Source organism: Pinus tabuliformis, chromosome 1_1, assembly GCF_031772625.1.
Source record: "Pinus tabuliformis cultivar Carrire ecotype Pingquan chromosome 1_1, CPIR1, whole genome shotgun sequence".
In the NCBI taxonomy this organism is placed as follows: domain Eukaryota; kingdom Viridiplantae; phylum Streptophyta; class Pinopsida; order Pinales; family Pinaceae; genus Pinus; species Pinus tabuliformis.
In genome coordinates this window covers 213,633,560-213,705,648 of record NC_142297.1, presented here as the reverse complement: position 1 = coordinate 213,705,648, position 72,089 = coordinate 213,633,560, and positions in this window count along the sequence as shown.

The window sequence follows — 72,089 nt, the reverse complement described above, 5'->3', positions numbered from 1 at the left end:
AGACTTCAAGTCTTAGATTAGTTTTCAAATTCAATTTGGTATTTGGTTTTGATGTAGCTTTAATGGAGAGAACATGTGTGTGACAACTCTTTAATTTCATTTAACATTTATCCACACTTAGATCAATTTCATTTCAAGATATAATTCCTAGTATATATGTTGCACATACATCTCATAAGTACACGAACCTTGGTTTTCTTGGGTTGTGTTATATTCTTTCCACGATTAGTGGGGGGGTCACAGTGTTATGAGGAATTTGGTATCTATGGATAAATACTAATTCCCTAGATAAGTAGCCATATTTAGAACAACTATATAAAGCACTTTAACCTTTTTCTATAAACAATAGATAAGACAAAGAGAATGAGAGGACCTACTTGTACTTTCGCTTTCCCTTTATCTCCTTTGTATTGGTCCTGTCACTCCTTCCCGTACTTAACATGCTTGAGAAGTACCTGTAAACATCAACAAAAGAAAATTAACCAATCAAAGCAAAATATCTATTGATTACAAGTAAATGGAATCAGATACATTCACACATATAAGCATCATATATCAACATAAGCATATGGACAAAGGTGTAAATACTTTATTGAATAGCAGGAAGAATTACAACCATGAAGCATGATTCGAAGTCACTCCTCCAGCTTTGGTTCCATCCACACCACATTATAAGCATGAAATTTTGGTAGCATAACAACACTTACAATAGTCTCAATTCTCAAACTAACATTATCTCCTTACAATTCATCAAATTCCATCCCTTGATCACTTAGATGAGTGCTCAATTTATAGGAAGATGGAGTAGTTTTTGTCATCAATGAGGGTATTGAATGGCCTTCCATACTTAGAATTAGTTCCATGGAGGAAGTGATGAGAGGATAGGAGGTATCTTAACTCATTCCTCATCCATTTTCGAGCTCATAGGAGATGATAAGTGTGGGAATCTTATAGAAGGCTCCAAAATATAAGAATATTCCCCAAACCCTATGTGAATTTCACTCAAACTCGCCCAATGTAGGTCAAATAGGGTCTAAGTGCTCTGCAGAGCACCTTGGCATGGACTTAACTACTCTGCAGCTCACCCTTGCATGGGCCTACCTGCGCTGGTCCCTTTAGAAGTCATTTCAGGATGTCTTCAGGCCATGAAACTGTTTGGGAAGGAGGCATTCAAAAGGTTGACTTGTTTATGGTATGTAGCAACTAAAATTAGGGTTTGATGAGCCCTAAAACACTGATCTGGATGATGGGAGTGATGTTCCCAAATGGATCTGTAACAGCTTCCCCCTAAAGCATGAAGTCCAAAATATAAATGTCGAATGAAATTCTTTACGATGTGATGAGGAGGTTCCGAAGTGGTTGGTGAGCTACATCGATTACAATACATAATATCATAATATTTTGATTTTTTCTCATGAATTGCTGATGGAAGGCATACCCATGCTCATCATATAAACTTTCATTACAAGCACATAGACAGTCGTCTACAGATATAGACCCATGATCGGAATGACCGTCAATGTAAAGCCATTGTACAGATGATTTGGTGCATTTCTTGAAATCACAGCCCAGATAGATGAAACTAGATCTGGGGTCTTCTATCTCGTTCAATCATTCACTCAAGAACTAGTCTAACCATGTGAATATATGATCTGAAGTCAAACATGGGAAGACATCATCTGATTACCAGCCAATGATGTAAGTTGTTAACAGACGCGAGAGAAATCACCGATAATGATAATGATCCTCAAGGTACTACAATACATTCTGCATGGTGTGAATGGATGTTTTGATGTCAAACACCATACAAAGTCTTTCAGTCGAAGGCCAATGATGTCAACCTATCGCCGGAAGCGAGAAACTTGCCATTGATGCATGCAAACCTCAAGGTAATGGAAGGGTGTTCCTAAGTCAACTTCTTGGATAATGAGTTGATGTCAACAAGAAGCGACTTGTCATGGGAGGGCCTTGATGTATCCCACATCAACGACACGAAACAAGTGTAATGATTTTGGATACGGAATTTGACTGACAACATAAGGTTTAGGAATGGCAGGCATGAAAATGAAGGTTTATGAGTATTGCAAAGGATGAATTTTGACTGAATGACTTCTCTTGAACATGTCGGCGACAATGAAATGATTTGGTAGCATTGACCCAAAACAAAGTGATGGATGGTATGATAGCCATCAAGCTGATAACCCAACCCAAATAGTCATGATGATGAAGTGAAAGTGTCATGTTCAAGAGCGACCTGCTACCAAAAGTGGCTTACCCCTTTTTCCATTTTCCCCAGTCATTGCTAATCAGTACCTCTTTATTTTTTATCAAGCTTGAGGAGGATAACATATGCTTGTTGTATAATTCCACCCTTCAGGTGAATCCATCGCTATGTGATGTTTTAACAAGTCTAGCAAAGGTGAAACTCGGTATTGTCATGATGGACAAGTTTGTCGCTATTTGATGTTTTAACGAGTTTAACGACAATGATAACTTGGTTCTTTTCATGTTTAGAGAGTTTGAAAAGGGAGAAAAAGAAAACTCCACAAGTTCTTTTTCATTGATTTGTCTCTTAAGTCTAAAAAGGCATAAAACAATACAGAGAACCTATTGACCATGTTCGGTCAACGTATTTCTTTTTTGTAAACCATCTATCTCAGCCTGAAAAAGGGTTAAACTTATACTAAGTATATGTCATTTCCAATCTGTTAGCGAGCTGAAAAGGACAAGTGCTCGACAATGTTTTCATATTTCGAGAGTCTGAAAAGAGCTTAAAGAGAACTCCACTTTGAGGAATGAGTGGTGTCTAGGATTGCAACTGGTTCCGGTGATGTTGGAACTTCTCAAAACATGTTGATTTATGTGAAGAGGCTAGATAATAAGACTACTCATTGCAACTGTTCCTCAAAAAGGGTAAAACAACCAAGTGAAAGCGTATGATCGGCCAAGCAGATAGTGATGATGGAAGGAGAAAAACTAAGGCTCATCTGATGGAAAAGGCTAATAAAATGGCAATCACGAGGGTTAAAATGGAAATGGGTTCATTTTTACACAAGCTTGAAATGAAAAACTATGCTTGGATTCAGTTTCACTTTTAGATAAGCTTGAAATGAAGAACTATGTTTGAATTCAGTTTCATTTTTACATAAGCTTGAATCATGAAAAACTATGCTTGAGATTGGTTTACATGCCCCCAGCATGATGACTTGATTCTAGGTGCATGCCCCCCAAGTTTCAATGCATTCACCTAAGTGGACTACTCATGGCTATGAGGTGGATGGAATGAAGGTTTATATACGAGATCAAGTGAAAGGCTCAACTTGGATTTTACGAGATCTACTCAAAGATTCGACTTGGAACATTTCTCCAGGGGACCTTGTTTCATTTTTTAAAGAGCTTGACACAAGACAAGGAACTCTGCTCATACCCTTTGTTTCATTTTTTAACGAGGTTGACACAATACGAGGAACTATCCTCACCTTTTTTCACGACCCATAAGAGGTCATGACTTCAAAGAGATTCTCATCAGATGGGAGACAATGCTCTGGAAGGAGAGATCTGGTTCCAATGCCCCTAGGTCATAATGTACAACATCACGGAATTGATCATTCATTGATGTAGGCATGGAACAGGTTACCACATAATTAACCCATGGTGAGGAAGATACCACTGGGACAAAAGGACCATTTAGGGAAGATGGTTGACTAGAAGCCATATTTGGACTAGGAAATGAAAGTTGGTCCACGGCGACAATTCTGCCTTCATGCGGGAAACACATCACTCGAAAGAGTGTTGAAACAATAGCTCCTATGTCATAAACATAGTCATGCCCAAGAAGTAAATTGTAATCTAAAGGGCCTGGGACTACCATCATATTGAGATAAACAATTTTTGCTCCCAAAGTAATAGGCATCTGAGGAAGGATCCCTAATGGTTGACTGGTTCCTTTGTTAAAGTCCAACAGACTTTGGGTAACAGGCACAAGCGGAGACGAATCGAGCGCTTTCCAAGCACTGGAGGAAAGGATACTCACAAATACACCTTCATCTATAATAGTGCCAGGTACAATCATATTACAAACTTGTACTATGATCTAGAAAGGAACATAAGAAGAAAGATGACATCTTTCCAGTCGATTCCAATCAAAGGAAGTGACCAGACTACTTGGAGGAGGTACCATAGAAATGGGAGAATTATCCCCTTGAGTTATGAGAACAAGAGGATTTTCCTCCTGTCTTGATGGAACATGAGGGTTTCCTCCAAGCTCATTGGAATCTGAAGAAACGAAAAGAACCTGAGTGGTATCATATTCACTCTCTTCGGGAAAGGTATGATTAACTGAAGGTGAAATCAGGTCAACTATTTCCTCGACCTGTGATTGGTCAAGTATAGACTAATGGGATTCACATTCAGAGAGAGTGGGTTTGACCGGCAGTTGATTTGGGTCAATCACTTTATCAACTAGTGAAGGATTAAGGGATAGTCTCCTGTAACCAGATGGAAGTCGCTGCGGTGAAGCAGGACAGTTATCCAACACTTTTTTGGCTTCATCCAGATAGGGACAAAGGTGAATGGGGTGATTCCCTTCACATAACCTACAAGGAAACTTAACTTTACCATTCTTTCCATGAACTTTAATACCACTAGTTGATGGTGTGTCACCAGCATGATCTCCAGAAGTTGATGACACAGGATGATGTGAATGAGAAGACCATTCTTCTAAGATCTGAGGAATATCAGGGCAATTTTGAAGAAGATGGTCTCCCATAAAAAGTGTGCATGTATATCGAACTCTGTGAGGCTTACCGGATGGTTTCTCATCAAAAGTTGTATTCAAAGCAATGGTTGCTTGGTTTCTCCCCTGCTGAATTTTCTTCTTCTTCTTCTTCTTCCCTTTCTTCTTCTTCTTGGCCACCTGGTTACTAGTACCAATACTTTCACCAAGCGAAGAGGAATAAGGGGAGGAAGAAAAAATCGAGGAAGAAGGCAAAGGGTCAACTTTAGGATCAACTGGAGGTTGATTATGTCCAGTTGGAGGAGTACTCGATTGCGGAGAAATCACGACATTTTGAACCAAGGAGGTTGAAAAAAAACATATTGGCAAGCCAGTGGTAAGTCTCAGAAGGGACAATGTAGCCATATAAGGAGCACCAATATTTCTGAAAGGAGGAAAAGGACTAGGATTCCCATCAAAAATAATTCCTTGTTCGGTGGACTCCAGATTTTTTGCCATATGTCTCAACCTAAGATCAACTAAGGAGTGAGAGTGGAGGACGTTATCCATGGTCAATTAAATTTATTTTAATCAAAATAACAAAACAAAACAAAAGAGGGATGATCTAGGCAAAAGGATTACCAAGTAACTGTGAACTATAGAATACCTCCCGGCGAACTGAGAAGTACAGGAAGGCAATCTCCCCGAATGTTGTGTTCGGTGTATCACAATGTACAAGGTGACTGACTCAGTTACCTAAGGATGGATAGAAACCTAGTGTTGTCCTCCCATATGTACCCAAAAATATGTGGAGGCCCAATCCGTATTAACGCTATCTAATGCGAAACCGCATAGTGAGAGCATTCCCATATACTTTATGTACTGTAACACCGCCCTATATACCCGAACGTATGTGGATGAGCTACGATGTACTCACGTACGTGGAATGAGGTATCACACTCGGGATGTATCACAAACAAGTTAGTGACAGTTGCTATGTTTTACACCGTCGGAACATGTCTCTAGCCTAAAACCTCTAAATGTTTTGCGTTAGGTGATAATGCTCCATTAGGTTAATTCAGATGAATTTTAACTTGATCTTCTTAACAATTTGCCTTTCAAGGTTCACCACGTGATGTATGTTTGCAGTTAATAGAATGCAACTAATGTGATAAGCATTATTTTCATTCAATTTTAACAATGAAAACCTTAGCTAATAGGATAGAGAAATTAGATTCTTGTAATCAAGAACAAAGAACACATCTAATGCAATTTCCCTAAACTATTCCTATGAGCACAGACAAACTTTTTCAATGCACATTGCAAGTTTTTCTTTTCAATTCCCTTAACGTTATGATGAACAAAAGGAAACTAATGCACATACAATCAATCAATATTTTTACAAGAACAAAGACTTTACGACAGTTCTGTTTCGAAGGAAAAGAAGACTTTTATGACAATTTCTTTCGAACAAAGATTAATTGACTATAATCTAACTTTGACGATGAATCAATAATGACAAAGAAATCATTTAAGAAACATTAATCAATCAAGTCAAAGTAGGGCTAGAAAAGGAGATACAATCTTGATTTCAGAGACATGACACTCATTGATCATTCAGCAAGCAATCAAACAAAAGAAATTTGGTGAAAAACCCTATCCAAAGGTGGAAAACTGACCCAAGGAGGATCAGTGCAGCCCTGAATGGGAGACAGTGCACTTCAGAGCACTGTCCCTAAGCCAAGGGTGCTCTACAACGCACTGTGTCCCTCACAAGCCTACGCTAGTGACAGTAAGCCATTTCAAGAGGCAACTAAACACAGTTTTTGACCAAAATTCACTTCAACAAGGCTGAAATACAATCAATGAAAGGAAGTAAGGTCTGCTAGAGTGTCCTAGGATGTGGATAAGCTACTTGGAATGATGATCGTTCCCCAGTGGAGTCACCAATTTGTTATGAAGAATTTGGTATCTACGGATAAATACTAATTCCCTAGATAAGTAGCCATATCTAGAACAATAGTTTAAAGCACTTTAACCTTTTTCTATAAATAATAGATAAGACAAAGAGAATGAGAGGACCTACTTGTACTTTCTCTTTCCTCTTGTCTCCTTTGTATCGGTCCTGTCGCTCCTTCCCGTACTTAACACGCTTCAGAAGCACTTGTAAACATCAACAGAAAACAAAGAACCAATCAAAGCAAAAGATCTATTGATTACAAGTAAATGGAATTAGATACATTCACACATATAAGCATCATATATCAAGATAAGCATATGGAAAAAGGTGTAAATACTTTGTTGAATAGCAGGAAGAATTACAACCATGAAGCATGATTCAAAGTCATTCCTCCAGATTTGGTTCTATCCACATCACATCATAAGCATGACATTTCGGCAACATAACGACACTTACTCAAACTAACATTATCTCCGTACAATTCATCAAATTCCAGCCCTTGATCACTTAGATGAGTGCTCAATTTATAGGAAGATGGAGGAGGTTTTGTCATCAATGAGGGTATTGAATGGCCTTCCATACTTAGAATTAGTTCCATGGAGGAAGGGATGAGAGGATAGGAGGTATCTTAACTCATTCCTCATCCATTTTCGAGCTCATAGGAGATGATAAGTGTGGGAATCTTCTAGAAGGCTCTAGAAGATAAGAATATTCCCCAAACCCTATGTGAATTTTGCTCAAACTCACCCAGCGCAGGTCAAAGAGGGCCTAAGTGCTCTGCAGAGCACCCTGGCATGGACTTAACTACTCTGCAGCGCACCCTTGCATGGGCCTACCTACGCTAGTCCCTCTAGAGGTCATTTCAGGATGTCTTCAGGCCATGAAACTGTCTGGGAAGGAGGCATTCAAAAGGTTGACTTGTTTAGGGAATGTAGCAACTAAAATTAGGGTTTGATGAGCCCTAAAACACTGATATGGATGATGGAAGTGATGTGCCCAAATGGATCTGTAACACAAAGGGGGGGTGGCAACCCCCCTGTCAAGGGGTATGTAGGGGTCCCCCCTGCATGGGGTCCTTTGGACCCTATATTGCCTGTGGTTTTGTGCATGGTTTTTGCACATGGTTTTTGGTGCGATGGTTTTCAGTCCATGGTATTTTGTAGATCTAGTCACAGGAACTATTGTTATGTTCTAATCCAGGGTTAATGGATTAGGGTTTATGGATGCTTCGGCATGTATATATATGTATTGTAACATTGAAAGGAACATAATGAAAAAAAACAATCGTGTAGTCTCGGTTTTGGAATCCAGGGGAAAATATACGTGTATATTTGTTTTATGTGTTATGGTCTCGCCATTATTTATTTTCTGTTTTAAGAATTCGTATGCAAGTAATTTTTGTACGGAGTTAAAACCTACATTTTGGTACCAGAGATAAAATTTCAATTATGTAATTAGAATAAGTTGAGACTTCAAGTCTTAGATTAATTTTCAAATTCAATTTGGTATTTGATTTTGATGTAGCTTTAATGGAGAGAACATGTGTGTGACAACTCTTTAATTTCATTTAACTTTATGTGTTAAGGTCTCGCCATTGTTTATTTTCTATTTTTAGAATTCGTATGCAGGTAATTTATATACGGGGTTAAAACCTACATTTTGGTATCAGAGATAAAATTTCAGTTATGTAATTAGAATAAGTTGAGACTTCAAGTCTTAGATTAATTTTCAAATTCATTTTGGTATTTGGTTTTGATGTAGCTTTAATGGCAAGAACATGTGCATGACAACTATTTAATTTCATTTAACATTTATCCACACTTCGGTCAATTTCATTTCAACATATAATTCCTAGTATATATGGTGCGCATACATCTCATAAGTACACGAACCTTGGTTAACAATTAATGAAATAATTTAAGGACAATTAAATTACCCAACACCTAGTATGGATAGATGAAGGGATTAGCCATGAAATAGAAATCAACAAAACGAATCAAGGTCGCCCTCAAAAAAGGGTGATCCGGGAAAGAGAATGTTATGAAACCAGCTCACAAAAAGATAGAAAAGATAGATCAACTTCTTAGAAATTAGCCTCTTCGAGGGGGAAACCTCCTTTACATTACACAAATGAAAAATCCTTGGATGATACAAATGACAATACCTCCTTTCTATATATAGGAGTCTAAGGGGTCATAATATAATCAAAGCCAACATAACAATAATAATGTAAGGGCACAACAATAACAATGGTGGGATTCTATGGGGCACAATAATAACAATATTGGGACTACATGGGCACAACAATATAATAAGGGGGTTGCACTAATAACAATAAGGGGTTACACTAGTATTATAGGGACCTAACATGCCCCTCTCCTTCAAAAAGTGTTGTCCTCAATGCTTGAGTAGTTTTGGATGCTTCTGTATAAAATTATCGTCCTTCCATGTGGAATCTTCAGTCGGTAAGTTCTTGCACTTGATGAGATAAATTGAAATTGATCGATTTCATAGTTGTCGGATTCTTGTTTCCATGACTGCTTTAGGTTCCAATATGATTTTTCCTTCCTCGTCAAGTTCTGAAAATATTGTTTAAATTGGGAGCTTGTCACCTATAACCTTATTTAAGCATGAAACATGGAAAACTGTGGGCATTCGGGAATATGTAGGAAGCTCCAATTTGTATGCCATAGTACCAATCTTTTGCATCACCTTGTTAGCTTGCAAGAGGGACACTTGTTTGCATGGTTGTATTCGTAAAAATACCCAATCGCCTACATCAAAACTTCTTTCACTGTGATGTTGATCTACCTATTGCTTCACTCAATTCTGCACCAAATTGGGGTTATCCTTTAAAAGATGGAGAACTTGTTGTTGATGCTCGATGTGATCATTCACTGCTTGAACCTTTTTGTTCTTGATATGTCCTTCTATCTTGAGATTTTTAGGGGTGGTAATTCTTTCCAATGCATTACAAGATATGGTCGGATTCATTTCTTGATGCTCGATGTGATCTTTCACTTTTTGAACCTTTTTCTTCTTGATATGTCCTTCTATCTTGCGAGTTTGAGGAGTGGTGATTCTTGCCAATGCTTTACAAGATATGGTCAGATTCATTTCTTCTTTCTCTAGGGTTGGTTCCTTGTGTATATCCTATTATTTTGACGTTTATTGATCCTTTTCTTCCTCCTCTTCACAATCTATGTAAAATAATTTCTTCTCAGCACACTTATTACCTTTAGTGTATTTTCTATCACAACTGTAACAAAGCCCTTTTTCTGTTTTTTCTTCAAATTGTTGTGGTGTAAACCTTGTAGATTGTGGAAGGCTAGGAGAAAAAACACTTCCATATTTATAGTTGTGAGTGGTAGGATTCCTTGTTTCCATAATTATGCTTTCAACTTTTCTTGCCAACTTGAATTCCTTCTCCAATGAATCAGGTTCCCAAAGATCAACCTCATGTTGAATGTTGTCCTTTAAACTCCCTGTGAAGACAGCAAACCTTTGCTTCTCTAGAATATCATTTACCCTTATATTCAATTTTTGGAAGTCCTCAATGTGCTCTTCCATTGAACCCTTTTGTTTGAGATTTATCAATTGGCTTAATAAGGTGTTTCTCTTTGTATCCTCATAATGTGCTATCATTTCCTCTGTGAAAATTGACCAAGTCGCAAGTGGCTTACGAGAACAAATCGCTTTATACCATACAAATTGATTTGGTTCTAAATACAAAGATGCAATATGTTCCTTTTGTAACAGTTGTACATCATGTAGATCAAAATATTGCTCCATCTATAGTATCCAATTTACCAGTTCATTGCCATCAAACTTACTCATATCACTTTTTCTTGATTTTAGGAGCTCTATCTTGAATATGTTGTATCTATTCAATTTTGATTCTCTAAGGTCTAAAATTGCGACCTCTAGTATCCCTCTATGTCCTCTTTCCAATGCCACCAATCTGATCAAAATTAGATTCTCCAAGAAAGAGTTATGCATAATCTCCCAAGATGACCTGATTATATAATTTTTCAGTGGATCAAACTTTTACGAAGTGACATGTGTCACTGTTTTGACCTTCATACCTAAAACTGATACACAAAAAACTACAGGCCATCCCCATTCAGTAAATTCTAACTAAATTTCAATCTAATGCTTAGAAAGAAAGTTATGACGATTTTCCCCAGGTTGCATGTTTGAGATATAATTCAGGATCCTACAAAAACCCCAACTTCCTTGGATCATATCTCCAAAAATATAGCGAGAAAAGATCTGAAACTCCGACTCCAGGTTTAGACAGACTTCGGCTCAAATGGGGTTTTTTTTTAGCTTCTGAAACATCTCAGAAAAAATGTATAACAAAAATTCCACGATGACCTATTTGGAGTAGTGAAACCCTAGAATCCAAAGCTCTCATACCAAATGTTATGAAACCAACTCACAAAAAGATAGAAAATATAGATAAACTTCTTAGAAATCAGCCTCTTCGAGGGGGAAATCTCCTTTACATTACACAAATGAACAATTCTTGGATGATACAAATGACAAGGCCTCCTTTCTATATATAGGAGTCTAAGGGGTCATAATATAATTAGAGCTGACATAAAAATAATAATGTAATCGCACAACAAGAACAATAGTGGGCCTCTATGGGGAAAATAATAATAATATGGGGACTACATGGGCACAACAATATAATAAGGTGGTTTCACTAATAACAATAAGGGGTTACACTAGTAGTACAGGAACCTAACAGAGAAGTGGAAAACAACAAGAGGATGGGAAATCAGCAAGTAATCCCATATTTACGAAAACCTAAAGGTCCTAAAGAGATTAAAAATCCAAAAAAGGTATGACGTTCTTCCCAAAACCCTCCTCTTTGATGATAGGTATGTCATGGAATATAAGGGGTTTGGGTTTCCCCATAGAAACTTAGGTGATACAGGATCTAGTAAACCTTGGATTCTTTTGTTGCAAGAAACAAATATGGAGGAAAAGGATGTGAATAAGGCAGTGCATGTGTTCTAGAAAGGTTGTGTTAGATTATATCAAGACACAAGAGGATCGTCAAGAGGAATTGAGATTTATTGGTCGGATCTACGTTTCAAATTAGTTGACAATATCAAGTCGGAATTTTGGATATATCCCATACTTGAAAGGAAGGATACCAAAGAGAGAATCTTGATTATTAACTTTTATGTGCTTGTATTTTATGGGGAAAAATGAATTTTAGGACGCTTTCAACTTAATAAAGGTCTGGGAAGGTTTCTTGAATTGCATTATGGGAGTTTATTTCAACATAATCCTCAAATCTAATGAGAAGCAATGAAGCTCTCATGTCTGAGATCCCTTTCACGAAAGGATGGAATATCTCATCAGTGAATGGGATTTGGTGGATATTACACCCAAAATTGGGAAATTCACTTGGAAGAAAAGAAGATTTGGGGAAAATTTTATTGTAGCTCATCACGACAGATTCCTCATTCATAATAGTTGGTTCTTGAAAGTTGTGGACTCTTCTTTCTCAATTTTGGTTCAAGGTGAGTCAGATCGGTGTCTGATCTCTCTTTCTCTATCTCAATCAAAAAATCTTGGACCCACCTTTAGATATAATCTAGTCTTGCTAAATGAAGAAGGCGTTTCAAAATTAATTAAAAAATCCTAAATTTCCTTACTGAATGGCTCGCCATCTTGTGTTTAGGAATCCAAATTAAAATTGGTGAAGCAAGCCCTAAGGCAATGGCTTAAATTCAAGTATGTTCCTAGGAATTGGTCTAGCAATTAGCAGAACATCAAAGGATGATGGAAGAAAGGAAAATTGAACCTTGGAACTTAGAAAAAGAGTGGGATCTAAAAAATAAAATGTATGCAATCAGTCGTCGAGAGGAGGAGACTTGGCACTTTAAATTGTGGAGTTTATGGATTCATGTAGGGGATCAAAACACCTCTTTATGGACTCTTGAAGGCAGCTCGAGAATTTCCTCCTTTGAGGACATTGGGCAAGAATTTTATCATCATTTCTAAGTTCTAAATCAAGAAGAACAGTAGGTTGATTTGGAATTGACACAAAAGTTTCTTCAGTGCATCCCTGTGGTGGTGACAGAGTCAATCAATCAATATTTGGTAGAAATATAATAGAGGATGAAGTTTTGGAAGTCATGCAGTGCTTGGATCCTAACAAGGCCATAGGCCCAGACAATTTCTCCATAAGTTTTTACCGACAATTTTTGTCTTTGATTAAGAAATATTTATTAAGGATACTAAATAATTCGAGAGAAAAAGAAAGGTTGGGTTGCGTAATTAACTCGTCCTTCTTAGCCTTGATCCCCAAAGAAACTAATCAGGTAAACTTTTCTATATTTTCTCGCATTTCGTTGTGTAATTCTGCATACAAATTCCTGATGAAAGTCATTGCATCTAGACTAAAAAAGATGCTTCCCAGTTTAATATCCGAGAATCAAGGTGGATTCATGCAGCAATGTCAAATTCTAGACAATATCATCTTATTCCAAGAGGTGATTCATTCTATTAAGGAAGTAGGGGAAAAAGGAATGGTGATCAAATTGGACATGGCTAACACTTTTGACCAGGTGAGGCACTCCTTCCTCTTTTTAATGTTAGAGAAATTGGGATTTTGTAAGGATTTTATTAAATGGGTCAAATCTTGTATCGGTTCTCCTTGGATTGATCCATTAGTGAATGGTCGGCCATCTTCTTTTTTCAAAGCATCTCATGGGCTTCGGCAGGGGTTTCTGTTATCCCCTCTTCTTTACATCATCATGGCTGAAAGTTTAAGTACAAATTTGGAACAAGCCAAGCAAGAGGATAATGTTAAGGAGGTAATGCAATCAGTTTGTTGATGATACCCTTCTTCTAGAAAGAGCGTATAAGATAGTTGCAGTGAGATTCAAAAAGATTCAGGACTCTTATTTTCAAATTTCAGTTGGACTAGTCAACAAAAGGAAATTTCAAGTATATGGGTGGAATTGCGAAGAATCAACTCTTATTGATATTTCCAAAATATTTAAATTCCTGACAAATCCAGAATGAGGGGCCTTTAAATAATTTAGAATCCCCATTTCATTGGGAGGGACCAATGAAGAAGAATGGGAAGAGGTATTATAAAAGATGAAAAAATGTATTCAACCATGAGGAGTGCAATGGTTAACTACAATAGGGAAAGTGATTTTGATCAAGTCAGATCTTTCCTCCCTCCCAATATATCATGGGATCCGGCCATTTGGCTCCAAAAAGTATTATTCGCCAATTCAATGAATTAATGAGGAAGTTCTTGTGGCAAGGAGGAAAAAATAATGAGCCTCATTTCCAACTAATAAATTGGAAAATTGTTCGCTTACCCAAGTCAAAGGTAGGATTAGCAATAAAATACCTAGATCTAATGAATTTATCCTTCGGGGGGGTAATTGTGTGGATGCTCCTTTCAAAATCTAATGAATGGTGGAAACGATCCTTCCTGCGGAAGTATTTCCATAAAAACATAATTTTGCGTCTCGAGCATGAGTCTTAGCAGGAGCAGGGGAAAAATTTTGGAAATTGTGTGGAGAAGTTACCTCCATTATCATTGAACATCTAGGGTGGAAAGATGGAAAGAAGGCATTGATTCATCTCTGGAAAGATTGCAAATCAATTGCAGATATTTTGAAGGACAATGTTGAAGGAGAGGAGCTATTCAAGTGGATGGAGGACAAGGGACCTTGAAAGATCGACAATATCGCTTAAGTTGACAGTTATGGAAGGTGGATCGACTATTATAGTGAAAACATCCCTCCTAATCATAACAGCCACGAGATCTGACAATTGAGACTCTCAAAGGGTATGTGTCTATAATAACTGTTATCACTCTAGGAAACTCTCCTAGATTGTAAATTAGAGATGCCTAGTAACATGTAATCTTCAATATTGTTCTCTGAACTATTGGAATAAATGATGGTTTGGATCAAGTTAGATAACCATTTTAGCTATATTCTTACTCAATACATGCATGAACACCCTTAACAACATAAGGCTTTAGACCACAAATGCCCAATAGTTTGTAGATTTAATGGATAGAAAGAGAATACTGACAGTACCAGCAGATTGCGTATATAAACATATATGAATGACTAGCTACAGGTAGCAAATGAACTTACTGACTATACTGGCAGATGCATATATAATAACACATATAAATGGCTAGCTATAGGTAGCAAAGAAGCTTGCTAATCTAATATATCAAAGCAGAGATAAGATGACAGTTATCTGGCCTTACACACACAGAAAACCTGAACAAACTGTTCAAGTGCAAGCATAGAACATCATAAAGGGAATGGACATTGAACATCTAATGGCAAAAGAAGCTTATATTTATTAGGATGAAGATGAGAAGCTTGAATAAACAGAGGAGGAATAATCTCCAAAAGTTGAACCCTTGTTACATCTAGTTTTCTGCCTTTTATAGGCCCTTTACAATGCTCCTGAGCTCTCTAGAAGGCTCAGAGTCTTAACCTTGTCTGATTTGTCCCTTAACTATTTGATTCCCTCAATAGGCAGGCATGGCTCGGAGTTTTTTCTCTTTCTAACAGAGGAATAACTGCATTCAAATATTTTGGGTGCGCTGGCAGGGAGCTCTCTCTTCACAAAGATGCCCACAATCTCTTCTGTTGTTTTCGGCTGTGTCGCATTTTGTTGCTCCATGATGTATCTGATTCGGGTTGTGTTGTGTTGTAGATGCCAATGATATTTCTATTTATGGCTAGTTGGGCATGCTTTGTTGCACTGTAGATGCCTCTCGGCCTCGGTTTCTCTTCAAACTATTTAATAATGAGTGTTTTCTATTTTACACAGAAACCACTGTACTGTTGTAAACTCATGCCAATGTTTGTTCCTTTCGGACTTTAAAAGTCCTCAAAAATGATTTATTTACCCATCGGGTCCACCCTTTGGGTCGCTGTCACCTATCGCAGATGGAACGGTCCCTTTTTTCCCTTCGTATTTTTGCAATATGGCGAAAACCTTAAAAAACATGAAAAACTAGCCTTTGTGGACCTGAAAACATATATATATTTCGCCTATGAAACACATCGGGTCTGGAATTTATCGCTATCGACATTGCCAAGGTTCCTGTGTATTTCGTTAAATAACGAAATATATGGAGAATGCATTACAAAATGCTTGGTTGCGGACTTGAAAGATTATGGAATATCGTTCACAATGTTGTCAAGTCCGGCCTTATCGCATCGCACATAGGAATATGTAAAGGCCCCACCCCTTTGGTCAGCACCGATGCGATAATGCAATGCAATCTGATCGCAATCACATATCGCTATATGTAAAGGCCCTACCCCTTTGGTCTTCCCGATCTACAATCTGCTGATGTGATTTGGGCTATTGATCCGTGTATGCAATTGACGATCCTCGTTTTATCGCCGATCGCCATTGCCATCACCCCATGGTCTGCACCGATTTGCCTCCGCCAATGCAACCCGCCGATTAGATCTGGGCCATTGATCGGCCAGATCTAATGGTTGTTGTGCCTTCTCACTTTAAGCCTGTGATTTTGGAATTTTAATGGTTTTCAAGCGTTTCCTGCCTCCCGATAGTGTATTTCCTCCCCTTTAAGGGCTTTCCTCCTTCGACCATTTTGATTTTGAATGACCCTTAAGAGGATTTTGAAGAATTTTGGAGCATACTTGGATCCTTTGGGATAATTCTTAAGCCAGTTTGGAGACTTTTAGGACATATATGGATCCATTTTTGGGCCATTTGCCTCCAAGGCTAACATTGGCTCCTTCTGGGGATGAAAGCCTCCCTGTGAGGTTTCAAGAACTGCAGATCAATGCCTTTCCTATAAAAACAAAATTTAAATCTTCCTTCTTGTGTTCCATTGGGCATGGAGTCTTTTTAGCATAAAAATAAAAATTGAAAGAAAAACATATTTACAATACCAAGGCTTTAAGGCCTTAAATGAAATAGAGTTTCAAGAACCGCCCATTTACTGGGCGACCAAATGCATCTTCTCCTTCCAGATTGTGCAGGATGAATGTATTGTTGTGCCGAACTTGAGCAATGACAAAAGGACCTGTCCACAAGGGGTCAAACTTTCCATGATTACCTCTCTTTTCTTTAAATGCATCCCATTTAAGCACCCAATCACCAACTTGGAACTTGTCCACTTTTGCCTTCTTGTCAAAAGTTTCTTTGATTGCCTTCTGATGAGCCTTTGATTTCTCAACCAGCTGCTCTCTTATCTGGTGTAGTTCAACTAGGTTATTCATTCTTCTTACCATATCATTCTCTTCATCTTGTTCTTCTTGCAAGAACTTAGCCATAGGGAGGATGAGTTGGATGGGGAAAACAACATCAGCACCATAAACCAGTTTGAATGGAGAATTACCTATGGACTTTTTGATGGTAACTCGGTCAGCCCATAGTGCAAACTTCAGCTTGGAATCCCAGCTCTTTTTGTTGTCCTCTAACAACTTTTTGATTACCCTTACCAGGCTCTTGTTAGATGATTCCACTAGGCCATTTCCTTGAGGGTAATATGAGATAGAATGCACCACTTGAATGCCCATGGATTCAGTCATGTCCATCAATTCTTTTGCCTTGAACGTTGCTGCATTATCAGTGACTAGTTTGGTTGGGCAACCAAATCTAGTGAAAATATTCTCATTCAAGAACTTTATGACAACTTGATGACTGGCATTCTTAGTGGGTATAGCCACAATCCAATTGGTAAAATAATCAGTGGCTACTAAGATCCATTTGTGTTGGCCACTGGAATGTGGGTTGATCTCACCTATAAAGTCCAAGACCCACTGCTAGAAGGGACCCTTGACATGTATTGGCTTTAAGGGCAGAGATTTTAGCTGCTATCTTCCTGCAAACCTCTGACATTTGTTACAAGCTTTTACAAAAGAAAACACATCAGAGAACAAAGTAGGCCAATAATATCCAGCCCTTAAGATTTTTTGAGCTGTGGTTTTCCAATAATGATGCCCTCCACAGGTGCTAGAATGAAACTGGTGTATGACCTCCAGAGATTGTTCTTTATCTAGACACCTCAAGAGGATTCCTGATGGGTCTTTCCAATAAAGGATATTTTTATTAATGTATAATTTGGCCGATGTGAGTTTAATGGCATGATCTTGATATGAGCTAAGTCCTGGAGGGACTTCTAGCTTTTGCAAAAAATGAAATATGTTGTAATACCATTCACATGTGACTAGATTTTCAGCCAAATACTAATCCTGCTTTTGCTCTTCTGTTGCTCCCTCTCCCTACTCGTAATTTGAATTCAGACCCATAGAATTTATATCTAACAAGCTGCAATTTTCCTCAGCCATAAGTTTAGCCAAGCCCTGGCCTTTGACGAGCTTAGTGGGCTTCACCTCTATGTTAAACTCTATGAATTTTGCAATCCATTTAGCTCTCATCCCATCAATATCTGGTTGAGTTAAGACATCCTTTACTAAGGTTGAAGGTACATATGCAACTACTTTGGAATGCAGAATATAAATTCTGAATGCCTTTAAAGACTTTATGAGAGCATAAGCTTGTTTTTCAATAATTTCATACCTTAATTCAACATCCCTTAAAATTTTGCTGAAAAAGGCCACAAGCTGCTCTATGCCTTCATCATTTTTCTACAAAAAAACTGCTACAAGTGTATCATAAGAGGCAAAAGAGAAGATACAAAAGCTTCCATGATACCTTGCTTGATGGCCTCAAAAGAGCTTCTTGAAGCATTTGTCCATTTTATTTATGCTCCTTTCTTCAGCATGGAAGTGATGTGCTTTACAAGCTCTGCAAACTTTGGAATGAACCTCCTAACGAAGTTAATATTACCAATAAGAATTGAATGTCCCTTTTTGACCTTGGGATGGACAATGTTTGGATGGCTTGAACCCTGGCTGGATCAATCTTCACACCTTCTGCAGAAACAATATGTCCAAGAAGTTTGCCTTTTTCTAGAGCAAACTATGACTTCTTTGGTTTGACTGAAATTCCAAACTACCTGCACTTTAGGAAGACTTTCTTCAAATGTTGTAAATGGTCTTTGTGGCTGCTGGAGAAGACCATTATGTCATCAAGATAAATAAGGACAAACTTTTCCTTCTCTCCCACAAAGGCTATGTCCATGGCCCTCTAGAAAGTAGCCCCAACATTCATCAGTCTGAAAGGCATCTTTGAGTACATGAAAGTGCCCCAAGGAGTAGTGAAGGCGGTCTTTTCCTGATCTTCAGGGTGTACAACAATCTGATTGTAACCTGAAAATCCATCTAAGAAAGACATGACTCTAGCCCCTGAAACTCTTTGCAGCAAGTGTTCCATCTTGGGCAGGGGATAGTTATCTTTTTTAGAGCACTTGTTCAGATTTCTGAAGTCGACACAAAGTCTGATTTCTCCATTTTTCTTTCTTACCACCACAAGGTTGGCTATCCACTTTGAATACCTTAGGGGGACTATGATTTTGGCATCCAATAGTTTCTTGATTTCTTTCTCAATCAAAGGCAATAAGAGAGGGCTGATAGGTCTTAATTTTTGCCTAAAAGGTATGGTGTTCTTTTCCAATGGGATCTTATGCTGAATGATGTCTGCATCATAGGTTTTAAGATCGTTGTATTCCCAGGAAAAAATGTCAGTGAATTGCTTCATGAGGGTGCAATACTCGGAATTCTAGGCAGAGGATAGATGCGTGGACATATTTACATTTTTTGGATGGGCTAGGCTGCCTATATTATGTTTATGGATGGCAAACTCATTCTCTGTTTTGGTCACATTATAGGGCACGTAATTATGATCGAAAAGCCTCTCTAGAGGCACCAATCCTTTTGGTATGTAGTTGTTAGGCAACTGGACGATGCTTCTTTGGCCGATCTCGCTTTTTAGCTTGGGCTGGCTGCATTCTTCCATGGTTTCGTTTTCCTGATTGATGCGTGTTTCAGAAAATTCCCCAATGACTTGCAAAAACCTGTTAATTTCCTCATCGTCTTCAAAAACCCTCCAATATTTGACATTGTCAAGCAAAGACAGTCTGTATTTTACCTGAACTTCATATGTCAATTTAGGAGGCAACGGAGGAATAAACATGCTGGCAGAGACAGCAAGGGAATCGGCAAGCTGGTTCCTCATTCTTGGAATATAAGAAATGCTGAAATTGCTGAAAGAGTCCTTGAGCCTCCATACCTCATCTCTGTATGCCTTCAACCTTGGATGCTTAGCTTGGAACGTTTTATTTACCTGTTGAATAATGAGGTCTGCGTCTCCAAGCACTTTCAGGCCTTTGATACCCATTTCTTTAGCAGCGCTTAAGCCTAGAATTAAAGCTTCGTATTCCGCGATGTTGTTTGTGACCTGAAAGGCTAATTTGAAAGATAAATGAATGTATTCCTGTGTTGGGGACACAAGGACCACACCTCCCCTGCAGCTTCTTTAGAGCAAGCCCCATCAAAAAAAATATCCCAAATCTGTGGGTTTTCTTCCCCAGCGATCTGGAAAACCGGTTTCCTGAGCTGCGAATATGAAGGATACAAGCTCCAAAATCAGTGTCAATAGAATATTAGGGATGATTGGTGGGATTCTTTTAATCGCTGATTATATAAGCCAATTGCGCCTCTCCGTATAATCTCTTACTCTCACCTCCGAAAACTGTGACAGTAGCATAGGACAGATCATTTTGTAATGATCCACCTAGTCTCTTGATCCAGCCTCTAGAAAGTAACATGCCAAACTTGGGAGGTGCATTTGCTACCACAATGTCCATCATCATGCTTTTCATAGGCAGCTGAGACAAAGTGATGGCTAGGTCCTTGATTAACCCTAGACATTTCACTTTTCTAGAGTCAAAAGAAAACAGGTCATGATAAGGCTTAGTGATGTCAAGACCCAACTCATCCATGACAGCCTTAGGCATTAGATTATGGCTGGCTCCAGTGTCGAAAAGGAAATTGTGAAGGATTTTATCATGAATAGTCATAGAGACATAGAATAATGGGGAGTTGTCTTCACAGTTTTCAATCATTTGGCTGACGATAATAGCTGGATTGTCATCTTGTAGATTTACATAGTCAGTGGAGGCTTGGATGGCTTTAGGTTCAAGGACCTCGAGGATGGATCTTTTGAAGGACTCATTCTTCACTAGTTCAATCAGAGGCATAGGTATTCTTAGCTTCTGAATTTCTAATTGAAAACTGAAAGGAGAAGGGGACTTGTCGAGGCCTCTTACCTCATGAGCTGGAGCTTTGAGGATGATGGGATCCACTGCCAATTGTTCTTGCTTATTAGCTTGCGGTACTATAGGGACAACAGCTCTTTGAATATGAGTTTCCTTGGCATTATTTATTTTTGACCTTAAATTATATCTTTGCTTATCTATAGCTTGTAGAATAGCTTCACCATCCCATTCCTGGTTGATCTGGTCATTGCATAATGACTTTTCATATGCAGCTGAGGTCAAAAAGGAAGCATTGCCTTTGTCTTCTAGACAATGGATCTCATCATCTTCTTCGAACTGCTCTTCTTCCATGACTGCATTCTGAAAAGGAGCCTTCACCCTTTGGTCTTCATTTGCATTTTTGTTTCTTTGCAAAATCTGCAACTGCTCATTCGTTCTTCTATATGGATTTGGATTTGGATTTCTTGGGGAAAAGGTATTAGGCATTCTTCCTTTCCCCAGTTGCTGCTCAACCTTCAATTTAGAGATTTTAGAGGCTAATGACTCAATCATTTTGGTCATTTTATCTATCTTAGGATCAGAGGATGATGAAGACTCACCCCTCTATCTTCTTCTATCAACATTTCCCTTGAGTTTCTCTGCAGCCATGATGTTTGATTCCACTTCCAAGGTTGCATCCTACATGTCAGCCAAAGTAGCACATCACCTCTCTCTCAACAGTAGGCAGAAGTCAAAATCAAAAGCACTGGCATAGGTGAGTTTACAAGAGGTAATAGTGGGTTTTACTTTAGCTGGAATCTTGTTGTACATATGGTTAAACATTTTATTGAAATCAGACAGCAACTCACCATTTTCTCTCTTTAAGTTGCCAAACTCAGTGTGGTAATAGAGGAGGTCCTTTTTATCCCCCCAATGCTTTAGGAATGCATCATCTAAAGCTTCAATATCTGCTATAGATCTGGGGGTTAGTTCTCTGAACCATTTTCTAGCCTCTCCATCTAGGCTTTGGACAAAGACTCTCATCCACACATCATCTTCACTAATGTCCAGATTATCAGCATAGCTATAGAATGACTCAAGATGTTCTTCAACAGTAACACCTTCAGTCCCAGTGAAATTAGGCCTATACTTCTGATATTCTCCAGTAGGCATGGCATTCAAAGGAGTGGGGAGTATTAGAGGTCCATACCTAGCAGCTATGATTCTTTCCATTTTGGTAGGTGCTTGTGGACCTGCCATAGCTGTGGTAGCTAAAAGAGTACTGGCAGTCTGAATGATAGAGGGTTGAGGAGTGACTGACAGGACTAAAGGAGTATGATGGATAGGAGGTGAGGTTTCCTTTGGGCTTAAAGCAAAAGGAGAACCTAAAGAATAAGGAGATTTATGAATCTCTAAGATTTTTTCTTCACTGCTAGTATTAGATGCTATACTCTCAACATGTATTTGTTCTATTACAAGCCTTTCTTGAAGAGATATAGGAGATTGTTTAGGTTTACCTGAACCTGATGCTCCTTTCTGCAATACCTTTCTCTCTTTGATGATTTTTTCAGGATCAGGTACTGGGTCAGTGTGTAGCTTTTGAGGATTTCTTCGAGTATGACTCACAAACTAAGCCAGAACTATGAAGTGGAGTCGCCAAGAGGTTCGGCCTCCAGTAGAGTCGCCATATAGATGATTACAACCAAAAATGTGCCTAGACTGTGTCTATCATCAAAGCTGGATCTGTGTCATTTCCTAGGGAATCTGAGCTTCAGTTTCCTTTCCCCGACAATGGTGTTAATTATGTTATCACTCCAGGAAACTCTCCTAGGTTGTAAATCAGAGATGCCTGGTAACATGTAATCTTCAATATTGTTCTCTGAACTATTGGAATAAATGATGGTTTGGATCAAGTTAGATAACCATTTCAACTCTATTCTTACTCAAGACATGCATGAACACCCTTAACAACACAAGGCTTTAGACCACAAATGCCCAATAGTTTGTAGATTTAATGGATAGATGGAGAATACTGACAGTACCAGCAGATTGCATACATGAACATATATGAATGGCTAGCTACAGGTAGCAAATGAACTTACTGACTATACTGGCAGATGCATATATAATAACACATATAAATGGCTAGCTACAGGCAGCAAAGAAGCTTGCTAATCTAATATATCAAAGCAAAGATAAGATGACAGTTATATGGCCTTACACACACAGAAAACCTGAACAAACTATTCAAGTGCAAGCGTAGAACATCATAAAGGGAATGAACATTGAACATTTAATGGCAACAGAAGATTATATTTCTTAGATGAATATGAGAAGCTTGAATAAACAGAGGAGGAATAATCTCCAAAAGTTGAACCCTTGTTACATCTAGTTTTCTACCTTTTATAAGCCCTTTACAATGCTCCTGAACTCTCTAGAAGGCTCGGAGTCTTAACCTTGTCTGATTTGTCCCTTAACCGTTTGATTCCCCCAATAGGCAGGCATGGCTCTGAGGTTTTTCTCTTTCTGACAGAGGAATAACCACATTCATATATTTTGGGTGCACTGGCAGGGAGCTCTCTCTTGACAGAGATGCCCACAATCTCTTCTGTTGATTTCGGTTGTGTCGCGCTGTGCTGCTCCATGATGTATCTGATTCGGGTTGTGTTGTGCTATAGATGCCCATGATATTTCTGTTTAGGGCTAGTTGGGCATGTTTTGTTGTGCTATAGATGCCTCTCGGCCTCGGTTTCTCTTCAAACTGTTTAATAATGAGTGTTTTCTGTTTTACACAGAAACCATTGTAATGCTATAAACTCCCACCAATGTTTGTTCCTTTCGGACTTTAAAAGTCCTCAAAAATGATTTATTTACCCATCGGTTCCGCCCTTTGGGTCGCTATCACCTATCGCAAATGGCCCTGTAGGTTTTAACCCCGTACAGAAATTACCTGCATATGAATTCGAAATCGCAGAAAAATAAACAATGCGAGAGCATAACACATAAAACACATATACACAGATATTTTCCCCTGGATCCCAAAACCGGGACTACCAGCTTGATTTTTCATTATATTCCTTTTAATGTTACAATACATATTTATACATGCCGAAGCATCCAATACCATGGACCGAAAACCATCGCATCCAAAACCATGGACCGAAAACCATAGGTAGGTTCGCCCAACCTAATATAGGGTCCAAAAAAAAAAATTCCCGAGGCGCTACCCTGGACCCTGTAGAGGGGGCTACCCACCCCCCTCAAACCCCCCGAACAGGGGGGCTGCTGCCCCCCCTGTGATCCCCCCGCTGCGCAATCGGCGCAACGAAGGGGGGGCTCCGCCCCCCTTCTAGCCCCCTGGTTCACTACGTGGGTTCGTCGTGGAAAGAATATAACACAACCCAACAATCTCCCACTTGCTGTTTTCTTTCCACAGGGGGCCACGGGAGAGCTTAGTCATTTTTCTAGCCCTGAAATGCCCATTGTTTCTCTACACCAAGAGAACTTCTCAGAGCTCACAGATTTTGTCAATGCATCTGCAGTATTCTTCAAAGTGTCCACCTTTACCAACAACACATTTTTGTCTTCTATCACATCCCTCACAAAGTGATACTGAACATCAATGTGCTTTGTCTTTGAATGATAAGCAGGGTTCTTTGCCAAGAAAATTGCACTTTGGCTGTCACAATCTATTCTTATAGCTCCCTGTACTAACCCCATACTTAAACACAATCTCTGCAACCAAGCTGCTTCCTTACTTGCATGAGTGGCTGCCATGTATTCTACCTCTGTAGTTGATAGTGCCACTACAGATTGTTTCTTACTCATCCAACTGACTGCACCTCCAAATAGGTTAAACACATACCCACTTGTAGATCTTCTCTGATCCAAATCTCCAGCCCAGTGTGCATCAACAAAGCCACGAATATCCAACACTCTGTCCAGTCCTGGTCTTCCTTGGCAGCACAAGCCATAATTACTAGTGCCACGCAAATACCTGAAAACCCGCTCCACTGTTGTCCAGTGCTCCTTCCCTGGTTTTGACATAAACCTGCTCAATACTCCCACTGCATGTGCAATGTTTGGTCTAGTATAGACCATTGCATACATCAGGCTACCGACTGCACTTGCATATGGAACACGGGACATGTACTCTTCGTCTTCTTGGGTCTTGGGACACTGTTCAGCAGATAACCTCACACCTACAGGAATAGGAACCTTCACCGGTTTACTATCCTACATATTAAACCTCTGTAGTATTGTCTCGACATACTTCCTCTGGTTTAACCAGATCTTCCTCTTTGCCCGATCTCTTTTAATTTCCATGCCCAAAATATAGTTTGCAGCACCAATGGGTTTCCTTCCAGCTGGCAACTCCACCAGATCCCAAGCCTTATTTTTGTGCAAAGATGCCATTTCATCAACCATGGCCTCTTTCCATAGTTTTCCATCCTCTGAATCTACTACTTCTTTCACAGTTCTAGGATAATCATCAGTAACAGACAAAGCAAAATTTGAACAAAAAGAAGAAGGACTATACCTTTATGGCTGCCTTCTTTCTCGAACTGATCTTTTCACAGCCGGAGTTTGTGGCTCTTCATCTTTTGATTCCTCCTCTGCTGCAGAGTCTGATTCTTCCTCCTTTAGCTCAAACTCTATCTTCTCAGGTTCCTTTGGTTGGACTTCATGTTTAATAACATCTTTTACCTCTCTGAACACCACATCTCGGCTGTACACAACCTTCCGTGTGACTGGGTTCCAAAGCTTATAACCCTTTAAACCATCCTTATACCCAATAAAGATGCACTTTTCAGATTTACTATCCAACTTGGTTCGTTTCTCCTTTGGAACATGTACATATGCATCACATCCAAATACCCTCAGATGTGAAAGAGATGGTTTCTTACCAGTCCATGCTTCTTGTGGAGTCTTATCCTCCAACGTTGATGAAGGTGACCTGTTGACCAAGTAACATGCAGTATCCACCGCCTCTGCCCATAATTCTTGTCCTAACCCGGCACCACTGAGCATGCTTCTTGCCCTTTCCATCAACGTCTTGTTCATTCTTTCTGCGACTCCATTTTGCTGAGGTGTATATGGAGTAGTCTTCTGTCGTGCTATACCACACTTCTTACAGAATTCTTCAAATTCCTTGCTGCAAAACTCTCCACCATTATCTGTCCTCAGCACCTTTATCTTCTTCTCTGTCTGATTTTCCACTAGAGCCTTAAATTCTTTAAACCTGTCAAAGACTTCAGATTTCTTCTTAAGGAAATATATCCATGTATTCCTTGAGAAGTCATCTATAAATGATACATAGTACACAGACTTACTCAGTGATGGAACTTTCACAGGTCCAAACACATCACTGTGCACAAGCTCTAATATTTGTTTCGCCCTCTTAGCACCAGAGGGGAAACTCACCCGATTTTGCTTCCCATATACACAATTTTCACAGAAATCAAAATCCAGAGAGCTATTACTCATACCTTCTACCATACCTTTACCATGAAGTATTCGAAGGCCCTTCTCTCCAATATGTCCAAGCCTTTGATGCCACAACATGGTCTTCTCTCCAGAGACCACTAGATTTTCAGCTCCACTTTCAGGAACCACAGAACTATTGCACCCATCAACAACAGTGCTACCTTGCAGCTTGTACATAGTTCCAGTCCAAACTCCCCGCATCAATACCAGTGCTCCCCGAACCATCTTGCAGGTATCCTTATCGAACACTATTTTTACACCTGCATCATCCAACTTGCTTACAGAAATCAGATTTCTGGCCAATGTAGGAATATGCAGAACACCGGGAAGTGTTCTAACCCTTCCACCTTGCAACTTCAACTTTACTTTTCCGTGACCAATGATTCTAGCCTTCCTATCATCTCCTAAGAAGACATCACCACCATCGTATTTCTCATACTCACAGAACCACTCTCTATGGGGAGTGAAGTGAAAGGATGCACCTAAGTCAATCAACCATGCCTCATGATCTACATGTGTACTTGAAGAAGACAAGTACACATCCCCACCTTCATCTGAGGTGTTTTTCGCCTCTGTAGAAGGAGCATCATCAAATCCCTTTCCTTTATCAGGAGCTTTAGATTTACAGTCCCTTTTGAAGTGCCCTTCCTTTCCGCATTTCCATCACACCACCTTTACAGGTTTTCCTGGAGATTTAGATATCCCTCTAGATTTAGATCTCCCACTCGATGACTTATTTTTGTTTCTATTCTGGGACTATCCTCATACAGACAAGGCATCACCATTCTGGCTCTCCATATTTTTCCATCTTATCTCCTCCGTCAGCAAGGCTAAGACTATTTCATCAAACTGCAAAGCAGTTGCATTGCTTCCTATTGCAATAACCAAACTATCCCACGAATCTGGTAGAGAACACAACAAACTGATGCACTTATCTTCATCTGAAATTTTAATATCAACAGACGCTAACTGACTTACCACAGTATTAAATGTGTTCAGATGCTCTGTCACCGAGTCTCCATCTTTCATCCTCAGGTTATACAGCTTTTTCCACAGGAACAGTTTATTCACCAGAGACTTAGATTGGTACAAAGTCCCTAAGTTGTCCCACAAAGCCTTCGCCATAGCTTCCCTTGATACATTCAGCAATACTGAATCTGAGACACACAATCGTATTGTGCTCTTTGCCTTCCAATCCAACTTCTTCCATTCTTCATCGGTCACTCTCGTTGGTTTAGTACCTAGATCTACCGCGATCCACTGATCTTTATCCACCAACAGATCCTCCATCTTGAGTTTCCACAACTCAAAACTTTGACCATTGAACTTCTCGATTTCTATCTTTCCGCTGCTCGCCATTTTCTTTCACCACCAGAATCGATCTCATAGATCTCCCACTGAACAGGGTCTACCACAGGCCCGAGCGAAACCCCTCAACAACAAAGGTGTCCCCTTGAAGCCAAAACAGCTCTGATACCAAATGTAGGTTTTAACCCCGTACAGAAATTACCTGCATACAAATTCTAAATCATAGAAAAATAAACAATGTGAGAGCATAAGACATAAAACACATATACACAGAGATTTTCCCCTGGATCCCAAAACCGGGACTACCAGCTTGATTTTTCATTATATTCCTTTCAATGTTACAATACATATTTATACATGCCGAAGCATCCAATACCATGGACCGAAAACCATAGGTAGGTTCACCCAACCTAATATAGGGTCCAAAAAAAAAATTCCCTGGGGCGCTACCCCAGACCCCATAGAGGGGGGCTACCCGCCCCCCTCAAACCCCCCGGACAGGGGGGGCTGCCGCCCCCACTGCGCAATCGGCGCAATGAAGGGGGGGCTCCGCCCCCCCTCTAACCCCCTGATTCACTACGTGGGTTAGTCGTGGAAAGAATATAACACAACCCAACAGGCCCAGTCCCTTTGTTCCCTTCGTGTTTTTTCAATATGGAAAAAACCTTAAAAAACATGAAAAATCGGCCTTTGTGGACTTGAAAACATATATATATTTCACCTTTGAAACACATCGGGTCCGGACTTTATCGCTATCGGCGCTGCCAAGGTTCCTATGTATTCCGCTAAATAATGAAATATATGGAGAATGCAGTACAAAATGCTTAGGTGCGGACTTGAAATATTATGGAATATCGTTCACAATGTTGTCGAGTCCAGCCTTATCGCATTGCATATCGCTATATGTAAAGGCTCTGCCCCTTTGGTCTTCCCGATCTACAATCCGTCGATGTGATTTGGGTCGTTGATTGGCGTATGCAATTGATGGTCCTCGTTTAATCGCCGATCGCCATCGCCATTGCCCCATGGTCTGCGCTGATTTGCCTCGGCCAATGTGACCCGCCAATTAGATCTGGGTCGTTGATCGACCAGATCTAACGACTGCTGTGCCTTCTCACTTTAAGCCTGTGATTTTGGAATTTTAATGGTTTTCAAGCATTTCCTACCTCTCGATAGTGTATTTCCTTCCCTTTAAGGGCTTTCCTCCTTCGACCATTTTGATTTCGAACGACCCTTAAGAGGATTTTGAAGAATTTTGGAGCATACTTGGATCCTTTAGGATAATTCTTAAGCCAGTTTGGAGACTTTTATGACATATACGGATCCATTTTTGGGTTGTTTGCCTCCAAGGCTAATAATAACCATAAGATTAGATCGAAGAATTTGGAAAATCAGTAAATCATGCAGTTACACAATCAAGGATACCTATAGCAGCTCAACGAGGAGGAAACTGGAGTCTAGGTCCTTCATGTCATGGAGAATCTATAGTTTCATAAGACCTTATTTTTTTTCTATGTTATGTAGAAATGCAGTATTTGATGGTGTTTTTTGGAGAATATGTAGATGTAATCAATTTAGAATAGTATTGTGTAGTTCAAGGGTAAACCATGATGTCATGTTGTGGAAATTTTGGACAATAGAAGAAGAATGTCTGGCACATGATATACAAGGTTATGGCCTTCAAACCAGTTCATTATGATTCCAAGAATATCATCTCTTTAAAAAAAAGTTGACATTTTTTAAATCATGACCTAAAAAATGGTATTGTTTCAAACTAAATTATAAGGAAAAAAACAAATGAAAAAAAAGGAAATAAGTTAAGAGTTGTGTTATGAGTTGTGCTTATTCTAATATACCATGGCTTGCATATCTCAAAGAATCATTGGCCCATGTTAAGTGAAAAATGTGCATTCTTGAATCTCTCATACAATTATGTGAGTGTGATGTCAAGGAAGTGTTTAATGCGGGGTTCATGGTTCCTAGAACCACTTCTTAATTTTGTTACATCTTAAATTTGGTTAGAAGAAGGTCTAGTGTTATCATGCCAAAAAAATTGCACTAGTCCCTTAACTACTCCAATTAACTTCATATCAAAATGAGGTAGGCTACTAATGAAGGCCAAACAATCTATTTGGCCAACTGTGTTGGGGATATCTCATCTAATAGAATACTTTCAAAGGGTTTTGGAATTTCATTTAATGAGATGGGATGTGTGCTTTATCAAAAAAATGGTTTCTTGTGATCTTCTAAACAATTGATTATGATAAGACACGATGGCCAACATTATGGTTTTGGGATTGAGTTATCTTACCAATTTTTTAAAAATCATCCATAGGTTTCTAACAATATGTTACTTGTTTCTATATTTTTATTGCTTTAATACCTAGAATTCTACTAACAACAAATAAACTCCTAGATTTTAACAAAGACAATGAATAATTGTCATTTGACTACATCAAAATTTAATTCAAATCATTCTTTGATAATTTTACAGGATTGGTAACGAATAGCTCATTTAGGTAGCTTACCTTCAAGCAATAATAAACCACTTTCATCCATCTCAAGGCATTTTGGAGTTCTTCATTGCACAATTTCTAATAAAGGTAGGGGTGATGGACCTATATGATGGAACTCTTGACTTGTTTTTTGTGGACTTACATTGATTGAAGGGGATTGGACGTGCTCAGGGGTAAATTCTAAAATGTCCCATTGTTGAACAAGAGTTTTCACAAGAGGAATGTCTCCAACAATAAGTTGTGCACCAGTCACCTCTCTAATTTCACCCACACCATAATCAACTCCAAGAAAATCCATCATCATTTAATCATCCACAACAATTTGTTCTGATGGAATAAATTGGGGGTTCATTAGTTATGTTGTAAGTAGGATTATCCTTTTCTAAAAGTATGCATTTTTCCATACCTACCCTAGCCTTTTCTCATGCTTCAATGATCTTTTTTATGGGTTATTTTTTCCTTCAAACTTTCTTTTCTAACTATGATGGTTCCCCATGTTTAAATGGATTGTAATTACAAGAAGACAACAATTGTATTCCAATCACAAATAAACATATAAATTGTCTTCCAATCATAAAAAATTTCCTCCAATTATACAATAAAACAAAGATCGTCTCCCAATATTACAAAAAAGGACAAAAAATGTCTTCCAATTTCACAGCAAGATAAATAAATAAAAAAATCCAATTCCTCAACAAGACAATAATTTTCTTCAAATTACTCAAATTTCCTTCTAATTACATAGAAATTGTCTTCTATTTATATAATAAGATGAAAAATTCATTTCATTAACACAAGCGAACAAAAATTTTATTTCCAATTATATAAAAACTCATACCAAGTGTTAGGTGACTACTCTTATGTGCTTAGCCCACGGGGCTTTGGATTGACAGTGAATGGGTGCATTGTTAGGGCACTCCTTGTGATAGGTCACTGGTTCAAATCCCCTGTGGGTGCTTACCTACCAAAAAAAAAGACTACTCTTATGTTCTTGTTCTCTAAATTTGTGTTTGGATGTCAAGTGAGTGGTAAGTAAACCAATTTAAGGCTATCAAAGGAAGTGTGCATGTGTTCCTAGGAACTGTTGGCTCGATTTTGGTTGACCCATGTTCAATCTATACTACACACCAACAAAACCCTTGATCACTGGGCCTTTCAGCAACGATCTACAAGTAGATTGCAATCTCACCCGAAGTGACTATGGGAGGATGCAGAACCAAGTTTCTGTAGCCTTGAAGGATTAGGAGATGTGGTATTATTAAGTTATCTTATTCTTAGCAATTATAAATCACTTCATCGCATTATATTAATTACTTAAGCATGCCATATAAAACCATAAACCATCACTGTGCTGAAGTCAAATGAAACTATAATAACTGCTACCTACAACAAATAATAAGCAAATATATAGATAAAAACACCAAATTAACGTGGTTCACCCCAATGTAGGTCTACTTCCATAAGAACTGTTTCTTGATATAATGATTCTTTGAAAACCAAATAGTTCTTGGCCTATGCACTAAGATGCAATTTGTTTGCACACTCAGCTGCACACTCTTCTCCAGGGCTCTGCGCACTCAACTACATATCCTCTCCTTTGCTACCAAATTACATATCTTAATAATTCATCCATAACATTGATTAATTCTCATCTATTTTCTTCTTATTATTTTACCCTATATATACTATTACATTGTAGGGTTACATCATCAAAATACCATGGACTCCCTAAAACAAGCAACTATGGCCCAAAAACCATTGATCCCTTACAAAATAGTGCGCTTTTACGACACCACGTGGTATATTAAGTCCTCAAAATATGGATTCTTTACCAAAATCTAGGCCAAGTTGGGCTACACACAACAGGGCACCAACACTCACATGTGACTCATCAAGAGTTACTCAGGCGATTTTCCTCTGATCTTCATTAAAATATTGTTGTAGGTGTTGTTAAACTGTTGCAAAATGTCTGTGACCTTCTCTCTTCATTGCGCACTTCCTCCAGCAATGCTTCTATCACTGGTTTCGTAGCCTTCTACATTATTGTTGTCTCTCTATGTCGAAGCTCTTGAAGCTTCTCATCCACCAGTTGGGACAGTTGGAGAGCCTCATCCTATCATGGTTGATTTCTTTCTTTCAAAGTCTACTCTTCCTTCTTCAGCTCCTTTATCTTCTTCTGGAGGGCATTTCCCTCATTTATCTTGCGAGCTTATGTGAGATTGGTAAAGTTATCAAAGTTACCCAAATCTCCTCCAGCTGTTGTTGCTTCTGTTGAATATCCTCTTGTAGTTTCTATGCATTTGGATCTTCCTACAAGAAATTCCAAATATGTAAGCTCTCATCCAATAGCTTCCCACAATCTACCACTGGTGTGGAGATGTCGGCCATTGCAACCTTCAGGTCAGCCTCCCCCTGCTCTCTCACTTCCATTGGTTTGGTTGGTTTTAGCTTCATCTGTAGTTCATGATCTTCATCTCATATGTAAATTGCACATCTACGATCTTATCCTTGCATCCTTATACTGCAAGGGCAAGCTTTGCGACCTTGTCCTCCTCTGTTTCCTCTTCTCGGACATCAATGTCTAGAACCTTGTAGCATGTTGCTTCGATCACCTCCTTCAGCTTATGTTGTTTTTGTACTCCCTGATCCCTCTCCTGGATCACCTAGTCGAGTTTCTGCTTCAGCAAACATCGCTCTCTCTCTACCTGAATGTTTAACTTCGAAGTGAGTTGTTCGCATTGCTTCATCTCATCTATGATCTCTTGATGCAACTTGTGTAATCTCTGAAGTGGCACTACTACAATGTTCATATTCATGTACCTCCACTCTTTGGCCTATTGTTGTACCTCAGTGGAGTCAAACTATAGGGCTCCAGCAGGTATCTATGTTATCTGCACTGCAAGTGTAGGTTCTACTGGTCTTTCCTCTCCAAGCTTCTCCTCTACCTGCACTGGTTGTCTGACTATCTATGCCAATGTCTTTAATTCTGCAATGCACTCTGTGACACTTGTTAGAAGTGTGGCGTAGCGATCCTCTAGATTGTTCCATGATTTTGTCGTTTCTTCCTGAATTTTGTCCCCAATATGGTCCAGGTTCCCATTAGTGAGGACCAATGGTGTTTTGTCCTTTGTCTTGTCTACCTTATTCTTCTTTTTTCTTCTTGTGGCAGCTTTGGTGTGTGCCTTCCTCTTCTCTACAATAGTTGGGTCTGGCTCTGTCTTTTCAGACTCTATGTTCTTCTCATCACCTCCAGGAGGATCCTCGAGACCCTCGTCTTATTGCTTCTCCTATTCTGACTCTTTCTCATCCTTATCCTTCCCACTCGCTTCCCCAAACTAAGTCATGTCCTCTTCTGTCGGGGTATCCTCCGAATGTGTCTCCAACGCAGTGATCCACTCCACAGGACAATGATGTATCTTCGTTAGGAGATCATCTTCTATCACTAAATATGGAAGTGAATGCCATGTCTTCCTTGTGTCCCTGTGAGCCTATATGTAAATTATGTGGAATTCAACCTTAAACTTCACGATAGAGCTATATTTCTCGTATAGTGTTGGTGAAAGGTGAGAGTGTTGGTTCACCAACATGTGTAAGTCCATATGGTATAAAACGAAAAACATTATTTTATCACGTGCTCGCATCGGCTTAGTGGTATACCAAAGCAAGGCATCGCATGGCTTCACAAACATCCAAATGTACCATAGGGAACTATGAATCTTTCAGATTTCTCCATGCCAGCATTGCAATTATCAAAATTAACCATATGCAGTGAAAATGAGTACCTTTCTCGTAAGCCTCGTGCAGTCATCTAGAAACTCTTGGCATAGATATACGTCCTATTTGTATTGAACCCCATTAGCACACTGCATAGCTAATGAAATCATCAGTGCAGGGACTTAATTAGCCCGACACCTCCCCATGATTTTTCCAACCAATATATGTGTTGTGAAGTGAACTCCCTAGTCATTGATCGAGTTGATATCATAACCTTGCTTCCCTTTTGTTAGTCCAAACTTCTTCTTCATGTTTTTTGCTATGGCTCTGTCATGACCTTTCCCAACAAATTCTTCTGTGGGGTTTAGCCCTTGACAAGGCATTCTTGTGATTCTCCATATTAGCATTGGATCGATAGGGATCCTCTTACCCATCCATAGGCATCCATTATGCACAAGCATGAGAAATTGTTTCACACAAGTCATGCTTCCTAGAATAATGTCGAAGTGTGGCACATTCAACATATTCAACAAGCCCGACTGCGCCAATCCAGCCACCCATTGTTGCGGTTCTAACCTTGTCACACCACTCTCAGGGTAGTGCACTTGTTTTAAATAATTGTCTGGTGTGAACTGTGAATATTTCTTTTTGTCATTGAAATCATCGTCCGTGAACTTCAGTTGCAGAATCTTTCCAAAGTTTTCTCTAGTAAATCACATTGATTCTGGCAATAAAGGTGTGAAGCTACCATATTTTGTGTCCTTCGACTCTGTCACTGGTTTTGCATCTGGTATTCTTGGTGGAATATATGGTGGGAGAGGTGACAGAAATGTTGTGCCATCCATTTCCATTTGCACTTGCTCTGCTTCTTCCTCGTTATCTCTCACATGTTTCGGCTTTTTCTGAGGCTCAACAGGTCCCTTCTCTTGTTTCTTCTTCGTTTTTTCCTCTCTGGTCATTTTCTTTCGCAGGGATCTCCACTGCATGTGTGATGATGTTGCTGCGGGTGTTGATTCTGTTGCGAGCATATCAAATACTTCTTCCATGACTCTGGCTAATCCCTTCTCACTAAATATATGAATAAATTCTTCAAGCGTCAGGGCATCCATGCAAAAATTTCTACAACTTCTTCACGATAGCAATATTCGAACTCTCACGACAGCAAAGTGCCAAATCTGAGGAGGACGTGGCTTTTTATAACAATTTTGAATTTCTAACCCCATCATTAGCTCATATTGTGTTCATTAATTGCATATCTATCGCTAGATCCATGCAATTTGTCCTCATAAATGCATCACTCTACGTGTTTCAATGGTAACTTTCCTTTTTAATGGTCATATTCTCCTAGTGAGCTTCGACGCATCCTATATTGTGGCAAAGCAACCCCTCTTACATCAAGGCTCCTACAAACTTCGACATAATCCAGACTGTAGCGAAGTAACTTCCTACGTCGAAGCTCTCTCTGCAACATAGTTTATAGTCCAGTGCCCACTTTCAACTACATGTGGCACTAAGAATTTTCTCCTTTCTTCAGAGCAAAGTTGTAGGGGCAGGGTTTTCCCTATACAGCTTCAACATGATACCATTTACTCTTCCTTGAACGAATTATCCATTTAACTTTGCTAATTTAACTGCGCCTCCATCGATAATATGCTTGATAATGTATGGGCTCAACCGATGCATCTTGAATTTTCCCGAAAAATTTACAAACTTACTTTCATAAAGGAGAACAAGGTCTCCTACCTAGAACTTCTTCTACTTAATATGTCTGTCATGCCAGAGCTTTTCTCTTGCTTTATGTACCTGCTAATGGAATCCTACTATAAATCTATCTTCCTCCAAAGCAAGCAACTGCGACATTATTTCCTCCATTATATCAGGGTCTACCATATCTGTAAAAGTTGCAATCCTCAAGCTAGGCACGATGTACTCCATGGGCATCACAACTTCTTGCCCATATACTAACCTGAAGGGTGTTTGACCTATCAACTTTTTACAGGTGACCCTATAAGCCCATAAAATTGTTGGAATTCTAAGGTCCCAGTCATCTCTATTCACATTGGATACCTTAGTAAGTGCATTCTCCAAAATCTTATTAAATGATTCTACTATTCCATTGGCCTGAGGGTGATAAGGGGTACTCTTTTTATGATAAACTTGGAACACCTCATTCAATGCTTCAATAGTCTTATTTAGGAATTGTTAACCTTGGTCACTCATTAAAATATTCGGACATCCAAATCTAGACAATATATACTCAAAAATAAACTTTGTAGCAGTCCTTATACTGCAGTCTTGTCAAGTAATCAATCGTTGTAATTATGTACCTTGCACTAGTCCTCTTTCTAGGTGGGTTGATGGGTCCAACAAAATCAATGTCCCACTTATCAAAGGTCTGTAATGTAACTTTTGGTACCAATGGCATCTCATCTCTTCTAGAAGGTTTCTCTATTCTTTGACACACATCATGATTAGTAGTGCTTTGTCACATATTTATGTAGTGTAGGCCACCACAATCTTGCTCTCAAAATCTTCTGCGCAATAGTTTTTCCTGCATAGTATCCACTAGTTGCACCCCCACGAGCCTCTGTTAGAATCATCTGTCTTTCATGTTCAGGAACATATATGCGTAGTATCTCATCTGGTCCCATCTTAACTAGATGTCTTGCTATTAATAAAAATTTAGTTTCCTTAACAACTAATTCTTTCTTTTGTTGCATAGTATACTCTGAAGGAGCTGGTCAAAAACTAAATGAAATCTGCAAAATGGTTATTTGCCACTTTGATTGTAAATAACTATGCATCAAGGATATTATCCTCTATGCTGGTTGGTTCTTCCCTTATTTCCAGTCTTGACAGATGGTCAGGTCCTGCATTCAGTCTCCCTGGTTTAACAATGATCTCAAAGTCATATTCCTGGAATAACAGTAACCATCTGCAAATATTTCCTCCTAAGATAGGCTTATTAACCAAATACTTCAGTGCAGAATGATCTGTAAACATTTTAAAGTGTGACCCAAGAAAATAGTGTCTAAACTTATGCAAAGCATATACCATGGCCAATCCTTCCCTTTCTGTAGTGGTGTAATTCTTTTCTGCGTTAGATAAATTTATACTTGAAAAAGCTATAGGATGATCAATCTCTCCTGCACCAGGTTGTTCCAGTACCACTCCCAAAGCTATACAAGAGGCATCCACACGGAAATGGAATTTCGTATTCCAATCAGGGAATACTAGTATAGGCGCAGCTACCATTTTTTCTTTCAATATGTCAAGGCTCTTCTGACATTCTTAATTCCACTCAAAAGTTACATCCCTCTTCAACAATTTCTCCATAGGCACAATGATCTGAGCATAACCCTTGATGAACTTCCTGTAATACCTAGTATGTCCCAATGTAGTGTGAAGCTGTCATACTATCTTAGGTGGAGGCAAGCTCATATTGATAGCAATCTTAACAGGTTCCACCATTAGTCCTTGCTTATAGACTATATATCCCAACAATATGTCGAAAGGTACACAAAATATGCACTTCTTTAGGTTCAAAGAGATCTAATATTGTCTACATGTGTCGAGCATAAGTCTTAAACTTCCAACATGTTTGCTCAATAATCCAAATATTATCTAATCATCAAAATATACCTCCAAAAACTTGTGGATGTATTCCTTAAATTTGCGACCAACACCCTATAAAATATAGCAAGTGCATTTTTTAATCCAAAAGGCATTATTGTGTATTGATATGATCCCCATTCTGCAGCAAATTTGGTCTTATGCCGATCTTCAAGTGCAATCCTAATATGATGATAACCTAAGAATCCATTTGTAAATGAGTAAGCTTCTTGACCTCCTACATTATCTAACACTTCATTTGTAAAAGGGGTAGGGAAGGGATCATGTAAACATGCATCATTCAACTTTCTCAGATTAACACAGATCCTAATTTCTCCTTGAGTCTTCTTCTCTTGCACCACGATAGGACTCACCCATTCTGATTCTTCCACAGGTTCAATAATTCTTGTTGCTATCATCTTATCAAGCTCTACTTTCACTTTCTCCTTATACTTTGGGTTTAGCCTATAAGGTCTTTGCTTGACTGTCTTCACATTAGGCTTAAGGGGAATCTTCATGACTCCTAGATCTCCTATTATACCCTTCATCTCTGAAAACTTGGTGGGAAACAGTTCTTGATATTCATGAAGTAACTATGTAACTTTATTGACTATCTCCTCATCCCAGTAGTCTCCTATTGTTGCAAACTTGGGTTCCTTCTTTGATCCTATGTTCACCTTCTTGGTCTTCAATGGCTTCATTATGTCTTGTATCTCTAGATCAGGTCCAGTTAATTCGTGGTATCCTTCTGACTCTACAATGTCGATGTTGCAAGGATCTTCTTCATTTGCAATAAGGTTATAACACTCCAATGCATTTTCTATCTGCGCAGCCCAATTAGGTTGATGCCACGTTAGTGGGGTTACATTCTCAAAGATCCTCTTCTTGACTGTCTAAAGGGCCAAATCTATGTATGGGCAATTGTCCTCAAAGTTGAATGTTAATATGAAGCCATCAACCATGTTTTCCCAGTTCATGGTACCATGTCAAAGCTTTGCTTTTAGGTACCATTTCTTAGGGATTGTCTCTAATGTATGAATGAATCCATGTACCCATTCTTGTTGTGGAATCTCCTTCCATATTATAGTGCATAGATGGATATGCTTCCTAGGATTAGTTTCACCATCATATTTTATCTCCATCTCTATATCTATCTGTCCAAACCTTATCCCCATTAGTCTTCGACATTCTTACCAACCTCTTATATTCTTCTGGTGTGCATTCCACCATCTATAAGAAAACCTTTGATTTTCTAGAACTTGTTCTTCATAATCATTAAGAAAATTATTTACATCACCTAAGCCATCATAAGAAGGCCAGTTACATACCTCAGATATCATACAGCGAACTAATTTGGTAATTATTGCATAGCGCCTTATGGATACTTCATGCGGCCTATTCTTCCAGTTCTCCAAATCTTCTTTTGAGTCTGAGGTACAAGAACTATCATGCTCCCAACTCAAATTTCCTTCTGCAGTAGGGTTAACACAATCTTGTTCCTTCGTTGTCATTTGATAAATATTGTCTATGTCAACTGCACAATATTCTTCTTTGACTGGTTTTCTATATATTACTCCTTCTAATGGATCCAAGGGAACAATTACTAATCTAAAATGATCATAAACTAAAAACTAATGTAGAATTGATTAACCATTAATGATTTGAATGTTAGCTGAAAGCACGCAAATCTAGGAAAACTACTTGATAAGAACACTTTATGATAGCTGATTAAACATAAAATTGATGCATAACATAAATGAAAATAGTAAAAACACAGCGATACCAGACATTAAGATTGATGACGGAGTTCGTCCCTGATGGACTACGTCTCCGGGTCCGCTTTCAAGATGGGCGACCATTTTTATTAGGAACAAGAAGAAGAAATTGATTACACACAGAAAATACCAGACTAAATGTGCACGTAGGCACTTCTGATCATTGTCATCAGATAGCCCTCTAAACCAGCTTTCGAACACTGCTTACGGTTTCCAAAACCGACCCCGGATGCTCCTAAAACTTTGAAAACAAAATCGCCTATGTCCTCCAGAATCTGCGTACAAAATTCAAAAACCTCTCCTAATATCCTCCATGGACAAAAATGCCTCTTATAGGCCTGTGGATACATAAAAACCACCTTTGGCTGCATTCTAGGTGAATTGGGTTGATTTTGGATATGGTTTTAGCTTCGGTCCTGTTGGCATTAGACATCTTGCTAGGTTGGCATGGTCATTGAATAAGTTTGTTGACAAACTGTTTTAAAAAAACCAAAAAATACTTTATAATAAATTCATGACCGCTGGTGGTCAGCTAACTGAGCAGAGTTGGATAATTGTTCACATGTGAATAGGTAGATGTGTTGCGATCTTGTCATAAGCTGCCACCTTGCATGTCAATCCCGGTTGTTGCGGTCAACTGACTGCATGTGACAACCGTTGCTAAGTGCTAACTTCGCGGTTTTCTCTGCGTGGTTCCGATAAGGTTATAGTGAATTTTGACCCCGCTCATATGTTACACTGCCATGGTAACTTTTGCGGTTAATGCTAATCTCGGCGGTCAATCCATGCATTGTTCACATGCATACTGCCACAACCATCTCTAATGCAGTTTACAACTGGCGGCTTATCTGCAGTTCCAAACCCTTACGGTCAACATCTCCTAGTCACATTACCATGGTTTTGATGCAGTCTAAGGATGTGGTTAGGAGCTTTTATATTATGTTTTGGAATGTTTTTCATTGCAAATGAATAAGGCCGAGGGTTTAATAACTTAGGTTTTTAGGGGTTTAGCATTAGGTAAGTGATGCTTGGATAAGGTTTTTAGGTTTAGGATTAATGTGGTAGGTTAAGCTTAGTTTTTTAATAGATTTTAAATCATATTTATATACTATAGCTCATGTCCTTTTAAAAAAACCATATCAAACCAATTTGTCACATTGTGACATTTCACCACGAAACCTTATCGATGAAACAACCCTGAGAGAATTGAAAACTCTGACGAAATATCAAACCTCTGCGATGGACGACACAACCATGTTGACACCACATATTGCTTGTCGAATGAAAAAAACACATGTCGTCAACCATTCCTAGCAAAATTGTCGCTGAACTCAAGTTGACAGTTAGGTACAACCCATATCAACTGAACACCATGAAAACTATGAACATTACCTGAACAACCTGATCCCTAACCAACACTGTCAATCTGTCGAAGCTTAACTAAAGCGACGATGACACTGAACACTGATGATGACACTTGAACACCTATACAATTGAATCAATGGAATCCTCCTAGATCATTCCTCTCCACTTGAAAGCTTTTGGACCACAAAAGTTTGACTAAACAAATAGTCGATGAGGGTAGAACTCCCTCTCTTTCCACCTTGACCTGACGATGTACCAATACATTCGATCAATCACCTACAAGTGATGACCCTGATGATGTTGACCATGATACCTTTTGAGTCAGTGACCTGTTTCATCCATCCGCAGTATGAACAACTTGCGACGATGGGCAAACAACCTGTTATCAACATGGTAATTGAATTCTTTCCACGAAGAATCATGAGTTAGTGATTCAAAATATTTGAAAACAATCTCTACTGGATGTTGTTTAATAGCATCAACATGTCTAAACAATCTATTTTTCGAAATGACATAGACAATCAAAGATATACTTGACATCAAACCAGCGACTTGATTACACATACTTTCCTACTTTTTGTTTACTAAGTGAACTTGCTGCACTGAACCTATCCAACTGTAAGGTGAAATTTGTTGAAACTTAGTTTGATTCTGAAAGTATTGATTTAGCTGTTGATTTGTTTGAATCACTTTGTCCTTATTCATTAAATGATGTTTCCATTGATTAACACTTTCCTCTTATGCATAAGTTTCCATTAGACACTTTGACACGGCTTTAGAAAAGGCTTTGATATGAAAATAAATAGGTTTCCTCTCCACTTGAAAAGAGGTTTCCAAACTGTTTGAAACATGACATGGTGACACAATACAAGACAAATCGAACACTGAATTTCCCCAATACTGACCTGTATCCCTGCAACTGTTAAGTTCCAAACTTAAACTGATTTGATTCATTCTAACATTAGGAAGAGGAGATTTAGGCACAAACTGTAATTCATGTTGCAATCCCTGCTTATGAATAAGATGTTTGGTTTTACATAGAACTGGCATAGTTTCTATCTCTTTAGATGACTGTGATGAAAACTTGAATTGTCTGCCACCTAATTCAATATGTATGGCCTGAACACACACCTCATCAAAATCATCAAGATTAAACATCAATAAAGTACGTTGCAAATATGAATGTAAATTGCCAATGTATTTAACAAAGTTTCACGTGTATCCAATGAAATACCAAGCGCCAATGCTTTCTTTCTGAACTCCTGAGTAAAATCTTGAACACTCTACCCTTTACCTTGCCTCAAATGTTGCCAATCAATAACAGCTTGATGCATTTATCCTAAAGGATATAATTGTTTCCTAAGAGCTTTTAAAAACTTATACCATGACGAGATGACTTTTCCTTTACGCTTTACATCTAGCTGAGTTTTACTTTCCCACCAGATTAAAGTTGTTCCCCCCATTCTAAGTGTAGCTAACTGAATTTTAGTTTTATCGATAGAAATGTTCTGAATGTGACAATACACTTCTAATTGCTTTATCCAATTATCTAACTTTTTAGGATTCATTTCGCCATCATAAACAGGTAACTCAAATTTCACATCAAGTTTCAAAAGAGATGTTTTCTTAGGTTTATTTTCCATTTTAGATTCTGCACTGGAAGAAGAAGAAGAAGAAGAAGAAGAGGATGATGTAGATGATGGAGGTGAAGGTGGTTGATCAGTCTTGCCTTTGCCTTTGTCCTTCTTCGATATCTTTGAAGAAGATGCATCTCTCGCCTTCTTATCTTCGTAAAATTCTCCCAACATCTGCTGCATAGTCAAGAATGCTTGCTGAAAGTGTTCTTCACTCATCTTAGTTTCAGTGTTTTCACCTGCATCAGGTCCTAACATGGTCGATTTATGATCGACTCGTCGCTTTCCAATCTCTGGATTGATCTGCTCAAGGATTCCTTCTCCTCGTTGCGACTTTGACCTGGTTAACATTCAATGGAAAATTATACAAATGTAACCTACTATGATACCAAATTATATGATCTGAAATGATCATAAACTAAAAAATGATGTAGAATTTATTAACCATTAATGAATTGAATGTTAGCTGAAAGCACGCAAATCGAGGAAAACTGCTTGATAAGAACACTTTACGATAGCTTATTAAACATAAAATAAATGCATAACATAATTTCAAACAGTAAAAACACAGCGATACTAGACAGCAAGATTGATGACGGAGTTCATCCCTGATGGACTACGTCTCTGGGTCCGCTTTCAAGATGGGCGGCCGTTTTTATTAGGAATGAGAAGAAGAAGTTGATTACACAAGGAAAAGACCAGACTGAATGTACACGCAGGCACTTCTAATCATTGTCATCACATAGCCCTCTGAACCAGCTTTCCAACGCTGCTTATGATTTCCAAAACTGACCCCAGATGCTACCGAAAATCTGAAAACAAAATCGCATATGTCCTCCAGAATCTACATACAAAAGTCAAAAAGCACTCCTAATGTCCTCCATGGACAAAACTGCCTCTTATAGGCTTGTGGATACATAAAAACCACCTTTGGCTGCATTTGAGGTGAATTGGGTTGATTTTGGATAGGGTTTTAGCTTCGGTCCTGTTGGCATTAGACACCTTGCTAAGTTGGCATGGTCATTGAATAAGTTTGTTGACAAACTGTTTTTAAAAAACCCAAAAATAATTTATAATAAATTCTTGACCACTAGTGGTCATCTAACCAGGCAGATTTGGATAACTATCTAAATGTGAAAAGGCGGAGGTGTTGCGGTCTTGTCATAAGTCGCCACCTTGCATGTCAATCCTGGCGGTTGCGATCAACTGACTGCATGTGACAACCATTGCTGACCGCTAACTCCGTGGTTTTCTCTGCGCGGTTCTAATAAGGTTACCGTGAACTCTGACCCCGCTCACATGTTACACTACCATGGTAACTGTTGCGGTTAATGCTAATCCCGGCAGTCAATCCATGCGTTGTTCACATGCAGACTGCCACAACCATCTCTGATGCGGTTTACAACTGGCGGCTTGTCTGCGGTTCCGAACCCTTACCGTCAACATCACCTGGTCACATTACCACGATTCCATTGTGGTCTAAGGACGTGGTTAGGAGCTTGTTTATTATGTTTTGGAATGTTTTTCATTACAAATGAATAAGGCCGAGGGTTTAATAACTTAGGTTTTTAGGGGTTTAGCATTAGGTAAGTGATGATTGGATTAGGTTTTTAGGTTTAGGATTAATGTGGTAGGTTAGGCTTAGGTTTTTAATAGATTTTAAATCATATTTATATACCATAGCTCATGTCCTTTTAAAAAAAACATATCAAACCAATTTGTCACATTGTGACATTTCACCACAAAACCTTATCGAAAAAACAACCCCAAGAGAACTGAAAACTCTAGCAAAAAATCAAACCTCTGTGATGGACAACACAACCATGTCGACACCACATCCTACTTGTCGAACAACAAAACACATGTCGTCGACCATTCCTAGCGAAACTGTCGATGAACTCAAGTCGACAGCCAGGTACAACCCATATCAACTGAACACCATGAAAACTATGAACATTACCTGAACAACCTGATCCCTAACCAACATTGTTGATCTGTCGAAGCTAAACTGAAACGACAACGACACTGAACACCGATGACAACACTTGAACACCTATACAATTGAATCAACAGAATCCGCCTGGATCAATTACTCTCATAGTGTTTCCTTCAAATACCATATGTCTCTTCTTCAGATTAATTATGGCCATATTTTCAAATTCCCAGTCAATTCCAAGAAATGCAAGGTAAGGGTTATTGTCATCGATGATCTCTATTACTTCAAAATCAGCAGTAGTGCGAACTCCTTCAATATCCACTGTGACACCTAGTAGTCTTCCCAGAGGGAAGATCTTTTGTTGATTTTCCATCCTTAACTGAATAGGTGACCACTGTAGCTTCAACTTACCCATTAATTCCCATGTCTGCTTCTTTAAGACATTAGCATCAAATCCCTGATCTAGAATAATTTGATCCTTCTCTTATTCTCCTATTTGCTCACTAAACGTCATCTCTCTTTTGATTCTCTTTTGTCAATGCAAATTATTGACTGCGCACATCTCACTTTGCAGTGTTTCTTTAGATGCACAGGAATATATCAACTCCTGAAGCCCTTGTACAACCTTTTGATCTCTTAAAAATTTCATACAAGTCTGCATAAAATACTTTAAAATACCTACTTGATTTTTTGATTCCTAGTCTTGTGTCGGAGCTTGATTCTGTGTCAAAGACCGGTTCTATATCGAAGCTCGATTATGTGTTGAAGTTGATGACACATCACAGTTTATTTTCTGATCATGATTTAGCTGTGCACTAGACATTGAAGCTCTAGCATCCATAAAACTTTACTTTTCTTCCATAAATACTTATTTTTATTTCTTAATATCAAAAACAGTAACTTTCTCAGCAGTCTTTCTGACCCATGCACTTTCAGATTCTTTCTTTTCATTTTCTTTATCACTACTGGCCGCAACTCCACTTCCTACGACAATATCAATTTGAGGTTCGTTGGTACTCCTTTCAGCAGTTATCATTTGAATATTCTATGTCAACTGTTGATTCCTTTTTTCTTGCACCTTTTCCATAAGTATATGAAATTCTTCAATTACATGGTCAAAGGATTTACAGTACTTATATTTCATTGTGGGGTTCTGGCAGTCACTTGCAAAATGACTTGATTGGTTGTAGTTATAGCAAGTGATCTGTCCACATCCTCGACCAACCCCACCACCTTGACCTCTTCCTTGGTAACCTCCTTGACCACCGTGTTGTCTATTGTCCTCATTCTCGTTCTATTCTTCTTTCATTATATAAGCATCAACGCCGCGCTCCATCATTAGTTTGTAAGCCCGACAGTTATTCTCATCGTGTCCTATTGATTTACAAAATTTGCAATATAGATTCCTCAAAGTCTGTACATATTTCTGCAACAAGTAACAACCCTATGAACGATATTTGCCACTAGTCTTACATATTTCGCGCCACAGGTTAGATCATGCATTCAAGGGATTCGGTGCCCCACCATCCATGTAAACCCTAAAGATATGACATTGTTATTTAGAATGGCCCTCTGATCTGCAATTCGTACACCATACTTCTTCTCTAAATTCTTTGCTTTTATTGATGTCTTGTATCTGTAGGGTCAGGTTCACCAGCTGATTTTGAATCCATTGCTTGCCTACATTAGTATCTCCTATAAGTGAAGCTTCCAATTTCATTGCAATCTGTAGAGCTTCGACTTGACTTTATATCTTTTGTTGCATCAATGGCAATTTAATATGCGTTATTAGTGTAGCTATAACCCATTCTTGATGTTGCTATGGAGCTATGTTGAAGCATACTTGATCTAATAACACCTTAAATCTCTAATCAAACTCCCAAACATATTTAGTAGGTTTCTGTTTGATCTCTTTCAACTCAGTGATGCACTGCAACTCAGACTTTTGCTTCTTAAACTCTCTTATCAATGTTGTTTTAATATCTGCAAACATTATATTCTAATTATTTGAATACTTCATATATCATGTCAATGTTCTATCTTGGAGCATCGTAATGAGTTGTTCTTTCTTTATATTCTCATCATTGATCTGCTTCGCAGTCCATACAGCTTCACATAAAAACCAAAATTATTTTGTATCCTCTAATCTAATTCCTTTGAAAACGGGTAGCTTAATATCGTGAGCCATACTTCTTCCTGGAGGGGGAGGGGGATGAGTAGGGGGAGAGGGATGAGTAAGGGGAGGGGGATGGGGGGTAGGAGGGGTAGGGGGGGGGGGGGAGCCAAAGACACCCTTTCTATTATTGGATTCTAGTTTCTACAAACTCTCAAGCTGGGATGGTGAATACTACGAAGTTACCTGGGAGTTATCAGGGTGGCTTTCTTCTCTTTCACTTTCAGATCCACTCAAACAAGGACTATAATCAGTATCTACAAATGTATTTGAATCTTGTCCACGAGATCTCTTTCTGGTATCTACTCTATATCTCTTTCCACTTCATGTTACTCCAATCTCTTGCTCGGATTTATTCTCTCTTCTTCCAAACATAAGTAAACTAGTGATCTAGTTTCATCTGTAAAACTCCGTTTTCACACAGAAGCATCTTAATCCAAAGTTTTAGAGATTTTAAATACTTACCTCGTGGTTCTTTGAAGAATATTTGTTCCACTTTGTTGTAGGACACGGTCGAGTCTATGACAAACTCAGTAATGAATCCTCCCAAGATGTTATCAATCCAGAAATCAACAACCCTTGAGATCTTATTGTCAGTGCTCTTGATTTGAGGTATCAGTTTAGGAGTCCACACCATAGGTTCTTCACCCTTAAAACATTTCTTCCTTTTGGTAAACCTCAATATCCACTCATACAACTCAACAGGAAAAGAAGTGAAGAGAATTTCGTATTGATCTGTAAAAATATACTTTTGTAATCAAGCTTCAAATATCATACAAGGGTTTATGTTTTCTTGATCCACAAATTCTCGCTCTTTCAAGTTTATCTAGTCTTTAATCTCTTTCTTTGATAGGTACCACATCCACATATCCTTTAAACAAATCCCAGTCTTGGCAATGGAACCATTTGTTGGCTCAATTTGGGTTGACTCAGGTTCAATCTATACTGCTCACCAACAAAACCCTTGATCATTGGCCCTTTCGGAAATGGCCTGCAAGAAGATCATAGTCTCACCCGAAGTGACTATGGGAGGATGCTGATGCAGGAGCATCAGGACTTAGCCAGCAATGTGAATACTTGTTCACATGTTGTGGCTAAACATGTTGAAATTCATTGACTGATTGGTCAAAACCGGTTTTTACTGAGAGGGTTGGATCTCTCAAAAAATTTGTTATAATTCATTACTGTAATAAGTTAGAGACTGTCTTATTTTAGATTCAGAGATAGAGTTGTTGCATAGGTGTGAAGGAGAGCTAAGAAATATAATATTGTTGTTAGATCTATTAAGAATAGAACATTACTGTTAGATATTGTTAGAGAAATATTCGAGTGATAAAAGAGAGGAAAAGGTAATGAGCGAGAGGATGGGAGAGGTTTGAGAGTGGAGCGAGAGCATTGAGAGAGTGTGTGGATTGCATTTTTGTGGTAGACAGAGGTCTTTTTCTGTGAATCTGGCCTAAGGCCGAGACTCTGTGTTGTTATCGTGAATAAAATAGTATTGTGTGCATCATTCCTTAATCGGCCCGTGGAGGCCTCGAATGCTTGGTTTTCCTCTAGATTCAGATAATATTGATGTTGGCCTATGTTTTTCATATGTTTTAATGGAGATCTGGTGTTAAGGGATTGATTGGTGAGCGCATTGCATCGTTCCAGTTCCACAGGCAAAAACATCCAAAATACACTAAGTATCGGGCTAAAACACGATTAAATAGAGATTCCGGACCTCAAATCATTATAGATGGGAGTTTTGTTGTTATCGGGTCCGTAGATTTCCCAAATCCCATCGGCCCTATGTATTCCCTTATCGCATCGCTGAAAGCCATTTACATTGAGAAATCACGCTAAAACTTAGCGGATTCAAGAAAATGGACGTGAAATGTTATTTAATGGAGTGTTGAGTGCTATCGGGTCCAGCGTGTGTTATCGCATCGCTTAAGTGAAACAGGAATGATAAAGTTTCGACCAACCCTTGCGACTTGCGATTGCTGACTTATATCACATCGGCATATCAGAGCAGGCTTTTATATATATATATATATATATATATATATATATATATATATATATATATATATATATATATATATATATATATATTGTAAGCGGCCCATTAAGAATCGTTGATAGCGACAGCGATATCGCATCGGACCAAGGGATAGCGCCGATAGTTGGGAGCCTTACGCCTTTCGATCGCCGATTTTGTGATTTGTTCTAAGCCGTTGGATCAGCCAGATCTGGATCTGCGGTAGAACCCCATATAACTGTGTAAAAGGTGGAAAAGTGTTGTTTAAGCCCCTTTCAAAGGTTTTGGGTCCCGAAAGGGAAAAAGCGCAATTTTAACATTTCCAAAGGTATTTTGGATCCCGAAAGGGGAGAACCATCGTTTTCAAAGGGTTTGGGTTCTAATAGTTAAGAGGGATTATACTTGTGTGAAAAGGGGTGATTGTTGGGATAATAGATCCATTTGGGTTTTTATTAAACCATTGTTTCCGCTGCACCAGATGCAGAACCAGGTTTCCATAGCCTTGAAAGATTAAGAGATGTGGTATTATTATGTTATCTTATTCTTAGTAATTATAAATCACTTCGCCGCATTATATTAATCACTAAAACATGCCATATAAAATCTTAAACCATCACTGTGCTGAAGTAAAATGCAACTGTAATCATTGTTGCTCTACAACAGATAATAAGAAACTATACACATAAAAACACCAAATTAACGTGGTTCACCCCAGTGTAGGGCGACGTCCACAATAATTGTTGCTTAATATAATGAATCTTTGAGAACCAAACAATTCTTGGCCTTTGCACTAAGTTGTAGGTTGTCTTCACAGTCAGCTGCAGAGCCTCTCCTTTGCTACCAAATTATAGATCACAGTAATTCATCCATAACACTGATTGATTCTCATCTATTTTCTTCTTATTATTTTACCCTATATAAACTATTACATTTTAGGGTTACATCATCAAAATACCATGGTCCTTATACCATAGACTCCCTGAAACAAGTAACTATGGCCCCAAAACCATTGATCCCTTACAAAATCACACACTTTTACAAAAAGGAGGGGCTTTGACCCACCCCGAAGCCCTTTACGACAACGCATGGTATATTTAATTCCTCAAAATGTGCTTCGCTACTCCATTAAGTGCTACACCCCACAAAATGTGGAGTCTTTGCCAAAATCTAGGCCAAGTTGGGTTTCACTCAATAGGAGCACACATGCATTCTCAAAAACGTCCATGTGTTCCTAAGACTAAAGTCCACGTAAGTAATTTCCCTGCCTACCTTCCTCTCTCACCTTCAAATGTTATCCTAGTAATGGTAGGAATGCATAAGTGTCATACAATGTGTGCACACTTTTTTATCTATCTCCCTTCCTCTATAATTTATCTCTCCTTCTCTCTCTCTCCTCACCCCCATCACTCTCTCTATCGCTCACCCTCTATCCCTCCTCTGTCTTTGTCTCTATATCCTCCCCCTCTCTCCTTCTCTCTTCTTCTTTCCCTCACTCCCTCACTATCCCTCTCCCTCGCTTCACCTCTAATTCCCTCTCTCTGTCTCTCTCTTCTTTCCTCTCTATACTCCACCATCTCTCTCTCCATATCCCTCCCTCTCCCTTTGCCACGCTCCCTCTATCTATTCCCCTCACTCCACATTGTCTCTCTCCCTCTTTCTCCTATCATTGTCTCTCACTCTCTTTATTTTTCTCTCTCTTAGTTCCCCTTCACTCTCTCCATCCCCCCATCTCTCCTTCTCTCTCACTCTTAATATCCAACTCTCTCTCTTGTTTCCCCTTCACTGTCTCCAAACCCCCATCTCTCTTTCTCTCCCACTCTTAATATTTACCTCTCTCTCTCTTCTTCCCTCTCTAACTATCTCTTCTTCCACTTTTCTCTCTCTCTCTCTCTCTCTCTCTCTCTCTCTCTCTCTCTCTCTCTTGCACCCACTCTCTATCTCTCTATATCCATTTACATATTTGTCAATATCTATCTATATGTTAGTTTCTATTTGTCTATATCTCCCTCCTTCTTTGCTTCTCTCTTTCTCCCTAACTCCCTCACTATATCTCTCCCTCCATCTACTTGTATCACTCTTCTTCCCCTGGGCCACTCTCTTCATCCCTTCCTCACTCCTTCTCTCTCACTATTTATCTCAACCTCTCTCTCACTAATTCCCTCTTTATATCTCCCTTCTTCCACTCTCTCTCCCTCTCTCTTCTTTGAATCTCCCTCCCCCCTTCTCTCTCTCCTCTATCCTTGTCTCTCTATTTCCATTCACATATTTCTCTCTCTCCCCCCCATAACTCTCTCTCCCCCTCTATACCTCTCCCTCCCTCTGTCTATGTGTCTCTTCTTTTCCACTCTATCCATCCCTCCCTCTCTCGTTCTCTCTCACTCTCTATCTCCACCTCTCTTTATATTATTCTATATCTATCTCTCCCTTATTACACTATATCTCCCTATCTATCTCTCCTCTCTCAATCTCCTTCTCTTCCTTCTCTCCCTCCTCCCTCCCTATATCCTTCTCTCTCAATGTCTCTCTCTCTCACCCACTCTATATCTCTCTATTTCCATTTACATCTCTCTCTCTCTCTCTCTCCACCTATATTTTTTTCTCCCTTTTTCCCATCCACTTTCTCCATCCCTCTCTCTCTCCTTCTCTCTCACTCTATATCTCCACTGCTCTCTCACATATTCCCTCTCTATGTCTCTCTTCTTCTACGCTCTCTCTCTACTCTCTCCCACCTTTGTGTCTCCTTCCCTCTATATCTCTTTCTCTCCCTTCACAATTTATCTCTTTATTTCCATTTACATATTCCTCTCTCTCTCTCTCTCTCTCTCTCTCTCTCTATGTGTGTGTGTGTGTGTATCTCTTATTCCCTCTCTATTCCCCCTCCATCTCTATCTTTATTTCCCTCCCTTTATTCTTCTCCCTCTCTCTCTCTCTCTCTCTCTCTCTCTCTCTCTCTCTCTCTCTCTCTCTATGTGTGTGTGTGTGTATCTCTTATTCCCTCTCTATTCCCCCTCCATCTCTATCTTTATTTCCCTCCCTTTATTCTTCTCCTCTCTCTCTCTCTCTCTCTCTCTCTCTCTCTCTCTCTCTCTCTCTCTATGTGTGTGTGTGTGTGTGTATCTCTTATTCCCCCTCCATCTCTATCTTTATTTCCCTCCCTTTATTCTTCTCCCTCTCTCTCTCCCCCTCGCTCCTTCATTGTCTCACTCCCTCTCTCCCCCAACTCTCTCTCTCTCTCTCTCTCTCTCTCTCTCTCTCTCTCTCTCTATGTGTGTGTGTGTGTGTATCTCTTATTCCCTCTGTATTCCCCCTCCATCTCTATCTTTATTTCCCTCCCTTTATTCTTCTCCCTCTCTCTCTCCCCCTCGCTCCTTCATTGTCTCACTCCCTCTCTCCCCCAACACTCTCTCTCCCTCTCTTTGCATCTCACTCTCTCTATTTGTCTCTTTCTTCTCCCCCCTCTCTCTCTATTGCTCTCTTCTTCCACTCCCTCTCCCTCTCTATCTCTCCTTTCGAAATCTCCCTCCTCTCCTTCTCTCTCTCCTCCCTCCTTGTATCCTTCCTGCTCTCTCTCTGCCCCCACTTCCTACTCTCTTTCTTTCAATTTACATGTTTTTCTGTGAATCTTTATCTATTCTTACCTCTCTCTCTCTCTCTCTCTCTCTCTGTGTGTGTGAGTGTATCTCTTATTCCCTCTCTATTCCCCCTCCATCTCTATCTTTATTTCCCTCCCTTTATTCTTCTCCCTCTCTCTCTCCCCCTCGCTCCTTCATTGTCTCACTCCCTCTCTCCCCCAACACTCTCTCTCCCTCTCTTTGCATCTCACTCTCTCTATTTGTCTCTTTCTTCTCCCCCCCCCCTCTCTATTGCTCTCTTCTTCCACTCCCTCTCCCTCTCTATCTCTCCTTTCGAAATCTCCCTCCCCTCCTTCTCTCTCTCCTCCCTCCTTGTATCCTTCCTGCTCTCTCTCTGTCCCCACTTCCTACTCTCTTTCTTTCAATTTACATATTTTTCTGTGAATCTTTATCTATTCTTACCTCTCTCCTTCTCTCTCTCTCCCCCCTCACTCTTCCTCCCCCTCACTCTTCCTCCCCCTCCACTCTCTACATCCCTTACTCTATCCTTCTCTCTAACTCTCTATCTCTACCTCTCTCTCACTTATTCCCTCCATATCTCTTTCTTCTTCCTCTCTCTCTCTCTCTCTCTCTTCTCTCTCAATCTTCCTCCCCTCCTCTCTCTCTCCTCCATCCATGTCTCCTTCTCTCTCTCTTTCTCTCCCCCCACTTTCTATCTCTCATATTTTTCTATGTCTCTCTATATTTTCTTCCCTTTTTGTCTCTATCTCCCTCCCTCTCTCCTTCTCTCTCTCTCTCTCTCTCTCTCTCTCTCTCTCTCTCTCTCTCTCTCTCTCTCTCTCTCTCTCTCTCTCTCTCTCTCCCCTCGCTTCCAAATCTCTATCTCTTCTTCCATCTTTGTCACTACCTTCCTCCTGCTCTCCCTCTCTCGCCCTCACTATCTCTCTCCCCTGTCACTCTTTCTCTACCTCACACTTTCTCTCTTATTCCCTCTCTCTCCCCCCACTTCCCCCCTTAGGTCGCTTATTCCCTATATCTCTCTTCTTCTTTCTCTTCTCTCTACCTCACTCCCTCTCTTTCTTTCTATCGTCCCCTTCCTCTCTCTTCCCCTCCACCCTCTCCATCCCTCCCTCTCTCCTTCTCTCTCACTCTCTATCTCCACCTCTCTCTCTCCCCCCCTTAACCTCCTCCCCTCCTCTATATCCTCCATCCATCTCTCTCTCTCTCTCCATATCTATCTATCCATCTATCTCTCACTCTCTCATCCCTTCCCCTTCCTATATTTTTCTATCCCTCACTCTCTCACTCAATCTATGCTTCACAACAACACCCCTCTCTCTTTGTCTCACACACACACACATTCACAACATATCCCTTCAACTTTATCTATCTCTTCCTTCTTGTGTCAGCAAAAAATATCTCCCTTCTCCGCCCTCTTTCCTTCTTTCTCTCACTTTTTGACTCTCACTCGCAACTTCTCTTTTTATCTCTCTCCCTCTCCCTCTCCCTCTCCACCCCCACAAAACCCACCTCAACCATTTCCCACCAACTCATTCTTCCCCAACCCCAATAGCTTTGTCTCTCTCCTTCTTTCTCTCTTTATCTTATTTGGCCCCTCCTCTCTCTCTCTCTCTCTCCACCCCCACAAAACCCACCTCAACCATTTCCCACCAACTCATTCTTCCCCAACCCCAATATCTTTGTCTCTCTCCTTATTTCTCTCTTTATCTTCTTTGGCCCCTCCTCTCCCCCACCCCCCCACAAAAAAAAACCCACCTCAACCATTTCCCACCAACTCATTCTTCCCCAACCCCAATATCTTTGTCTCTCTCCTTCTTTCTCTCTTATCTTCTTTGGCCTCTCTACCCTCCCTCTCTCACCCTCCTCACTCCACAAACCCACCTTAACTATCTCCCATGTATTACTATCTGAATGAACACATGTTATGCATTTTTGGCACTAAAAACACACACGTTCTATTACTATGCACATGTTTTTTTGAATTTAATTTTTTCTAGCAGGAATCCTATATGCACAGTGATGTGGTTGCTTGTGATATAGGACCCCAATATCTCTGTCTCTCTCCTTATTTCTCTCTTTATCTTCTTTGGCCCCTCTACCCTCCCTCTCTCACCCTCCTCACTCCACAAACCCACCTTAACTATATTCCATGTAATACTAGCTGAATGAACACATGTTATGCATTGTTGGCACTAAAAACACACACGTTCTATTACTGTGCACATGTTTTTTTGAATTTAAATTTTTCTGGCAGGATTCCTATATGCACGGTGACTTGGTTGCTTGTGATATAGGTTTACGATCATGAGCCTAATGGTTTGGGATAAAAATACATGGAAACATCATTTTTTGAGAAAATATATATATATATCTCTAAAACTGACATTATTTTTCTATAAGCTAGACAAATCTTTTGTCCGTGAAACTACAAATCCATATACAGTCAATTGTATAGATTTCAAATATATAATTTAAAATAGTTTTTACCATTTTTAATACATTTTTCTCTTGATATATATCAAAATATTAAAATACATCCTTGTTTATTTTTGTTATAACTTTTTGTGGCACGAGCCATTTGAAAAAATATATATATGGTCCACTAGAAGACATTAACATCTAAAATCTAAAAAAAAATGTTTGGTAATGGTAAGACCCTTTTAGGTTGCACTAATGGAAGGCCTTGTAATTTCAAGGATATTATTCCTTTCATAATCAATATATATATATATATATATATATATATATATATATATATATATATATATATATATATATAGATAGATAGATAGATAGAGATATATAATTAATTAAAAATATATATGCACAATAACAATCTATTCTCTACGACTCCACAAGTTTTCATAGAAATATTCCATAATTTAGATACTCAAAGGTTTCACTAATGGAAACATATGCATTATATTTTTGCATAAAAAATAGCATAGAATTGTTAGGAAAACTAAAAAATCACATGGTTAGACACAAATTCTATAAATAAAAATTATATATCGGAAATCCAACTCATTTTATTACATTTCATCTTTTGTCATCATCTTCAAATCCATTGTGTAAGTACCTCTAATTATCCCTGAAGTTAATATAGTATTAGTTTTCTAGGTTTGCATTGCCACTAATGCATAACTGGTGACCATCGTCAGCTTGCACTCACCCTAAATCTCAATACTTTGTACGTAAACCCTTTAAGTGCATCATATATCTAGCTATTCCCATCAATGTGTGATTCATTCTTTTTGTGACTCTATTTTGTTGTGGAGTATAAGAATTGGTCAACATCCTTTTGATTCCATGTCTTTTGTAATGATCATTGAATTCATTTGAAGTGAATTCACCCCCATTATATGTTCTCAAAGTAGCAATCTTTTCTTTGGTGGTATTTTCAACCAATTGTCGAAATTGCATAAGTTTTTCAAATGCTTCTTATTTCTCCTAGAGAAAATACACCCAAATCATCATTGTAAAATCATCTATGAAAAGAATAAATTATCTGCATCCACCAAGGGAGGATTTCATAAGACCATAGACATCACTACAAATTAGTTGCAAAAATTGTTTTTTCGCCATGTACTTGTGGGGAAAGTATCATTTTTTCTACAATGGTACAATCTTCACACTTAGAAATACCATTTTTGAAAAGGGGCAAGCCTTTAAACATCTCATCTTCTTTATGTTTACTAAGGCTATCAAAATTTAAGTGGTGAAACTCGTAATGTCATAATCTTAGATAGATAGGAGATAAATCCATTGATGCTACTAAATCTAGTTTGTGAGGAATCATTATTCCTTGTAGCCTTAGAAGCTTTTCATCTTCGTACCCCTTCATTATTTTCTTGAAATTTTGTTTAACGGAATTGATTGTGATCCATCCATCGTCCATGATGACCAGATGACCTCCCTATCTAATGAGCACCAAGGACAACAATTTTTTCTTAAATGTTGGAACATACCATACATATGAAAATAACATTTTTCCAATTCCTGGGAGAGAAAATCGGATTGATATTTTTCCTTGAGGTGTATGAGTTGTGTCATTTTCCAAATAGATTGCATTTAGTTCCATATCTTGATATGTCTAGAAATAATATTTTCTATAGCACATATGATAACTAGCCCCTATATCAAGTATCCAATCATCTTCAAAATCTTTTCTTGGCATTTTGTTGGTGACCATTGAATCTACACATTCATTTTCCTAAGTTTCTATCAATACATAATCACCTTCTACATTTATGCATATTGTGTTGATGTTTAAGCATTAGAATTAGAATGTGTTGATGGCCAAAAATGACCTCATCAACGTATAAGGGAGACCACTCAGTCAGAGCCTCGACTAAGCCCTTATCTATTTAATTTGGTGGTTCTGACTGGTTCTATTGGGTCCAATTACCCCCTCACCCTGCTTGTTGACTTGTGATGTCTCTAATTAACCGTCAATAAGAACACGAAATCGAACCTACCTTCTTGCAGTGCACGTGCAAGAAATAAGTCCTCAAGCTGATTTAATGGCTCAGCCAAGCCACTAATGGTGTTTGCCTCTATGAAAGAGGACTTAAATAAAGTAGTGATTAATCTAAATGCAAATTAACTCTAAAATGCAAGTAAAAGAAAATAAATCCTAAGCCTATCTCGATTAGGAAGATGTAGATCTAATCCCAACTGAGAACAGAGTAATTAAGTTTGGACCAACTGTGAATTCAGAATAAAAATGAAGTAAATGAGCCAAGGAAACAATTCCAGGACCCATTGCTAACTAAAACTAATACATACAGTCATATATCTAATGAATAGTCATCAGATCGTTGTGCACATACATCCAAATTCAAGTGAAATGAATCTAAAATCAATGACATGACTGCATTAAAGAAATAGTTCTCATAAAACAATCAAGATTTAAAACAAATTCATAATTGCAATTGATCTGCTAAATAGTTAACATTAAGGACAAGCAAATCTATTAGGATTCATTATTCAATTTGATAGCAATAAGATCCAAATAGAAAAGATAGCTTTTCATTGATTAAATAAGCATGTAATTAAAAATTCATAGTAGTGCAAAACCCAAAAACCACATACTTATCTGGATCAAAATTGCATCAAACTTCGATTAAATGTAGGCCATCAATCAACCTCTATTTCTGACAAAAGTGTACAAAAATCATAGATTTTATTCAAGCCCTTTGAGTACAATATTTCTAAGAAAAATTTCATAATAGCATGAAATTTTCTAAACTAAAATACGTCTCTATAAATTTTATTACAACTAGTCCAAACAATGTCTAATCCTTGACAAAATTATGCCTTATACAAGAGTGCAAAAATCCTTCTTTTTGTAGAGAATAATCCTTATAGTTTCCATATCTGGAACCCCTTCCTCATTCCTCCAAAACATTATTTATAATTTACAAAAGAAATTCAAAAAAGGAGATTTGTTGAATTAGTTCAGATCAATCAAATTTGGTGTTGCAATTCCTCTCCTTATCCTTTGATGGATCAATCCAATTGCTCTAAGATGCTTTAGCTTCATCCTGTTCAACAAATATCTTGCAAGAACCAATAAAAATTCAAATAAAATGAATTAATTTTGTACATGAAAATTGGAAAACAAACTCTCCAACTAAAATGCAATTAAATATATAAAAAGAAAAGAATTATGAGCTTCCTATTGATCCTTATAAAGACTTGTATAGCCCAAGAATGTTTTCTTCGAATGAATTTGCAACAGCAAAAGCTTCATCCAACCAAATTTTTTAAAACAAAATTTAGAAGTCGGTTTTTTAGTGCAAATTCGAAGCTTCATTTTCTGCTAAATTTTATGCATATTTAATTACCAAATCTAGTCATACAATCACTCCCAAAATATTCTCCATTGTTTTAGATTTCTAGCGAGCAGACTTAGGCCTCATTTGGTCAAATAAAACTTAAGTTAGAGCTTTTCAATTTTGAGGTGTCAAAACTTCTAGTGTTCTCGAAATTAGCATCCGTGAGAAATAAATGTGAATATTTTATTTAAAATCTAATTTCAAAATATATTAATAAATTTAATAACAAAATAATTTAAATTAAATAATTAAATAAAATTATTAATGTGTACCAAATATTAAATATTAAATATAAATTTAATTTAAATTAAATTAAACAATATTTAAAAAATTAAAAAACATATAAAAAGAATAATCTCAAGCATGTGTTAGCAAAGGTGTAAAGCTCATTGTGAGCTTGGGGAGATATAAGGGGGAAGAGTTAAATAGAGCCCCAAAGAATTGTTAAAAGAAGTGCCCATGACCTTTCGAACTAAGGAAGCAAGCTCAGCTCCTCTTCATATAAAGTACGGGCATTTTATGATGTTAATGTAAGTAGGCAGCCCGGAAGCATTTGGTGTAAGGAGGTGGTGGGCCATCCTAAAGGGGCCGGCTAATGGAGGAGGGGAGGAGTCGGGCTCCATGTGGAGTGGGTCCTCTCTTCCTTTAATTTATTATAAATAAAAATAAAAATAAAAAATTAAATAAACATTAAAAATTAAAAACCTAATTATTAAACGAATGAGCCTAGAGTAAGAGGTGAGGTGAGTTATGGAGAATGCCCGAGCCAATAGAGTTTGAGAAATTAAAATCAAGATTTTGTTCTCGGCTTCAGGCTCCACGAACATTAAATTTTTTAATTATATTGTTTTTTAAATATTTACATAAAGTATATATTATTAAGTTTTATCATATAGTTTACATATATACACATATTACTTCTTGCACCGGGTGGTTTTGTAGGGCAGTTTAAAATTAATAATTAATTGATAATTCAAATTCAAATTAATTAAATAATTTAAAATTTTAATATATTTAGAAATAGATTATAATTAATTTAATTAATTTGGATTAATTAAATTATGTTATGCAATTAGTTTACAAATTAGAAGAAAAGATAGATCAATGACTTGAGAATTAGCCTCTTCGAGGAGGCGACAACTTTTACATCACATAAATGAACAATTCTTGGCTGATACAAATGACAATAACTCCTTTCATTATATAGGAGTCTAAGGGATCATAATATAATCAGAGCCTACATAACAATAATAATGTAAGGCCGCGATAATAAAAATAGTGGGCTTCTATGAGTCACAATAATAACAATATGGGGGCTATATGGGCACAACAATAACAATAAGGGGGTTATAGTTACAATAACAATACGGGGCTACACTAGTATTATAGGGAACTAACTTGCCCCTCTCCTTCAAAAAAGTGTTGTCCTCAACGCTTGAGTAGTTTTAAATGCTTTTGTATAAAATTATCATCCTCCCATGTGGAATCTTCAGCGGGTAAGTTCTTCCACTTAATGAGATACTCTAAAATTGGTTGATTTTGTGGTTGTCAGGTTCTTCTTTCTATGGCTGCTTCAGGCTCCAGTATGATTTTTCCTTCCTCATCAAGTTCTGGCAATATTGTTTGAACTAGGAATTTGTCATCGATAACCTTATTTAAGCATGAAACATGGAAAACTAGGTGCACTCGGAAAGGTTCAGGAAGCTCTAATTTGTATGACATAATACCAATCTTTTGTAACACTTTTTAAGGACCATAGTACTTGGGTGATACTTTATTATCTTTCTTAGCTTGCTTGAGGGACATTTGTTTGTATGGTTGTAGTCGTAAAAATACCCAGTGCCTACATCAAAACTTCTTTCTCAGAGATGTTGATATCCCTATTGTTTCATTCGAGTATGCGCCAAAGTGAGTTTATCCTTTAAGAGTTGGAGAACTTATTGTTGATGCTCGATGTGATTTTCCATTACGTGAATATTAGAATTTTCTCTTAAAGATGATGTGAGGACGGTGGATGATATCCATAAAGTGCCATAAATGGGGTCATTTTTACTACAGTATGGAAGGAACTGTTATACCACCATTCAGCCAGAGGTAACCACTTGACCTATTATGTTTGTGTATTAGATACAGAGAAACGAAGATATCCTTCCAAAAATTTGTTCATTATCTCAGTTTTCTCATCAGATTGAGGATGATAAGATGATCTATGAGCTAATTGAGTACAAAGACAAGAAAATGACTCCGTTTAAAAATTTCTAATGTAAATTGGATCTTTGTCACTTACAATGATATTTAGGTTTCCATGTAGATTTTGAATTGTTTCCATAAATGCAATAGCAACTGTATTGACTTTAAAAGAATGGGATAATGCACAAAAGTGTGCATACTTGGTAAGTCTATCAACTACTACCATGATGACACTCTTTTCTTTAGAATTGGATAAACTTGTGATAAAATCCATTGGGACCTCCTCCCAACGCTGACTTGGAATGGATAAAGGTTGTAACAAACTGGGGGTATTAATTGTTTCAACTTTATTTTGTTGGAAAACCAAACATTCTGCCACAAACTTTTGAATATCATATTTAAGGCCATCCCAAAAAAATTCCTTCTTGACCTTGTGGTATGTTTTTAAAAATCCTAAGTGCCCTCCTAAAAGAGAGGTGTGCAATTCCAAAAGAATCTTTTGTTTGAGTTGGGAATTCTTACATAGATACAAGCAATCTTTGTACCATAATGAGTTATTTTTCCAAACAAATGTATCTAATGTATTGGTATCTGATTACAACTTTTGAATGAGTGTCCACACCTCTTCATCGTTCTTCCATTCCTCCCTTGCTTCATATATCCAGTCAGGTTGGATAATCGAAATGGCATAGAGCAATGCTTCCACATACTCATCCCTTCTTGAAAGTTCATATTCAACAAAAATTTTCTTCCCTTTTTTGTAGATGATTTCAAAGTCATAACCCAACATCTTAGTAACCCATTTTTGTTGCTCTTCTACAGATAATCTTTGTTCCAAAAAGCATTCAAGAATACCATGATCTATTTTACCTTACAGTGTCTTCCCATTAGGTAAGGGCACCATCACTTCAGGACATGTAGTATTGCCAACATTTCCTTCTCATAAATAGGTTTGTGTAAATACTTTCCCTTGATTGGATAACTTTCAAAAGCAATGGGTCTTCCTTGTTGATTTAAAACAACACCAATTCCATTTCCCGAGGCACATTCCACCATAAAGGTTTTTGTGAAGTCTAGAGTAGCTAAAACTGGAGATTGGCACATTGCCTCTTTAAGATATTCAAAGGACTTAGTTTCTTATGGAGTCCAAAACAATGCATGTTTCTTCAGTAATGTTATTAGGGGTGTTGTTATTTTCCCAAAGTTCTTAATAAGCTTTAGATAATACCCTGTCAACCTGAGAAATCCTCGAAGATGTTTTAGGGTTGTGGGAATTTTCCATTCCTTGATGGCTTTAATTTTGTTAGGATCTACCTTAACACCCTCATGAGATACAATATGACCCAAATATTCCACCTCTTATACCCCAAAGAAACATTTGGAGATTTTTCCATACAATTGTTTCTCCTCCAATAGTTTGAGCACCCTTTCAACATGTTGAACATAATCCTTCCAAGACTTGTTATAGATTAGTATATCATCAAAAAATACTAATACAAATTTTCTAAGGAAGAGTTTGAAAATGGAATTCATCAAACCTTGAAATGTGGAATGTTCATTAGTAAGGACAAAAGGCATGACCAAAAATTCATAATGACCTTCATGAGTTCTAAATGTTGTTTTCGAAATATCTTCAGTCTTCATTCTAATTTGATGATATCCTAAATGAATATCCAGCTTGGTGAAATAAATTGCTCCATGTAATTCATCCAACAATTCATCAATGATAGGAATGGGAAATTTATCGTTAATAGTGAGTTTTTCGAGCTCTCTATAATTCAGACACATATTCCATGGTCCATCCTTCTTGTGTACTAATACTACTAGAGCAGAGAAAGAACTTTGGCTAGGTTGAATTACACTTTCCTCTAGCATTTATGCAAACATACGTTTCATTTCACTCTTTTGGGCATAGGGATATCTGTAAGGTCTGATGTTTGGAGGAACACTTCCTTGAATCAAGTGAATAGCATGATCATGATCACAAATAGGTGGGAGGCCTTTGGGAGTCTCAAATATTTTGGAATGATTGTCCAAGATTCTTTGGAGATCTAGAGAAACAAATAATTTTTATGTTTGAACATCGAGTGAGCATAATTGTGCAATTATGTCACGTTGTTCTTTATTCAAAATATTTTTCATGCCATTAGAGTTTATTATCTTTCCCGACTTCCCGGTGATGCCCCTTAATTCAATTATGTTATCTAACCAGCTCACAAAAAGATAGAAAAGATAGATCAACACCTTAGAATTAAACCTCTTCGAGGGGGCAACCTCCTTTACATTACACAAATGAATGATTCTTTGATAATTCAAATGAAAAAACCTCCTTTCTATATATAGGAGTCTAAGGAGTCACAATATAACCTAGCCGACCTAACAATAATAATATAAAGGCACAAAAATAACAATAGGGGGATTCTATGGGGCACAATAATAACAGTATGGGGACAATAGGGGCACAAAAATATTAATAAGCGATACAACTACAATAGTAATGGGGTAATCACTAGTATTATAGGGACCTAACATGCCCCTCTCCTTCAAAAAAGTGTTGTCCTCAACGCTTGAGTAGTTTTGGATGCTTCTGTATAAAATTCTCATCCTCCCATGTGGAATCTTCAGTGGATAAGTTCTTCCACTTGATGAGATACTCCGAAATTGATTGATTTCATAGCTGTCGAGTTCTTGTTTCTATGACTGCTTCCAGTTCCAATATAATTTTTCCTTCTTCATCAAGTTCTGGCAATATTGTTTGAACTGGGAGCTTGTTTCCTATAACCTTCTTTAAACATGAAACATGGAAAACTGGGTGCACTCGAGAAGCTGCAGGAAGCTCCAATTTGTATGCCATAGTACCAATCTTTTGCAACACCTTGTATGGACCATAATACTTTGGTGATAATTTATTATCCTTCTTAGCTTGCTTGAGGGACATTTGTTTATATGGTTGTAGCCATAGGAATACCCAATCACCTACATCAAAACTTCTTTCGCTGCGATGTTGTTATGCCTGTTGTTTCATTCTATTCTGTGCCAACACGAGGTTATCCTTTAAGAGTTGGAGGACTTGTTGTTGATGCTCGATGTGATGTTCCACTGCTTGAACCTTAGAATTTTCTCTTAAATATGATGTGATGGATGGTGGATGATATCCATAAAGTGCCATAAATGGGGTCATTTTTGTTGTTGTATGGAAGGAAGTGTTATACCACCATTCAGCCAGAGGCAACCATTTGACCCATTGTGTCTGTTTATCAGATACAAAGCAACGAAGATATCCTTCCAAACATTTGTTTACTATCTCAGTTTTCCCATCAGATTGAGGATGATAAGATGAGCTATGAGCTAACTGAGTACCAAGACAAGAAAATAATTATGTCCAAAAATTTCCAGTGAAAATGGGATCTCTGTCACTTACAATAATCTTTGGGTTTCCATGTAGCTTTTGAATTGTTTCCATAAATGCAGTAGAAATTGTACTGGCTTTAAATGGATGTGATAATGCACAAAAGTGTGCATACTTGGTAAGTCTGTCAACTACCACCATGATGACACTCTTTCCCTCAGACTTGGGTAAACCTGTGATAAAATCCATTGAAACCTCCTCCCAACGTTGGCTTGGAATGGATAAAGGTTGTAATAGACTCGGGGTCTTAATTGTTTCAACTTTATTTTGTTGGAAAACCAAACATTCTGCCACAAACTTTTGAATATCCGATTTAAGGCCATCCCAAAAAAATCCTTCTTAACCCTGTGGTAATTTTTTAAAAATCCTGAGTGCCCTCCTAAGGAAGAAGTGTGCAATTCCATAAAAATCTTTTGTTTGAGTTGGGAATTCTTACAGAGGTATAAGCGATCTTTGTACCATAACGAATCATTTTGCTAGCTAAATGTATCAGATGTACTGGAATCTTGTTGTAACTTTCGAATAAGTGCCCACACTTCTTCATCATTCTTCCATTCCTCCCTTGCTTCGTTTATCCAATCTGGTTGGATAATAGAAATGGCACACAACAATGCTTCCACATCCTCATCCTTTCTTGAGAGTGCATCTGCCACCACATTTTGCTTCCCTTTTTTGTAGATGATTTCAAAGTCATAACCCAACATCTTTGTGACCCACTTTTGTTGCTCTTTAGAGGATAATCTTTGTTCTAAAAAGTATTTAAGGCTATCATGATCTATTTTTACCTTGAAGTGTCTTCCCATTAGGTAGGGTCGCCATTTCTTAAGTGCATGTAGTATTGCCAACATTTCCTTCTCATAAATAGCTTTGTGTAAAAAATTTCCCTTGATTGGACGACTTTCAAAAGCAATGGGTCTTTCATCTTGCATTAAAACAACACCAATTCCATTTCCTGAAGCATCACATTCCACAATAAAGGTTTTTGTGAAGTCCGGTGTAGCTAAGACCGGTGCTTGGCACATTGCCTCTTTAAGATGTTCGAAGGCCTTTGTTGCTTCTGGAGTCCATGAAAATGCATCTTTCTTCAATAATGTTGTTAGAGGTGCTGCTATTCTCCCATAATTCTTAACAAACTTGCGATAATACCCTGTCAACCCAAGAAATCCTCGCAGATGCTTTATGGATGTGGGGATTTTCCATTCCTTAATGGCTTTAATTTTGCTAGGGTCTACCTTAACTCCTTCATGAGATACAATATGACCCAAATATTCCACCTCTTGTACTCCAAAGAAACATTTGGATCTTTTTGCATATAATTGTTTCTCCTCCAATAGTTGTAGCACCCTGTCAACATGTTCAACATGATCCTTCCAAGACTTGTTGTAGATTAGTATATCATCAAAAAATACTAACACAAATTTTCTAAGGAAGGGTTTGAAAATGGAATTCATCAAACCTTGAAATGTAGAAGGTGCATTGGTAAGGCCAAAAGGCATGACCAAAAATTCATAATGACCCTCATGAGTTCTAAATGCTGTTTTCGGAATGTCTTCAATCTTCATTCTGATTTGATGATATCCTGAATGAAGATCCAACTTGGTGAAGTAAATTGATCCATGCAATTCATCAGTAATTCATCAATGACAGGAATGGGAAACTTATCTTTAATAGTGAGCTTGTTGAGCTCCCTATAATATGGACATGTGCCATGATCCATCCTTCTTGTGCACCAATACTACTGGAGCAAAGAAAGAACTTTGACTAGGTTGAATTATACCAGCCTCTAGCATTTCTGCAACCATACGTTCAATTTCACTTTTTGGGCATAGGGATATCTGTACGGCCTGATGTTTGGAGGAACACTTCCTGGAATCAGATGAATAGCATGATCATGATCACGAATAGGTGGGAGACCTTTGGGAGTCTCAAATACCTTGGAATGATTGTCCAAGACTTTTTGGAGATCTGGAGAAATAGATGATTTCAATGTGGAAACATCTAGCGAACATAATTGTGCAATTACACCTCTTTGTTCCTTTTTTAGAAGCTTTGTCATACCGTTAGAGCTGATTATCTTTCCCAGTTTCCCTGCAATACCCCTTAATTCAACTTCCTTTCCTTCCGCAGAAAATTTCATGAAAATTTCTTGAAAATTAAAAGCTATTGTACCCAAGGATTGTAGCCATTGGACTCCTAGTACAACATCAGCACCTCCCATTGGAATGGAAAGCATTGGGCTAGTCAATACATATTCTCCCATGGATAGCTTGATATTATGGCACTTTCCAGAGTAATTTATTGTTCCTCCATTTGCAACCATCACTTGACACTCTGGTGCTGGATATAGGAAGCAATTCAATTCTTTTGCTACCTTACAATGAATAAAATTGTGGGTACTTCCTGAATCAATCAACACTATTACCTTTTTCTTCTTGATTTGTCCTTCTATCTTGATGGTTTGAGGAGTGGTAATTCCAGCCAATGCATTACAAGATATGGTCAGATTCATTTCTTCATATCTAGGCTTTGTTCCTGGAGTATATCCTCTTCTTTTGACCTTTCTTGCTCCTTTTCTTCTTCCTCTTCACAATCTATGTAGAATAATTTCTTCTCAGCACACTTATGACCTTTAGTGTATTTGTTATCACAACTGTAACAAAGCCCTTTTGCTCTTTTTTCTTCCAATTGTTGTGGTGTCAACCTTATAGGTTGTGGAAGACTAAGGGAAACAACACTTCCATCTTTATAGTTGTGAGTGGTATGCTTCCTGGTTGCCATAATTTTTCTTTCCATTTTTCTTGCTAACCTGAATGCCTTCTCTAATGAATCAGGTTCCCAAAGGCGAACATCATGTTGGATATTATCCTTTAAATTCCCTATGAACACATCAATCCTATGCTCCTCTGGAATATTTTTTACCCTTATGTTCAATTTTTGGAACTCCTCAATGTGCTCCATTATTGAACCCTTTTGTTTGAGACTTATCAATTGGCTAAAAAAAGTGTTGCTTTTTGTATCCTCATAATGTGTTGTCAATTCTTCTGTAAAAATTTCCCAAGTGATAATTTGTTTACGAGAGCAAAGCCATTGATACCATACAAACTGATTTGGTTCCAAATATAAAGTTGCAATACGTACCTTTTGTGTGTTTTGCACATTATTGAGATCGAAAAATTGCTCCATCTATAATATCCATGTTGTGGGATCCTTGCCATCAAACTTCCTCATATCGATTTTTGGAATATGGTGGGTCTTCGATCCAACATTAGAGTCTATGAAATCATGATTAACATTTCTTTTGTTCGCATCATGAGTTTCCTTTACTACCCTTTCACCATTAGTAAGTATTTCTTGTAGAAAATTTGTCAAATCTGTCTTCAAATCTGCCATGCCTGTCTTCAAATCTGTCTTCAAATCTATCTTCAAATCATCCATCTTATCTTCCATGCCATTCATCTTAGCTTCCACGCCCTTTATCTTAGATTCCATGCCATTTATCTTAGCTTCTGTTAGCTTTTGTGAGAGTGACATTTGTTGCACTTGGTCTTGTAATTTTGATATATCATGTAGCATTTATTCCTCTTCTTCATGAGTCATGCTAGAGATTTCAAGTTGCTTACTAGGTGTTTTCATTTTCTTTCCTTGGGGCATCAGTTACCAATAATAATGCTCTACTATTCCCTTTGAATTCCTTCAAAATAATTTCTCAAACCAAGCTTAAGCAAAAAATTAAAAAAATCTACACACCTTTTTTCACTTTGTAGGAGCTCGATATTGCCTCTGATGTATCTCTGTAATTTCATATCATCCAGTTCTGAAATTGCGACTTGTAGTAGCCCTCTGTGTCCTCTTTCCAATGCCACTAGTATGATCCAAATTGGATTCTCCAAGGAAGAGTTATGCCAAATCTCCCATAGTGACCTAATTATAGACTAGTTCAGTAGAGCAAACTTGTATGATGTGCCATGTGTCCCTGTTTCAACCTTTGGCTCTGAAAAATATCTACAAGAAACTACAGTCCGTCCTCTTTTTGTACCTTCTTACAAAATTTCAATCTGATGCTCAGAGAGAAAGTTATGATGATTTTCCCTAGGTCACCTATTTGGAATGTAATTCAGGAGTCTGTAAAAAGACCAACTTCCTCAGAGCATATCTCCACAAATATAGCGCTAAAAGCTCTAAAATTCGGACCCGATGTTTAGTGTGATTTTGTCTCAAATGGGTTTTTTTTTGCTTCTGAAACATCGTAGAAAAAATTTATAGTGAAAATGCTACGATGACCTGTTTGGAGCAACAAAACCCTAGAATCCAAAGCTCTGATATCAAATGTTATGAAACCAGCTCACAAAAAGATAGAAAAGATAGATCAACGCCTTAGAATTCAGCCTCTTCGAGGGGGAAACCTCCTTTACATTACACAAATGAATTATTCTTTGAGGATTCAAATGATAAAACATCCTTTCTATATATAGAAGTCTAAGGAGTCACAATATAACCCAGCCGACCTAACAATAATAATATAACGGCACAAAAATAACAATAGAGGGATTCTATGGGGCACAGTAATAACAGTATGGGGACAATAGGGGCACAACAATATTAATAAGGGATACAACTACAATAGTAATGGGGTAATCACTAGTATTATAGGGACCTAACAAATTGCCTTTCCTTCCCATGAAAATTTCAAGAATTTTTTTTGAAAATTAAAAGTTATCGTCCCCACAGATTGTAACCATTAGATTCCTAATACAACATCAAAACCACCCATTGGAATGGAAAGATTTAAACTATTCAATGCATATTCCCCCATGTTTAATTTGATATTATGGCACTTCCTTGAGAAATTTATAGTTCCTCCATTTGCAACCATCACTTGACACTCTGGTGTTAGATATAGAAAGAAATTCAATTCCCCTTCTATCTTACAATGAATAAAATTGTGGGTACTACCATAATAGGTCAACATTTTCACATTTTTCTTCTTTATAATCCTTCTATATTGAGAGTTTGAGGAGTGGTAATTCCTTCCAATGCATTATAATATATGGTTGGATTCATTTATTCTTTTTCTAGGGTTGGTTTCTAGTGTATATCCTCTTCTTTTGATGTTCCTAGTTCCTTTTCTTCCTCCTCTTCACAATATATGTAAAATAATTTCTTCTCCGCACACTTATGACCCTTAGTGTATTTGTTATCACAATTGTAACAAATCCCTTTTTTTCTTTTCTCCTCTATTTGTTGTGGTGTCAACCTTGTAGGTTGCGAGAGGCTAGGAGAAGCAACACTTCTATATTTATAGTTCAGAGTGGTAGACATCCGTATTTCCATAATTTTGCTTTCAACTTTTCTTTCCACCTTGAATTCCTTCTTGTTACACCAGACAAATCCCTCTTGTGGACAAGAGTGATCTCCCTAGATCCTTAACGGAAACTAGAAACAAGCAAGACAATTGAACAGAGTCTTTCCCTAAGTTGAACTTGTTTGAATTATAAGAAATGTAGCTAATGGATGAGCCTCTTACCTATTTCACGAAATGCTTTATGAAGATCCCTTATTGTGATTTGATGCAGCTCTTCAATGCTTGATAAGACCTGCAAACATCAACCATAAAAGGATCAAAAGTACATGCAATATAATAATCCAAACAACTTAACCTAATGATCAAGGAGATTAAGAATTGAATTTGCCTTAATAAACATTATAAACAATTGTAAACCATTAAAATTATTCCAATAAGACAAGTCAATGGGAGAAAGTGTTCAATTGTATTAATCAAAAATTAAGAGGAGCCTTACAACCTTCACCTTGATGTCGTGAGGTCCCTCCCAAATGCCTTCAATCTCCTCCTTAGATGACAAGCTTTCCAATATCAAACCAACAGCATAATTTTGTCTTCTCTGAGGTCTAGCCTTTTTAATCCCTCTATCCTCTAGTCATTTTATAGGCCAAGAGGAAGAAGTTTCAGATCCAAAAGAGGAGGATGAGACTCCTTCATTAAGGGATTAGGTTACCATGAGAAAAGGAATGAAGATGAATCATCTGAGGGTTATAGTTCGAATAATCATCACCTAGAAGCTTTCACTTGAGAAATATTAAACCAACTACGTTTCTAGAATGTACTTTTCATTTTTTATTTTCTTGAATTCACCTACACAAGTTTATAGTGGTAGACAGAGCACAACTATGTGTTGTTCTTAGAGTTAATTCCATCGAATGTGTGGGAAAATCTAGAAAAATCAGTGCAGGTGGAACTTAACAAGGTGTGACAGTTATTTCCCCAAATTTGTCATCTAATTAAAAATATTTTGGTTTGTTTGACTTCTGAGGGAGTTAGTTCAAACATGTTCACGGAGGGTAAAAAGATCCATAAATTGATCAAGTGTCATGGCGACAAATTGACATGTAACAGATTTCCCCCTAAGGTGTGAAGTTTGTAAAAACAAGTTTCAAAGATAGAACCGCTTTATCATTCCAAGGATCAGGTCATAGGCAATGGTCGGAAACCTGCAAGGAACATTCAAGGATTACAATGCAAATATATATCAAAAATAATCTTTGAGGTAGGCATTCCCATATCCAGAGTAAAGCGAACTCAATGAACAACCATGGAAAACCAAAATCATATAGATGGTAGACATAGCATGGACGCAGCCATTTGTCTGCATAATCATGAATATAAAATCTCCTTGCAACCTGGATTGATGAAACTAGATCTAGGGTCTTGATCTCCATCTCTTGATTCATAGTATGAATCTAACCATGTGAATGAATGTTTCGAAGTCGAACATGGCAGAAACCACTTGATTACCGGTCAATGATGTGAATCATTAACAAGTGTGAGAGAAACCACCAATAATGACAATGGTTCTCAAGGTACTTCCAGTGTAATCTATGAAGTGTGAATAGGTGATATGAAGTCGAACACTCATAGAATCATTCGATCAAAGGCCAATGATGAGAACCCATCATCGAAAGCAAGAAACCTACCATTAAGGCATGCAAGCTTCAAGGTACTGAAGGTTTCTAGATCAACTTCCTAGATAATGAGATGAAGTCGATAGGAAGCGACCCATCATAGGAAAGCCTATGACACGAAACACATTGTCAAGTTTTAAAAATAGTTTGCAAGGATTGACTCAAGGATGACCGACGTGATTGAAGGCTAGAATTTGCGAAGGGGTTTTGAATAGAGGTTGAACTTCTTTTGAACACATAATGGCATGATAACTGGCTTGGCATCATTTGACTTAACAATAATACCCAAAACCATGAATACTTTCAAAATTGGTTCGATTAATTATAAGACAAATGGATTTCCCAACCCAGACATGAGTGTGAAGGAGTGTCGTGTTCAAGAAAAACTTGCTACCATTTTTTAAAAAATGAAAATGTAAAATGGACACCTTTTCCCAATTTTCCCCCACCATTACTAGCAAGTACCTCTTTATTTTTTACAAGCTTGAGGAGGATAACATATGCTTGGACTGTAAGCTCATCCTTCAGATGAGTCCATTGAATTATTTTTAACGAACCCTAAGAAGGAATGGTTCAGTCCCGTTATGCTTAACGGGTCCTATACTGTTTAGTTTTTTACAAGTCTAGTAAAGGAGTAACTTGATGTCGTTTTCTTTTAAGAGTTTGAAAAATACATAAAAAGGAAACTCATTTATTTCTTTTTCCACAAAATTTTAATGAGCCCGGAGAAAGTAAAGCTCGGTGTTTTTCAATTTTAGAGAGTCAAAAGAAAAGCATAAGTAGACTCCATCAGGTACTTTTTCGTAACTTTAAGTCTCTCAAGCCCGAAAAAGGATAAAATAATACAAGAGAGAACCCAATTGACCATGTTCGATCAATGTATAACATCGTCATAAATAGTCCTAACTCAGTCCATAAAAGGGGTAAACTTATACTGAGTAGACGGTTTTTCATTTACTTTTACGAGTTCGAACAAGCAAGTACTCGGTAATCTTTTTGTTTTGAAAGAATCTGAAAAGGGCTTAAAAGAGGCCTCTTTCATTTTCGATTTTCGTAATTTTTTAAGAGAATGAAAAGTGATAAAAGTTTGCTAAAAATTCAAAATGATTCATCCTCGCTCCGTAACCTATCCTGCACATTTAAACTCAATAACTTGTCATAACTACTCAAAAATGTCATTTTCCCTCTTGAAAGGTTTTAAAAATAAAAAGTAAATTTTTTAGCTCCAAAAACTTATAAAATTGGGAATGGTAAATTATTTTCACCATTTGCATTTTTACCATTTGAGAGCAGAGGGAGGAGCTTTTACCAATAGACTTCCATGATTGATTCCGAGCTAACCGGTGGATGAAATCGTGCACCGCTTCTTCCAGGTAGAATATATCTCCTTAACTTAGTTTTTCATCGATTTAAAATTTCATTTTAAGCTTTCATTTATTTTTTGGAGCAAAACTATGTTAAAAAATGCGCCTTTGGCCCTTCATTGTTTCTTTTCAGTCAGGTCCACGCAAGTCGATAAAATTTTCCATACAGAATATCATGCCCTGTGTGGAATTTTACTAGAAAAATCCCTGCATCTGCACCCTATCCATAAAACGGCAGTCGCGCAGGCGCCAGGGGTTTATTTTTAAACAAGTTTTGGGCCAAAAAAACATGAGATGGGTTTCTAAAATGATTCTATTTAAAATGGTCATTTCAGGTCATTTG